Raw genomic sequence first — 71,571 nt, 5'->3', positions numbered from 1 at the left:
ATTTCCCACCTTCCTAAGAGTTGGAAATCTAGCCCTTCTTTCTCCTTCCTTCCTTCCCCTTCCCTCTCTCCCTGCTCCTTTCATTCCTCCTTTTCTCTCATTTCCTCCATTTCTCCCTCCTTTTTTTTTTTTTTTGCCAGTCGTGGGCTTGAACCCTGAGCCCAAGCACTGTCCTTCAGCTCTTCAGCTCAAGGTGAGTGCTCTACCACTTGAGCCACAGTGCCACTCCTGATTTTCTGGTGGTTTATTGAACATAAGAGTCTCATGGACTTTCCTGCCTGGGCTGGCTTTGAACCATGATCCTCCTATCTTAGTTTCCTGGGTAGCTAGGATTACAGGCATGAGCCACTGGAGCCTGGCCATTTCTCCCTCCTGATCTACTTCCATTCCTGTATCTCTGTCTCCCTATCTCTCTCCTTATATCCTTCCTCCTCTCTCTCCTCTCTCTTGCTCTTTCCCTTCCTGCCTTCTTATTTTCCTCCCTTCTTTTCTTCTTTCCTCCCTCTCTACCTCTCTCCTTCTCTCCTTCTCTTTCCCTTCCTCCTTTCCTGTCTCCCTTCTTCCATTTCTTTTGGTCTCCCTTCCTCCTTTCCTAGTTACTTCCTTCCCTGGACCAGTCCCCCTCCCTCTGACTCACTTCTCTCCTCCTCAGTCTTTGGGTATCCCTTGGCTTCAACTGTAGGGAGTTCCAGAAAAAAGGTGTGAAGAGGAGAGACATTTCACTCACCCACATGAGGCTCCCAGGCTAGAAGAAGAGACAGCCCTGAGGTTCCCCTGATGGCTCATGCCCTTCATGCTCAGGGCTAGGTACTGAGATTTTCTAAAGGGAATCTCTACACTAGCTCCCACTCCCTTGCTCTTCTGTGGTGTGAGCATGAGGAGGTGGAGTGTGGTTCCCACATCTTGGGTCTATGTTAGCCTATGACTTACTTGTAACCAGTAAGTGGTGGTTGGACATGATGCCATTGACCTCTGGGGCTTCCTCTGCCCGGATCTCCTGGGACCTTGGTGGAAGAGTTGCAGAAAACCTACGCACATGTTCTCCAGGCCATTCCATCTCGACAGTCATCCCTTCCTGCTAATCATGAGATGAACTATCTTGGACTTCCTGGCCCAGATGGCACAGATAAGTGGAGTCACATTCAGCTATTGCTCTTGAAAGTTACGATTGAATATCTGTTTCATGAGAGAAAGGAGACTCTAACCATGGCTCAGACTGTGACAGAGAGGCTGTGAGGACACAGGAACCTGGAGGGGGGAAGGGGTTGTTGTCTAGAAGGACAAGGAAGATGGATATTCATTAAGCAGGGGTTGGTGTGATGGGTAATCTTGGTAGCCAACTTGATTAGGCTGAAAAGCACCTAGGAGATTAGTAAAGAAGATGTCTGGGGGTGTCTGGGAGGGGGTTCCAGAGAGGGCTAAGTGAAGTGGAAGACCAGCACAGAACATGGCCAGCATAGCTCAGGGCATAAGAGGAATAAAAGAGAGAGATGACAGAGCAAAAGTTTTCTCTCTCTTTCCCTCTCTCCCTTCCTCTCCTTTCCCCTGCCCTATCTCTTTCTCTTCCTAGCTGTGGCCACCCACCACTGCTACAGCCCACCCACCAGGCTCATGTCTGTAACCTGAGACTGTTTTAATTAGGTATGCCTTTCTTACCCTTCTTCTCTCTATTTGACCAAGGCCACAGTCAGTACCCCTAAAGGCAGCCGAAAATGCACTGAAGTGCCATCTTCTCATGGCTGCCCATGTGATAAATACCTATATTTTCTTTTCCATTAAAAAAAGACAAGGTTTCTCAGTAAATAGGTGGAAGATAGTTTAGGCAGGTGCAGGGAGGAGCCTTGTTTAGAGCTCAATGGAATATTTCAGGTTGAGGATCCATGGAGTAAGAGAAGATGGGAAGATTTAATCCTTCAAGGCCTTTCAAGTTCAGGTTGGCAGCACTCCTTGCCTCTCCATGCTTCTCCATGTCTCTGTCTCCAAGACATTTCCTTCTGAGTGGATTTGATCCCTCCTCCTTCTCCTCTTCAAGGTCTGACAGGTCCTTGTGTTTCTCCCATAGTGTCTGTCACCTGGCAGGATAAGGGATCAATATTGGAATTCATCAAATTCTTTCTGCCTACCCCATGTTTTATTCTTTTTTCAGATAGACACACATGGAGTGGCACAGCACAGAGACACCAATGAAGAGCGATTGAAGCAAGACTTGTTCCTCCCACTACGGAGGCCATCGAAGTGAGGGGAGTGGGGTTCATTCAGGTGCTCAGGGAGACACTTGAAAGTCCAGTTTCTTCCAGTGTCTCAAGCATGAGGTTTGATCTTCATGGGCTCAGGCTGGCTTTCATTCATATATTTCTGTCACAGAGATACAAAAAGTGTATCTTCCTTTCTCAGTAATATGGCCTTCCTTATATGGAGATAGATAGATAGATAGAGTAATATATACACATACATATGTATATATACATACAAATATATACATACATATATATATATGCTCCAGTATCTGATATTAATTATATAAAAACTGTACAAAATATATTAACTGTACATTGTGATAGTTCCATAATGAATAAAATATACATTGAGCCAGGCTCCAGTGACTCACACCTGAAATCCTAGCTACTCATGAGGCTAATAGTTGAACAATGTTATTTCAAAGCCAGCCTGGTCAGAAAAGTCCCTGAGATTTCTCTTCCCACTGGAATAGTTGTTTCTTTTTTTAAAAAAAAAAGTCCAAACAGGTTAGACCAGCTGCCTGCTTTGGGGACATAGCTTAGTGGGCAGAACACCAATCTGATATTTGCAAGTCCCTGAGGGGTTCCCCACAACCACAAGACAGAAAATAATGTTTCCAAGTTGGGCATGTTTTTCCCTCCTAGCTCCTCTTAATTTCCTCACGGCTCATTCCTTACTTCATTGTTGTAAGGAAAATGGAGAAGAAAGACAGAACAAACTGGGCCTCAACAGGCAAAGACTGTTTATTGAGGCACAGCAAAGGGCAGCAACCATCCCATAGCATTAGAGGTTATGCCAAGGTGGGGAGACCAGAGTTAGGCTTATATGAAAGCTGTGTTAAGGGTGAGGTCAGGTTGAGGCTTATATTGAGCCAAGCAGGGTAACAAGTGTCGTATCAGGATGTATTTTGTCTGGTCACCAAGGGAGGTAGGTCCTTCATGTTTTCCCCAAGGACAGGTATGGGGTGAGTGTGGACCCTTCACTTATATTAAGTGCAATCTTGATCTCTGCTTGAATAACGGGGATTTCTACGCCGCTCACTCTCCTCCAATTCCTAACTTGTTCTTCACTCCTGCACAATTACTACAACACGCCGCAGGCTCACACAAAGACTCCCAACTCATTCTCTACTTGGCTGGCATCAAATCTCCCCTGAATGTCTCCGGGGCAATACGCTAGCAGTCACTCTCAATAGAATCACTTGGGCTTAACATTTACACACGGTATTCAGGTACTTCCAGGTCTGTGCATTGGGATTCCAGTCCTGATGAGTTTCATGGATTCTTATGATTTCTTGTTGTGGTCCTTGCCTGAGGGGTGCCAGTTCCTGCGCCTGTGTGGTCTCTGGAGGGCAGCCTCCTTTGTTTGCTCTCTGGCCTGCAGCCCCTTTGTGCTGGGTGGACTCTCCCCATTCCACAACTCTGCTTAGCACTCCATGTTAGAGCCTGTTGTTTCTCTTATACATAAAAGTTCAGTCTTTCTGGATTTCTCCTATTCTCTGTCTCTCTTATTTCTGATCCAGAGCACCTGTCTCTCCCTAGAGCCATGTACCTAAGGTTTCTTTCAGAATTTGGTGGATGTGGGAAATGCTGGATGTCTCTAATCTGCCATCTTAACCCCTCCCAGATCCTATCCTCTTGCTCAGGAAGTGAGTGGTGCCCTCGCCAGGCTACCCAGTACAGCAAGGGATTTAGAAGGGTGAGTATTTTCTGAGGTGCATTGTCACCTCAATAGATCCATGAGTATTGAGTAGGTAACAACTTTTATCTGTGTAACATGTAGTAATTGATTTAATTCTCACAGCCATCTTGTGATGGCATCATTGTCACTAATGAAATTCATAGATGAGGGACTTGAGGACAAAGGTGTTGTTGTTTTGTTTTTGTGCATTGGTACTATGACTTGGACTTAAGATCTTGTACTTGCTTAATTTGCTTGTTCAGATGGCACTCTACCCCTTGAACCACATTTCCAGACCTTCTTTTTGCTGGCTATATCTGGCATGGAATCTCAGGGAATTTTCTGCATGGGCTTGCCTCAACCCTCAATTTTCTGATCTCAGACTCCTAAAGCGGCTAGATTTACAGGCATGAACCACTGGTGCCTGGCTGTTACAAATACTTTTGAAAATTTATTATTTTTTAACTTATCTTTTAGTAATTGTACAAAAGAGCTGCCATTTATGTTTGTATTTTTGTTGGTTTTGAGGCTTGAACTCAGGGCCTGGGCACTGTCCCTGAACTCTTTCACTCAAGGCGAGTGCTCTATCACAGTGTCAATTCCAGGAGTTGCCATTTAATAAGGCAGTTTATGAATACAATGCATCTTGATCAATGTCACCCCTTTCAACATTCTCACCCATATCCCCTAACCTAACCCTTCCCTCAGTTTTCTTAATTTTGAAGAATATACATTGAATTCTTGATGCTGGTTTTGGGGCTTGAACTCGGCCTAGGCGCTTTCCCTGAGCTTTGTGCTCAAGTCTACCACTTGAACCAAAGCTCTACTTACATTGAATTCTTGACTATATTCATCCTCCTTTTCCTCCCTCTCCATTTGATGCTACTCTACCCCTTTCAAGTACCCATTTCCAGGTGTTTGTTTCATTGAACTTTAATTTAGCCTTTCTAAGAAATTATACTGTTTTCAGTTCTCCCTTAAATTGACCATATTTCAGTTAATACATTTTTATACACATACTATCTAACGTATTTATTTATAAGCTTACATAATAATTCTTGCTTCTACATATGAGGAAAAACATGAAACTTTAGTCTCTGTAGGCCTGATTTACTTCACTTAACATACTTTTTTCCCCTGCTTTTTCCATTTCTTTACAATGATACAATATTATTCTTTCTAATGGATGTATAAAATTCCATTGTGTATCTATACCACATTTTCTTGATATATTTTGCCATTGAGGGACATCTGGACCATACATTGGCTATCTGAATAATTATGCAGTGAATATGGTTGTGCTGGTGGCTTTACTGAATCCTGGTTTGTAATCTTTTGGATAAATACCCAGAAGTGGAATTGCTGCATCCTACTGCTTTTCAGAGTGCTTGAACACTTTTATATTCCCACCAAGAGTATATTAGTATTCCCTTTTGGCCACATTTTTGCTATTCTCTGTTATCATTTGTTTTCTTCATAATGGCCATGCTATCTGGGGTGAGATGGAATTGCGCCATTGTTTTGATTTGCATTTCCTCTATGTTCAGCCAATGTACCAGTTGTATACTTTTACTTCTTCCTATGAGAAGTATCTTTTTAGCTTATTATCCCATTTATTAATGGGTTATTGATTCTTTGAGGGTTTAATTTTTTAAAGATTGATGTGAATTGTGAATATTGGGCTATTGTCTGATGTATAGCTGGAAAAAATCTTCTCCCATTCTGTAGAGTTATTGACTCCTATTCTGTTTAGTTTGTTGGATACTTGCTGTTTTTAGGTTACAGGACTAGTAGATAAAGGAACTGGAATGACATGTTTATATTATAGCTCCTATGAGACCATACACAACCTGAGGGCAGGACTATGTATTTATTATTGTGCTTACATTCTTGTAAATCCATCATTAATATCCATTAATAGTAAGGCTAATTGCCCTGGAGAGTGACTGGATTCTCTATTGAGACCTTATACAATTCTATGCTTGTGTATTTCCCATCTCATAACAATTGGAGAGAGATTAGAAAGAGTCTCCGCACTGGCATGTCATTTCTCTTGAACAAAGTCAGCTTGTATTTGTTTAGCCTGGACTCAGTTCTGTCTGTGACTAACCCAGCCATGCTCAGCTGAGCACGCCAGGACTTAACAAGGTCTGAATTGTTTCGAGGGTGTTTTCAGCAAGTTGTAAATATATTTCACCAGGTTTTGTTGCTGCATATAGTAGATACAGCTGATGAAAGCTTTCATGATTGTGTGGTTCATTTGTTTCTGCCTGTTTACAAGTACCTCCCTTCCCATCTTCCAAAAGGATATATAAGCACACTTTAAAGGAGAATGTGTTTGATATTGACATCTGGGAAAACCATCTTGCATTCCACTCCCTCACTGGCTCATGTGATCTGTGAAAAAGACAAAGGCAAGCTCCTAATTACTATAGATTTTTTATATACCCACAGATAATTGCTTTTAAGTATAAACAACAGCTTTTGCAAGAATGATCATTTTATCTCTGCTTGGTTTGCTGTGGGGTAAGATTTCAGTGGCAGGCATCCTGAGATGTAATTATTTGTGTACACATCTTCCACTTTTCTTTAAAGGCACAGAACATTTCTGATCTGAATTTATAGCCACCCTGTACTTGCCCCTAGTGCTTTTTCAGATAAAGCTTAGTAGAAGTGGTTATTTGTTGAATATGTGAACAGATAATAAAGGGAGGTCTAAGCTTTCTGGGAGAAACATTAAAATCCCTGAAGGGAAAGTCTTCCTTCTTTGTAATGATAATTCAAATTGTTTCTCAGTCTGCATTGACATTTTGTCTTGAACTAGTGAGGGTTGTATCAGTTAGATGCCACTGCATTAAGGCTGTGTAACAAACCACTCCCAGATCCTGTGGTTTTAAATAGACATTTTTGCTCATAATCACGGGACTGCTGGTAAATTGCAGTGTTCCTAACTAGCCAGGGTCCCTGGGTGGATTTTCTCTAAGCTTCAAGTTGGCTGAGCATAGCTGTGGGCTATAGGATAGACCTATTCTTATTTTCCATATCCTTCTGGGGTCCAGTCTGACCTAGCAGTCTTTCCATAGCATGCAGTTTTTCCACAGTGGATCACCAAAGCACAGACAGAACAAACTCAATCACACAAGAACATCTCAAGTCTCTAATGACATTAAAATTCATTAACATGCTAACATCTTATTGTTCCAAATAAATAAATTTGCTAGCAAATCAAGGAAGAAGAAGAATCTTTATAGTCCAGGAAAACTCTATTACAAAACAGTAAAGCATTTAGGCACTGATGGAGACTGAGCTCTGTGGATCTTGGTTTGAGGCCAGCCCAGGCAGAAAAGTCTGTAAGATTCTTTTTTTTTTTTTTTATTTTTATTTTAATTTAATTTTATTTGTGAACATACTGTACAGAGGAGTTACAGTTACATGGGCAGGATAATGCGTACATTTCTTACCAAGCATTGCAGCCTCCTCCTTTGTTTACCCTTCACATCCCTTCCCAGCCTCCCCCCTCCCCCCCAATCCCAATCCTTCTCCCTCCCCCCCCCCCCCCCTGCACCAACGTTGTAAAGTTCGTTTTGGACATGACAACTTGTACTTCTCATTGTTGCAACAGGTCCACCTGTATCCTTAAACAACTGGTTTTTCCCCATCTCCTCCACAAGTTATACTGACATCAAATATAGTGAAAGCAAGGGTTATACTGTGGGGGAGGGACATACAAAGCAACAAAGAGATAATCTTATAAATGTGTTAGAAACAGATGCATGAAAGAAAAAAAACATTAAAATACACATCTAAGGGTTCATTTTCCTGACATCACATTATCTGACCTTTTCCGCTTGACTCATACATATACTAGATATTGCAAATAAGGGAAACCATGGGACCTACGTTTCTTTGGGCCTGGCTTACTTCACTTAATATAATTTTTTCCAAGTTTTTCCATTTCCTAACAAATGGGGCAATGTCATTCTTTCTGATGGAGGCATAGAATTCCATTGTGTATATATACCACATTTTCTTGATCCATTCATCTACTGAGGGGCATCTGGGTTGGTTCCATATCTTAGCTATGGTAAATAATGCTGCAATAAACATAGTTGTGCTGGTAGCTTTAGTGTGGTCTTGTTTGTAAACATTAGGGTAAATGCCCAAAAGTGGGATTGCTGGGTCATAGGGGAGCTCTATGTGGAGTCTTTTGAGGAACCTCCATACTGCTTTCCAAAGTGGTTGAACAAGTTTACATTCCCACCAACAATGAAGTAAGGTTCCTTTCTGTCCACATCCCCTCCAGCATCTGTTGTTGTTAGAGTTCTTGATTTTTGCCGTTCTAACTGGAGTGAGGTGATATCTCAATGTTGTTTTGATTTGCATTTCTTTTATGGCTAGGGATATTGAACATTTCTTCATGTGTCTATTGGCCATCCTTCTTTCTTCTTCAGAGAAGTTTCTCTTTAAGTCTTTCGCCCACTTATTTATTGGGCAGTTGTTTCTTTGAGGATTTGTTGTTGGGGGGTTTAATTTTTTGGGTTCCAAGTATATTTTAGATATGAGACCCTTGTCCGTTGTATGGCTAGTAAAGATCTTCTCCCAATCCGTGGGCTTTCTATTGATCTTGCTAGCTATGTCATTTGCCCTGCAGAAGCTCTGCAACTTTATGCAATCCCATTTGTCCAACCTTTCTTTGATTTGTTGTGTTTCCGGGTCTCTATTCAGAAAATTTTCTGTAAGATTCTTATATCCAGCAAAAAGCTAGAATTGGGGATATGGCTCAAGCAGAAGAGCATCAACCTTGAGCCAAAAAAGCTAAGAAAGTGTGAGTTATTGAATTTAAGCCCTGGCACCAGCATGTACACACACAGAATCAGTCAAGACTTAGAACCAAAATTTCAGTAGACCACTAACAAAGCCACAGATATAAAGCTAAAGAAACAGAAAAGCGGGGTAATAAGCAGGAAGAATGGGTGGCAAGAGAGCATTGGGGACACTACAATACATCTGGGTTACCTAGTTGGGCTTCTAGCCTCCATGAAAGGGCATGTGGTAGACTCAGCTTACAACATCACAAAGATCCTCTAATCTTAAAATGGCAGAGTTTCATACACCCAAGCATTGACATGGCAGAGATTTCCAAGTTACAAGGTCTGTTGATGAAGGTATGGAAGCAAAATCACCACGTGCCAGTGTGGACCGGTGGCAAGCATTAAATGTGTATATGACTGCATCACCTGAGGCCAGCTCCCTCCCGCCTCTCCTGCTCACCTCTGCTCCCCATCTCAAACCCAGCTGACTCCAGTGATTTCCTCAATGCTAAATCCAGTGAGTACCTCCTAGATTCCCACTTCTCATGGCTTCTGCTTTATCTTTCCATGATGGATCACTACAGAATAGCAAGAGCAGACTCACAGCCCAAGCCTCTGATGACAGCAGAATTCACTAATATATCATTAGCCCAAATAAATCACATGACCAGCAAGTCAAGTCTCCAGAGAGGAAGAACACTGCTATGCATTTCCATCCCATCTCCCTCAGTACTTCTCAGCAGTTTTTCTAGGTTCACTCCATTTTTCTCTTTGGTTTTGCTTTTGTGCCAACACTGGGGCTTGAAGTCAAGATTCCTAGCTCTTGCTTGGCTTTTGTGCTCAAGGCTAGTACTTCACCACTTAAGCCACACCTCTACTTTTGACCTTTCACTAGTTCATTGGAGATAAGAGTCTCTTGAATGAATTTATCTGCCTTGGCTGGCTTTGAACCTTGATCCTAAGATGTTAGCCCCTGAGTAATTAGAAGTATAGGTGTGAATCACTAGCATCTGGCTATCATTCAAATGTTCAAGGAAGAAAAGATTGAAAATTTAGTTAGAGAAAGAAGTCTTGGGTAGTGGATGGCCCCAAAGCCTTTGTCTTGAAAGGAAATGGAGCATGTTGCTCAGGAGGCTGGCTGTATGATGGAATGTGGATGGGGAGAATGGATGGGAATAGCTGTCACCTGAAGCAGAGACACCCCCCATTCCCCCACCCACCCCACCCCCACCAAAAGATGCACACACAGGATTACCAGTCCAGCACCAGCACCATGTCTTCTTCTCTGCTGAGTGGTCCAAAAGGAGGAGTCTTTGTATTTGAATCACCTGGGTCTTCTTGGTGATGGGTCCCGTCAGCCAGGTGTGCTGCAAGGCCTCATCTGTTCATTTTTACTGCATGTGTGAAGTGTATGGGGAGGTGTGCAGAATCTTGAGCTAAAGGAATTTAATATATGCTTCTCTCACTTTCTAGAATCTTGGACTTCTCTTTCCCTTCCATCCTTTTCCATTCTTCATCTGGCTTCCTTGCACTAAATGACACCCATGTTTGTCTGAGTGTACCTACTTCTCAAAATGATCATTTACCACCTTCTCATCCTATCATCCTTCAAAGTTTGGTTCAAATGCCACTTCTGCTGGGGAGCCTTTCAGGACTCACCAGCAGAGAGGTAACTACTTTGCCTCTGAATCCTTTCAGGCCTTCTCTAATACTCCTCCTGAGCATTATTGCTGCTGACTTTCTATCTCTGAGTACTAATTATACATTTACTTCCTCAATCGATGGCCTGCTATATGTTTCAATTTTTGGTTGACTCTAGTATTTATCCAGTGATTCACCTACAGAACTCCTCCATCCATCAATAAGTAGTAGAATAATAAGGAAATTGAGCTGGGATGATGACCTGGAAACCTCTGGTATGTTCTGGAAACTCCTATCTCAAGCTTTAGTTTTGAAAAAGAAGAGCAAAACCTATTTTTAAAAAATTGAATCCACCTTTTCTTTACAGAATTGTTTTGTGTTCTCTTTCATTGGGCCAATTACATTTATGATGATGAATTAGGACAGGCGAGAATTCTCTTGCACGGATGTGCTAACTGCGTAATTAGTGTCCACTGTCAAGGAGGGGAGTTGGTTAGATATTTCTATAAGAAAAAGGAAGACACGATGATCCATAAAAAACAATGAGCGATGATCATTTCATTTTTATTGGTCATTTAAAAACATTCACTGATAATTCTCATGCTTAATAGGCATATGTTTGCTTCCTTCAGAACATGCCCATAAAGTTGTCACAAAAAACAATGTTACACAATCGTTCAACCTTGCTTCCATTATGGAAGGCTTTCAGCTATAGCAAGTATGGAGTTCGCCTAGAGATCTTAAGCAGGCGGGGCCAGGTTTCCTGAACCAGCAGGTCCTCCCAGAGAGCTTGGCATGGGCCAGGGCAAGCGCTAGTGCTAAAACTGCATCATTTTCAGTCCAAGGAAGTTTCACACTCGAGAGAGTTTATCCTCTACTTGGCACTGAGGAGACAATGATGAGCCGTATCCCTCCCTACTCAGACATAATCCTGAGACCCTCACAAGGAAGTCCTCCTGGGAGACTCCAATCCCAAGCCAAGCCCAAGGCGGACAAATAGCAGGTGCTTGATGAATGTCCTCAGGCAGGATAATAAGTGAATGGACCAGAGCTGGCATGGAGGGACAAATTGGATGGGGCTTCTCAGATCCCATCTCTTGAGATCCTGGCAGACTTCAGCCCCCACTGCCACTGGTCCTCAGCTCTTCTGGAAAGAAGACAAGATTCTTGAGCACCCTGGGAGTGGAGCTACCTCTTGAGTTCAGAAAAAAGCAAAAATTTTCATGTGTGTCAAAAAAGAAAGGAAATTATTTTGGTCTTTCTTACTAAAAAATAAATCCTTCACATGAAATGAAGTTCCATTCCCTTCTTGGTCTTTTTGGATGCATTTTCTTTCTTGTTCGTTTTAGCCAAGGCCCTCTGTTCTCTGATCTCGATGAACTCCTGACCTCAAGGTCCACTTTCTTGTCATGTTCAAGGCCAGCAACCATCCACAACAGACAGGGGATTCAGGAGCAAATTGGCCACTCCTCAGAGGAAAGAGCATAGCTCACTGGCTTCAGGACATGCTGACTTTGCTCTATCTCTAGAAACAAGGTCTGGCTATTCATGCTTGGAAACCTGACAACCTTTCAGAATGGCAAATGCATGTGTGTGTGTGCATGTGTGCTGTGTGTGTACATATGTGTATGTTTACAAGTAAGAGACAAGGTGTGTGTATGCATGTGTGTGTGCCTGCTCACACTTGTGTATTAAGGGTGAAGATATGTTTATGTATGAGATGAAATTGTATGCATGCATTTCTTGGTATATGTGAATATGCCAAGAATATGCAAGATGTGTGTGAGGGGATAAGTTTGTGTGTGCTGGAAATATGTGCGTGTTTATCCAGTGATGGGACAGAAGATGCTTGCATGATGGGTGACTATGTATATGAAGATGTGGCTGCATGTACCTTGCCCTGGAGTAGCTATTGATTCCTGTGTCCCTAGGATTCTCCCTATGCTGGACAAGTGGGGAGACAGGAGAGCAGAAAGCAAGTTTTAACCCCTCAGAGCATCAGGAGGGTGGGGGGCTGCCAGCAGGCAGGTGGGCTAAGACTCAGGTGATGTGTCCTTTCCCTTAATTAAGCGTGCCTTCTACAGGCAAATCCAGCATCCAAAGGTGGACACAGTACCACATTCCTGCACCTGCATCCTCAGTTCTGCCACCACCAAAATGCTTGAAGCTGCAGCCAGGCACCTGCCCTTTCTCGTGTTTCCTATTACATCCTGTTTGGCTTTCTTCCTTCTCCACATATTTCTAGTGCTCTTTGATGTTCTGTAGCAGCTTTCAGACTAACTTTAATCAGGTTTTTTTTTTCCTTTTCCTTTTTGTTTGTTATTGTTTCTTTTTGTTTTTACCACTCCAAAAAATACTGGAGAAAATCCACTAAGAGAAGGAATTGTTTATTTCCTTAATTGATAATAAAATGCGTTACTGATAAAAGGAGTACTACAGAGAAAAGTCCCACAGACATAGAATTTCAGTCCATAGTTGCTGCCCCCATTGCTGTCAGGCCTGGGAGCAGAGCATTATAGCACACAGGGTGGAGTGGAGTAGAGCTTCTTGTCTCTTGGGAAGCAGAGACAGGAGGGCAACAGGGAAGATCCATTTTCAGAGATCCCTCCCTCTCTCACCCTAGTTGTCTACTGCCTTCAGACAGGCCCCATCTCTTGATAATCCACTCAGGAAGAACTTGTCAGTGAGTTTCCCCATCCATGGAGTTAGGGCTACCCAGCTGCAGGCTTAAACCACCATATCTCATGAAATATTGCCCCTGCTGGCCTGGGCCCAGCTGCAGAGTCCTGTCCTCCTGGGATGAACACCTTCTCCTCATGCCATGCAAGTGGCTTATTCTGACCCTGCAGCTGGGGTGCATTGTGGGATCTTCAGAGGTGGGAGGAGGAAAGCAGACGTTGGTAGAGAAGGCTCGCTCTCACAGTGTGGGCACAATTCTGCTCTATCTGTGTGACTTGCTTCCTTATCTCTCATTTGTGGAAGGCAGGGGAGAACAAAACAAGACAATGGAAGTCATTAAAATAAAAGGGAGTTACTAGGAAGGAAGAAGGGGAAACAAAAGGGGAGAGTGATAAGAAAGAGTAACAGATAGCTAAATGTGACAAAAGTCCATCGTATGCATAGATGGAAATGTCATAAAGTCCTTATTATGTATGATATGCCCATTAAAAAACATAAAGTCAGGCACTGGTGGCTCACTGGCTGGTTGGCTGTTATTCTGGCTACTCGGGAGGCTAAGATGCCAGGCAGATGAATCTGAAGACTCTATTTAATCTCCAACTAACCAGTAGAAAGCTGGAAGTGGGGATGAGGGTGGTTCAAGTGGTAGAAGACCAGCCTTGAGTAAAAGAAGGCTAAAAAAGCTAAGGGAGAATGAAAGGCCCTGAGTTCAAGCCTCAGTTCCAGCAGAAAGAGAGAGAGAGAGAGAGAGAAAGAGAGAGAGAGAGAGAGAGAGAGAGAGAGAGAGAGAGAGAGAGAGAGAGAGAGAGAGAGAGAGAGAACTGAACAACATAGCCCCTACCCTACAGGCTCAGTTCAGCTGCCAAGAAAATTAGGAAGAGATAATAGTGATGACCAGAAAAATAGGACAGAAATGGAGCTCAGGGATTCCAGAGGAGAGACTAACTCATTCTTTCTAGGAGAAAGAGGAGACAAGTCCATTCAAGTTGGACTTTGAGGAGTATTTCCAACTCAAGCAAGAAGAATAAAGACACCCAAAGCAGATGGAAGAGCTACGTCTCAAGCAGCAGGGTAATGGAAGTTTATAGTCACAAGGAGGTGGTGGGTTAGGTGGACAGGTTGCAAAGGGCCTTGAATGCCAAGCCAAGTTGGATATTTGGGTTTTAGCCAACTGGCCACAGAAGTGGTTCCAACATCTTAAGGGAAGGGGGGTGTGGTCAAGGATAAAACTTGTGAGAACAAAAGAATAAGTTTACCCAAGACTGAGTAATTTTGGCAGAAATAAGTGGCTAGATGCTCACTTTTCTAGTTGTGTAGGTTTGCTTCCTGTCACAGGCAGAAAGATCCAGAAGGAGCATGTCCCAGAAGCCATGGAACACCATCCATCCAGAGCAGGCAGCAGCTGTGCTTTACCAAGGACCATGAAACAGGAGATGGAGAAGAAAGCACGCCAAACATCCTCAGATCTTTACAAATTGTTGGGCTCCTGAGGACATGGGGACATTACAGATGGGGAGCTGAAGCTCATAGGGACCAGTCACGGCGGAAGTGGGACTGGATTGAATTCAATCTCAGTCCTCTTGCTACTGCTCACCTAGCCGCATGACCTTGAGGACAAACAGCAAATAGCCTAAATCTTCCAAAGCCTGTTTTCCTCACCTGCAAAATGAGACTCATGTTGACAATGTCCCAGGGCTATAGAGATCACTGAATAAGAAAACAGAGAGAGGATCCCCAAGATGCTGAGTGTCTTTCCAGTGCTTACTGGACAGAGCTGTTTGGAACAGTTTTGACACTGAACACATTCAACATGCAAGTCCCCAAACCTTTCTCTCTCCTTCCTTCCCGGTCCTTTTGGGCAGATTTACTCTACCTAGGCTATGGTCCACTCCAGAACAAGCTTGAGAAGAAGGGGGTGGGGGAGGGAAGGCAAACTTCAGACACCTAAGGTTTATGGTGCGAGAAAACCAAAGCATAGCATACATTTTTTCACCACTTCCCCTAAGTTGAGAAATGTATCATGCATCATTTTCCCCTCTAGGACCTTTGAAACATTAGCTATAAATGGTAAAACACATCAATGGATTTCCCCCATGAATATTTATTGAGATAGCACTTTAATACAAAGCCATTTGAAAAGTGAACCTCTAAGGAAAAATGCATCTTTTTTTTCAGCCATTGATCTTAAAATATTTACTATGAATATGCTCACCTCGAAATATTACACACTGCATTTTATTATTTGTTCTGGATGAAGTTGCAAGGATTTGGCCTCCATGGATTTTTTTTATACAATATAAGCTGAACAGTGCTGGCAAGGTGATCTTCTGGATCATGTTCAACATTATTTTTTTTTCTTTCCAGCTCTTGAATTGTTGATTTCAGGCAAGTTTTTTCAAAGATGTTTCTGGGGCTCACAAAAATCTGGTAAAGGAGAGCTTGAACACAGGCAATTGGAGAATCATGAATACTTGAAGGCCATCTTGTCCAAGTCTCTTTTTCCTACATATATGATAATCTCAACTTGGCTGCCATGTTTCAACCCTTCCATTGGATGGCCAAAGTTAAAAAGAGTATTGAACAAAGTCTGTAACATACAAAGATGGAAGGGAACAAACCTTCCAGTAGAAATTTCAATGGAATTCCTGTTTCCATTGCTGGTGGAAATTGGATTGCTACAGATGTTAGCCCAATGAGCTCCTTTCCTATAGCTTAGTATGCTCCTTCTCCTTTCCACAGCTTAGCATGCTGCTTTCCTAGCAACATTAGACCCGTGCAGTAAAGGCAGTAAATAACCAGCCAGTAAATAATCAGCCTCCAACCCCCCTACCTTGGGATGGCACTTCTCTGGGGCAGCTACTACCATATAAGGCAACAGGAGCCCCTTAGAGTGACCTTCTGGGCAGCTGCAGGACCCCTAATCTACTATTTGGGCAGCAGCCACAAATCCTAGTCCGCCATGATGAATTCCCTGGCCCTCACGTCCATACCAGGGTCTCTACCTCCTTGCCCCTTCTAGCCCCTCCTAAACCTCCTAGGTTATATAGGTCATATCAGACAATAGCTGGTGCTTCTTCTCCTTCTCCCTTGTGAGAAGGAGTCTTGCTGGCCCCTTTCCTAGCAATAAGCCTTTCTTTGTTCTTTGTAGCTGGATGTCTGCATGGTTTTCTGGAAAAATCTAAAATACTCTAACAACAGGTATATGAAGGATGGAGTACCAATATCCATTGACATTAATTTGGCACATTCCCTTTGCATAAGCAGCCTTACTTTTGAGACTGTCCCACAGAATGCAAAGCACCAGTGTGTAAATATCCCCATGGTGATGCTTGCCGTGTATTAGTTTGTAATGATCCTTAGCACCCAGAAACACCCTGGATCTCTGTCAGGAGGGAAGTGGGTAAATACATTGTTTCCTGATGCTGTAGATGAGTAGTCTCTAAACATGCTTGATTGTTCATTTAATGATAATGTGTACCACCAACATACATACATACATACATACATACATACATGCATGCATGCATGCATAGATAGCTTAAATAAATGATAAACAGACACAAAACAGGAATCTTAGAGTTGAGATAAAAATTGAGATCAAAGTTGGAATGTATTTTTCTTTGTGCCAGTGGGGTGTATTCACCCATTTTAGGGATCTCTACTGAAGAATATCTGCTACTTTCTAATCAATGGATACAGTGCATGAATTTAGTAGAAACAATTTAGATATCTGTGCATTGTACAACCACATTTCATTCATTTATTTAAAATAATTTTTATTGAGATTGATTACATAAATTTCACAGTGTTGTGAGATAGTGATACTCAATTTAAGTCACAAACACATTTTAACTTTCACAAGGCAAATTGTCATTATCATGGTCTATAATGTTTGTGAATTCTATCAGCTTTGACAATACAACTATTTCTTCCACATCAGGAGATATGCACATTTCTTTTTTTGTTGTTTTTTTCTTTTTTGGCGGGGGGGGGGGGGGGGGGTCAGTTGTGGGGCTTGAACGCTGGGCCTGAGAGCTATCTCTCAGTTCTTCATCTCAAGGCTAGTGCTCTACCACTTGAGCCACAGCGCCACTTCCGGTTTTCTGAGTGGTTTATTGGAGATAAGAGTCTCACGGACTTTCCTGCTCCAGCTGGCTTTGAACCATGATCCTCAGATCTCAGCCTCCTGAATAGCTGGGATTACAGGCGTGAGCCACCAGCGCCCAGCTGTACATTTCTTTCCTTTTGTTTAGTGTTATCAGTTCCCTCTATCCCTCTCATTTACAATCACATTTTTTTTTCAAAAACAAATAATGACCCCATAAACTCATATACCTCTTTTAAATGGGGCAATAAAATGACCTTATATATAAATTCTTATATATTTATAGATACAGAGATATAGACTGAAATACAGATCAAAAGTGATAAGTTACTAGGTCAAAAGTGACTGGTTATTAGATCAAAGGGCTGTACAGGGAAGTAGGAAGAGGAGAGGATTGGGAACAAGAAAAGAAAAGAGAATAGGAAAATGAAAAAATCTTTGTGTTCTATAAAAATGTATGTCTATAAATCATATTTGTTCATACACATAAAAAGAAAATTAGCATAAAAGGGGGTAGAAAATAATGTGGATTAGTGGGAAAAGTGACTTGATTAGGTGATTGCTCACTCGCCTGTCATCTATCCCTCCCTCCCTCCCTCCCTCCCTCCCTCCCTCCCTCCCTCCTTCCCTCCCTCCCCCCTCCCTCTCTCTCTCTCTCTCTCTTTCTTTCTTTCTTTCTTTTGTAAATGGGTACTGGGGCTTGAACTCAGGGCCTTGGTGCTGTCCTTAAGCTTTTCACACACGTTTTTCCTGGGCTGACTTTGAACTGTGATCAGGTGTGAGCCACTGATGCACAGTGCACAAATTTTGTCTTGGGCTTGGGCTGTCATTTTGCTGGTAATATTAACAGATGCACTCTGAAGCCTTCTGGCATATGAACTTCCTGATTCTCCTCCCTTGGACACAATGATGTCATTGCTGCTTCCTGCAGAGATTTCTGCATGTCCTCACCCATGCTCCACAGCTCCATCTTCACAAAGCTGCATTTTGCATACCCTGCAGACATACCAGTGTCTCTCTGGTCTGTGTCTAAAAGATAGCATCTGCTTGTCTCAGCTTAGACCCTGAGACCCCTATGGTCTAATGAACCACAGGAGACTATTTCATAGCCTCAAATCTTGGAGCTAGCTCAGCACCATGCTTGAGTGATGGTACTCAGGGTGAGAGAATGTGTCTTCCAAAGGCTCTTGATGCTTGGTTCTTGAACCTGGATACCTGGGACCCCAGGTGGGGTGATTTTCCTTTTCCTTGGACTTGCTTCATTCTTTATGTTCAAGGACTTGTCTCTTGGTGTAAAAGCATAATCACTAAGAGAGCTGTTGGAGAGACAGAAGGAGAAAGTGAGAGGCCCTGGTAGTGGCCTTGCTCTCTCTCATGGCATGAATCAGTGCCATGTTCAGAAGAGCAGAAAGGAACACCAGGACCAGCCTACAGCCTGGCCTTGAACTCCACCATAACAGAGGATCTTTGGCTCCTGGGCCGTTTGAGGGGAAAATTGAATTGAAATCCTAACATTCTTTCGTACATCTGGAAATTTGTCACAGTAATTAAATGCTAATAAGGCGAGAGAGATTAAACGGATAGTTTCCTTAAAGATTACACTAACCACCCAAGGTCAGGTAGAAATGATAAGTAATGCAGTGGCGTCGTGATATCACTCTGGCTGAATAAATGTCATGTTGAAAGCGAGGAGTCGTTTAGTTTTCTATATTTGACTATCTCATTAGAGTCAGTGTCATTTAAAGACATATTGGGTGGCAGAAAGGTGACATTTAAGGTCTCTCATGGTAAGGCCAAGCCCTTAATTATCTGATGGAGGTTAATATGGTCATGGAACATGGGAGATCTTGGTCTAAGAGGGAATAATGGAATATGTTAAAAAATGGGTTTCGTGCGTGGGCCCATGGTATAGCTAGCTCACCCGGAGGTCTGGCTAGGGTTTTCCTCCCTGGCTGGTTCCCGGACAGCCTGAGTGTGGAGATCAGGTCCATGCTTCTTGGTATAAAAAACAGTGATGGCCCACTGGGTGTCTTTGGCTCATGCCTTTGATCTTAGCTGCTAGAAGGCTGAGATCTGAGGATCTTGGTTGGAAGCCAGGCCAAACAGGAAAGTCTGTGAGATTCCTATTTCCAACTAATCACCAAAAAGCCAAAGACAGAGCTATGGCTCATATCTTAGAGCTCCAGTCTTAAACAAGCTAAAGGAAAATGCCTAGAATCCTGAATTCAAGCCCCATTTCCAGCACACAAAAGTGATGGCCATAATTGAAAGAAAGGATAGAAAGAAAGAATCCCTCATTCCAACAGAAGACGTTCAGATGCTTTGCTGAGGATGCCGAAGACTACGCAGAGGTGAGGCCACATGCATTGCTGCAGGGAGGGCTGGGATTCCTGTGTGAGAGGTTTTCATAGGCATAGACAGGCAGCTATGAACATGGTCCTGCCTTTCTTTACCGTGGGCAGTACCCCCGCCTCCTTCCAGTATGGATGGAGCTGGGTACCTGGCTACAAAGAAACACAATATGGTAGAAGGTATACCATACTTCCAACACTAGCTTACAAAAGACTGTGGCTGCTGTCTTGCTCTCACTTCTAGCTCGCTCTTCTCATTTGCTCATTTTGATGAGGAAGCCTGCCATGTTAGGAGATATTTTCTGGAGAGGTCTAGGTGGCAAGGAACTGACCAACAGCTGGGAAGAGGCTGAGGGCCCCCGTGCCCCAGTGCTTCAGGACTTCAGAACCATTGTCATATGGCACTGTGTCCTATAACTGCCTTAGGTGAGCTTGGAGGTGGACTTCCTAAGGTGAGTCTTCAAATAAGATTGCAGCCCAGCACAATGACTTCTTCCTTTTTCTTTTTCTCCTTCTCTTTCTCCTTCTCCATCTCCTCCTTCTTCTTTCTTCCTTTTGTGGTATGTGTGTGTGTGTGTGTGTGTGTGTGTGTGTGTGTGCTGGCCCTGGGGTTTGAACTTAAGGCCTGGGTGCTGTCCCTGAGCTTTTGGGCTCAAGGCTCTAGTGCTCTATCACTTGAGCCACGGCTCCACTTCTGGTTTTCTGGTGATTAATTGGAGATAAGAGTCTCACAACCCTCACAACCTTTCCTGCCAAGGGTGGCTCTGAACCGTGATCCTCAGATTTCAGCCTCTTGAGTAGCTAGGACTACAGGCATCAGCTGCTGGTGCTCAGCCTTCCAGTAAAACTTCTTGATTGCAGCCTGTGAGGGTTCCCAAACTGTATGACCCAGCAATGTTGTATGTAGGTCCTTGACCTACAGAAACTCTGAATATATTAATATTTCTTTTAAACTATGGGAAAGTTTGGGGACTAATTTGTTACCAGGAGGTAACAAAGCTTGAAACTTTACAATGCTCTTAGGATGGAAAGCTATGGCCAGACAGCACATTCTTACCCTTGTCCATTCCATGGACTTATTCTGCACTGAACCTGGGGTAGGTGGGGTCTTGGTGCAGCAAAGTGTAGCTTAAATAGAAGGGAGGATAATATTAAAAGAAATGGTAAGCTCTGGGTGTGGAGCTGGAAATGGGGAAGCACTGTTCCCCGAACCTGTCTTGAAGCAAATAAGAATAGTGCCCGCCTTCAGCCAAAGTTCTGATGAAGAGACCAAGTGTGCATTCCATTACAGTCCTTCTGTAAACATTCACAAACAGGGATTTTTGATGGATACCTTGGAAGTTTGTATTCTATTCTCCAAGCTGGGAACAGATGGGTAGCCCAGAACCTGTGCCACAGCTTGGATCAGTTCTCCAGGAGAACTTGGTGGCTGCCATTTTTGTTTTTTTACTACATACACCTGCAGTACTGAACAGCTATAGCTCAGTTCACTCTTAGTTATTCAGTAAACAGCTGGTGGCGAAAGCCATCCAAGTTTCTTCAGCAAGACCTCCTAAATAGGAAGACCAAGGATGTCATTGTTTTCTTGGAAAGTTTAAAAAAATAGGTGATTTGTCATCTGTGTTTCTTCCTTTCTTCTTTCCTTCCTTCCTTCTTTCCTTCCTTCCTTCCTTCCTTCCTTCCTTCTTTCCTTCCTTCCTTCCTTCCTTCCTTCCTTCTTTCTTCCCTTTATTCCTTCCACCTCCCTTCCTTCCTTTTTCCATCCTATCCTCCCTCTCTCTTCCCTCCTTCCCTTTCTCCCTTCCTTCTTTCCTTCCTTCCCCCTTTCTTTGGCAGTACTTCAATGCCATGTGCTTGCTAAGCTGGTGCTCTACCACTTGAGCCACATCCCTAGTCCTGCTTTTTGCTGTTTATTTTGGAGATAGAATCACTCAGATTTTTCTGCTGGATGCCTAGCCTCAGTGCTCCAGGTCTCAGCCTTCCAAGTAGCTAGGATTTTCCTATGTGAACTAGCAGCACCTGGCTCCTTCTTCCATTCTATTAACATCTCCTGGAGACTTTACAGTATACCCGTTCCAGGGTCAGTGGCTGAGATTACAAAGACAAATACAAAATGTCATATTGTCCCTGCCTCCATTAGCTTAGAAATCTAAAGAAATATCTAAGCATAGCTTTGCAATTAAACCAAACTGTAAGAGAATTATTTATTGGATTTAAAACAACACATACACACACACACACACACACACACACACACACACACACACACACACACACACACACACACACACACAATCCAAGAATGGAAGGAATAAACAAAATTTATTTTCAGGGTATTTTATTATTGTCAGGACACTATCCAAGGGGAAGGCCTGAGCAACACTGTGAAGCTATCTTTGTAAAGTGACAACACCCCATGGGCCTGCGCCATGAGCAGGTTACAGAGCTCAGGCTTTGCTTGAATCAGAGGGTGAGTTGACTGGAAATTTAGGATGCCAAAGTTACCTGCGGATTTAGACAATTCTTATTTAAATTCCTAGTTTTGTTAAATGAAGAAATTGCGATTAGGAGGCAGAATGTGATGTGCCACAATCACAGTGAGTAATTAATACTTCTAACTGAAGGACGAGGTCTCCTCACTCTAACCCAGCATTTTGTATGATGTTCTTAGATCACCAGAGAGCAGCCTCAGAGATCTGACTGCTAAGCTCAAAGACCTAGTTCTCCTGGTGATCCATTAACCACTGGGGATCTGGTGTTCAGGATGGCAGGTTAAGCAAGCAATGATTTCATTCCCAGAATCAAATCTGCATAATAAAACAACCATGCTTGAGAATGATGAGGGGCATTGGACTGCACCTCAGATGAAGCTGGTAATAAAAGATAAAGACTAAGTGGAGGTTAGGCAGGAGGCTGGCATCCTAATTATAGCTTATAGTTCTGCCTCAGACATATGGATGCTTCCTACTGAGCTCTGTTGGAATTGGGGGACAAAATATGGCCAAGGGAATCAACAGGGTCAATAAGACATAGGACAGCCAGGAAGGAGGCACCTACAAGATCTCTCCTTTTATAAGTGCATAGTCACCAAATTCTTGACCAACTCTTCCCTCCCCAGGGGAAAAAAAAATCAACAAATGGAAAAAATCTGTAAGGAGTTGGATGCCGATAGCTCATCTGTAATCGTAGCTACTCAAGAGGCTGAGGTTTGAGGACTGGGGCCAAAGTGAGCAGGAAAGATTGTGTGACTCTAATTACCCATCAAAAAATAAGCTGAAAGTGGGGCAACAGGTTAAGTGGAAGAATAGAGCACCAGCCCTGAGTTCAAGCCCCAGGACTGGCTCTAACCTTTAGCTTTATCTCCACCAGGGACAGAAGCAGGGAACGGAGCCCAAAGGCTTGTCCACTGAAGCCTTTAGTATAACATTCTGAGCTGCAAGTAACAGAAACCCAACTCAATGCAACATTAGCAATGAAGAGATTTTATTGGCTTATGTATCAAAAAAGTCCAGAGGTAGGGCCACTGTTAGGTAAGGCTTGAACCTGCACTTCAATCATTTCACCTGGTACTTGATTTCCTTCTGCCTCTCAGCTCTCCCTTTCATGGCGGTGTCAGCCTCTTGCTGAGAGTGAATACTACACAGCCCTAGTCTCACTGGCCTCTTCTTTCCCACCCATCAGTGAGTGTGATTCTAAGAGCTACCCAGCACTCCCTCAGAGTCTCAGCATTCGCTCTGACCACACAGACCTTGCTTGCATGGGTCACACCTGGCTGTGTCACAGAAGGGAAGCCAGAGAGGTGGAATGTGCTGTTCATACAATCCAGACTGAGTGTCCCACTCACTCCCAGAGCTTGTAAGAGCCATCTCTGCCAGGTTATTTGAACCCCTAACAAAAATGAGGGACTCTGGGAAAGGAAATGGAAGAACATGTGTTGAAGATGTAACCAGACACCCACCATACTGCTCATTGCATAGATGAGTGATGGAGAGGAGAGGGAGAAGCCTTATCCAAGATGGTGGCTGAGCTGAGCCCACAACTCAGCCTGGGCATGCACACGGCCTAACATACCCTGTATTGAGAGATGATCAATGTGAGGTCAGATCAATTGATTTCTCCTTAACCCTCCATGAACTCCTCCATGGAAGCATCAGATTTCAAATACTTCCACTGTTCCAGGTCAAAGAAAAACCAATATGGACCCCAAGGATTTGTGCAACCACAAGGATCTCCAGCACTTCTGCTCCTCCTCTTAGGGCTCCCACAGAACCAATGAGCTCGTGCTATTTTTAAGAGGAAACACTGCATTTTTGATGTGCAAACATTACTGCATATTCATGCACTCAAAAATCTAATTTTAGCTGCAAGAGGCTTCATTATAAGATGCTCACATAATTAAGCAGCTTTCTTCCTAGGGTTTAGGAGCCTGTCTATTCTTTTCTCTCATTTACACATCAGTGGGATTATCAGAATGTGTTTTAGTTTTTTAAAATTATATATTTTGGTTTTTCCAAATTGATCCACCATAGGAGATAAACTCCATGAAAATTGCATGTTTTAACACAGGTCTGTAGAACTGCACAGTCTTGCTATTAAAGCTGTGATCAGTAGACACTCTGGGCTCTGCTGTTCTGTTCTGCGCAGCCACTGGTACATTTGTCATGAGGCTTCTCCTCAGAGAGGTCTGTCTTTACACTTTGGCTGGACAGGACAGTATCCTCTTTACTAAGAAAGTCAGAGCTGTGGTGAGCTCTAGCTAGGAGACAACCACATTGGACTTTTCCAAAACAGGGCGGGCAAATTCCACAGGTATGTCTCACCCCCTAATGAGGCAGATCTGGGATGAAGGCTGTTTTGGGTCAGCAGCCAAAACAGTGAATACACGGCCATGTGAACTGAGAGGACAAGAGGCCTCTGGTCCTCCTACAGCCCTCCCCAGAATCTAGATTTCAAGGGTCGCACCATGGTCAGGCTTGGCTGTAGAGGTCTGGTTGTTGCTAGTTGTTCCTACTCCACACCTTTGTCCTTTCCAGCCTCATGCCTTCAGTCTTTTCTGGAGCTCATCTGGACGGTCTGCAAAAGGGCTGTGAGGCCGGTCTCAGAAAAGGCCAGTCTCCCTCTACTCCAGTAGTCTGATGGATGCCAGGCCTACTACCTGGAGACTCTAGGTGTGTTCTGTGAAGTGGGCATGACCCAGCTCCTCTCCAAGGTGATGTAACTCCTGGTGGCTCTCATCTGCAACCTGCAAGGGGGCGGGGCACAGCCTCATCAGGGGCCATCGCATCCTATTATGGAGTTACCTTGAGCTGATCAACATCACCTGAGACATGAGTGTTCCCAGCATCAGCCGAGCTGGATTATACAGAGGGAGGATCAAAACCAACCTAGCATTCAAGGAAGGACTTGGAGGGTCCCAGAGGCAGAGATGATCCAGAAAGCAGCTCTTCAGTGCCCCCACTCCACCTGTGCCCAGGGGAAGGGACTTTCAGCCCCCAGTGCTGAGGGTTAGAGTATTTCAATGTTCTGCTCTCCCTAACCGTTAACTCTGTTTGGCAGAGGGAGGTCTCCCTGATGAGCATCGTCCACTCCCCCGGCCTTTGGCTGGCCGAGCACGGCTGGGCTGGCTCCGAGGGCCACATGGAGAGTGACGTTCTCTTCTGTGTCCTGTGCCCGACTATGTCCCGACCACTCCCTCCTTGCTCCCATTCCACAATGTGGGGATGCCCATACTTCACTCTCTATCCACCTGTTCTAAGCACCCAGAATCATCCCAGTCTCTGAAGCTCTGCATGCATGGTTCTCTATCCCCTCTTTTTCTCTTTTGCTGAGATCATTCTTAGACCCCTTGAGACGACCCTTTCCATACCCTGGGCACAGTGGCCATACCCGAGGCCACCCAGCACACACTCCTGAGATGGCTTCCACAGATTCACTTGTGACAGCCATTCTTCTAAGATGGGCCAGCAGTGTTGGAGGGCCCTTCTCCTTGATGAAGGGAATGGGTAAAATGGCAGGTGCAATGGCAGCCACAGAGAGAGAGAGTGACAGGGAAGGCTGTGCCACCAGAGGTCAGACTGCAGCTTCACCCAGCATGCTCTCCTTAGCACCCAGCATGGGGTGACAGAGAGCAGGAGCTTGTCCACATGTGGCACAAGCAGCATCAGTGGTTTCCAAGACACAGCCGTCTAGCATCTCCCAATGCACTTCCCTCCATTGGTATGCATCCCCTAGGGTCTTGGGCTCCCATGGAAGTCCAGCCTACACCTTGCATCAAGGGAAGGCTGTGTGTCTCCAGCTTCTTCTGAAGAAGATGCCAGGCCAGGGACTCACTGGAGGATCACCCAGACAGGGAGAGCTGGAAGGGAGATAGGGCTGTGCACAGATCTGGAGCTGTGGGTACTGAGGCGTATACTGGCCAGGCACGGGGGGCAGAGTCCACACTGCTCATCACAGAGGAGAGAGGCAGGGATGCAGCTTTTGTAGTGTCTGGGAGTCCCCAGCACACACATTTATGGGATGTCATACCTGTGGTCAGGCCACATGGCAAAATGGCAACAGTGAGTGAGCCCACCTCCATCCCCACGGTCCTCACTGCTTCAGAGTACAAATGCCAGCCCCTCCCCAACATTCTAGAGTCAAGGACCCTGGCGAGCAAGTCTGTGCTGTGGCTGGACACCGTTTCCACAGCCCAGGGCTAGTGTGGACACACATGTGCGAGAAAGACGAGAAGCCTCTGGGAGCACAGAGCAGCAGGCTCCGGTGTGGTGTGTGCATCTGTGCAAAGCTCAGTGTGTCTGGCACACCCTGAGTGGATGCCTTAGGCACGTGGACACGGGCACTGTGAGTGTGGGTGATACCTAAGTGTGTTTGAGAGCGTGTGAGTGTCTGGCTAGGAATGCACGTCCATCTGTCCTGTGGCGTGTTTCTGTCTAGACAGGCTTGGTGTCCAGGTCTCCCTGCACTGGAGGCAGCGCGTGAGTGAGCGTGCCCTCCGCCTTGCACACTGTGCACAAGCAGCCACAAGGTCCCAGGGCATGGAGCAGGGGCAGCCCCGGGGTGTGACTGTGATTTCAGCAGGGTCAGGTGGCCCGGGCCAGGCGCCATCATCTGGGCACGTATTCCTGGGGCAGCCCAGTCCAGTTGTAGTCGCGCAGGGCCTGGTCCACCGTCCGGATATAGCCGTCGATCAAGTCCTTCATCTCGGGGGTGAAGGGCTCAGGGTCCTGCGGGCGCCGGCCACGCCGCCGGAAGCTGCCCTCCTTGTTGTTTTCCACACAGAGCAGCCGCTCCTCGCTCACGGAGACATTGAGGAAGGCCACCATGTCACGCAGCGTGGGCACCAGGCTACGCCGCAGCTCCTCATAGTGAACCACCAGTAACCGCTTCCCATACTTGAGCCACTCCAGGACGTGTGAGGACCACCACGAGGCATAGGTGTTCACAAAGTCGGGCCATTCTGGGGCAGGGAGAGAAGGACTGCCATCAGGGTTGCCTGTCTGGGATGCTGGCCTGCTAGCCTGCATCAGACCTGCTTAGGAGAGGCACGTAGCTAAACTTCTCTGCTTCCATTGCCCAGGTGTGGGCATGCGTGAGAGTGCTTTGGAGGTGAAGAGAGGAGGATTGAGAATTCCAGGTCAGCCTGCTCTACCCAGCAAGATCCTATCTCAAGAGTTTCTACAATTGCCAGGCACCAGTGGCTCACACTTGAAACCTTAGCTATTCAGGAGGCTGGGATCTGAAGATCAAAGTTTAAATCCAGCCCAGGCAGAAAAGTACATGAGACTCTTAGGTCACAATTAATCATCAAAAAGCCAGAAGTGGAGCTGTGGCTCACATGGTAGAGAGCCAGCCTTGGAACAAGTCAAGCAAGAATGCAAGGCTTTAAGTTCAAGCCCTAGTACCTGCACACACAAAAAGTTTCCATAACTGAGTTATCGATACATCTCAAATACCATGAATTGACTGCTCTCAATTTCACAATGGCCCTAAGGGAAAGGACAATTCTGTTTTCTCACATGAGGAAAGTAAACTCTTTAGCTTGACACAACTAGTCTCGGGTTACAGGGCTTGCAATAAACACAGGAAGGATCTAGGCTCCTGCCTGACTGCAGGGACTGTTCTCTTGCCTAAGTCCCTAACCAGCAATTGTGGGGGACTGGCCTAGGTGGAAGGTGAGGGAGAAAGAGGAGGGCTGGAAGCCAGTCAAGGACACCAGTCAGCCCCAGCTAATGTAAGGATACAGGGTGCAAACCCTCCTGCCATAAGGCCTTGCAGTACTTCACCACTACTCTTTATTTCTGACTTAACTGACATTACTTACCACTGGACCTGAACCTCTATTATCCATTTCCCAAGTTAGACTGTACTGACTCAAGTGAAGGGACTCTAGCACCACCCACCCAAGCACACAGTAGGACCTCAAGCCCTGTGGGTCCACAGATGGAACTCCATGCTTAAGGCTGCTGTAGGGAATAAGATCCAGAATCAGAAAACGTGGATGCTGTGGTCTGAATTTTTGCAGCCTAGTGCACAATTGTGTAGAGAAGTCCCAGTCCCCGGTACGGTACTATTCTGAGATGATGCCTTGGGTAGGTAACTGGGGTTAGATGATGTTGTAAGGATGGGGCCCTTGTGTTGGGGTTAGTGTCCTTGTAAGAAGAGATGCCAGAGAGCTGTGATTTGTCATGAAAGGACACAGTGAGAGGCGGCTGTCTGCATGCCAGAAGAAGAGCCTTCACCAGACACGACTCAGCAGGCAAGCCTTAGACCTTGATTGCTTCCGCTACCCCACCTGATATTTTTCTGTGACAGTCTGAGCTACCTAAGAGGCAGGGTTTGAGACTTAGCCCTGCCACCTGTCCCTCAGGACCTCTGGTCAAGCTTGGCTACCATGTTCCCTGAGCTCATCAGAAAGCAGAGTAGATGGAAATTCACTGCAGGACACACTGGGGAGTCAGCCAGGGCAGGGCAAGAGGGCACTGGTGTTTTGGGCACAGAGTAGGTACAGCCCTTCTCTCATGGTTCCAGATGCCCCTTGAGGTGTAGGCACTGGTGTCATTTTATTGAGATGGACCCCAGTCCTATAGATGGGGGGAGGGTGCAGGCCGATGTTCTGCTGGGCACTAGTGGTTCCCATCTGGAATCCTAGCTACTCAGGAGGCTGAGATGTGAGGATCAAGGGTCAAAGCCAGCGTGGGCAGAAAAGTATGTGAGGCTCTGATCATGCATCAGGCCTTCTGGCACCACTTTTGAGTGGCTGCTGGGCTAGCCCCCACTTACCTTTGCTCTTCCAGTTGTGGTCAGGTGCATAGCCCAGGTGGCCTGCACACTTCCTGTTGAATTCAGCCACCAGGGACCTGTAGGGGTTCCGGATAAGCAGGATGGCTGAGTCGAACATCTCGATCTCCCTCCGGCCACTCTCATGGGTTTTCACACAGATCGTGCGCCGGCTCCGCCAGTGATCTTTCTCACCTTTGAAACCTGCCCAGGAGAAAGGAGGGATCCTGTGGAGGAAGGCACCCCGCTCCCACGTGGACACCCCCACTGCCACAGCAGCAGTAAGGAGCTGATGCTGACCTGTACCCCGGGGCACTGGGAAGACCTGTGGATGGTCCAGGAGAGGAGAAAAGAGGTCAAGAGAGATCTCTATAGGAGTGGCCTCTGTCCTAGGGCAAGTGAGATTAGGGCATGCACCAGTGTGAGGAATGGTAGGTCTCCAAGAGAGCCCAGGCACTCCTACAGACCTGAGCTCAAGAGGCAAAGCCTGGCCAGAATGGAGATGAATTCATGTATTTTGAGGTTTTCACAGAGATAATTTCACACAGATCATAGATGTGCGAGTTAACCCAGCCAGATGAAGAGACTGAGGCTCAGAGAGGGTCTGTGACTTCCTCCATTTTGTACCGCACCAGGGAAACAGGCCTCTATGGGTCCTTATGAGGCCTGCAGTTTGCACTGTCTCTCATGGTCAGGGTCTTGCTTCATCCGCGCATTGGAGCCTGGTCCTGAGGAGGCAGGGCCTGGAATCTACAAGTGGAGACCAGCCACTCTGTAGCCTGTCTCCTTCCTTGGCCCCTGGTATAGCACTGGGCATTCAGAGTCTTCAGGACAACTGGTAAGAAGGCCAGCCCCTCCCCTTCCCCCATGTCCCCATCCATCCACACAGGCACACAGGACTCTACCGAGCTTGCTATGAGCTCACCGTGTCGGATTTTAAATCAGTCATGAAGGATAAGACCCTGACTCCAAGCTCACAGCTCACAGCCTAGTAGTGGAGTGACCAAGTAGAAAGGGAGAGCAGATGGGCTGGGAGGATGGGGGGGGGGGTTGGGAGTGGGGAGTGTCACATAAGGCATCCTGGAAAAATGTCACTAATACTAGTCTCCAGGCCATGTCCTCAGAAAGCCTATTCAGCAGGCTCTGGAAGACAGCTCCATTCATTCCATGAGCTTGTCTTAGGCGTTAGGAAACAAAATGAATCCTCTCATCTGCCCATGAAGAGCTGGGCAGCATCTGAAGCTACAGCAAGCAGCAGGGACCCAAATACTGGAAAAATGCCAGTCTCTCTAACCTGGGAGTCTGTATTTACACAGTGGAACTTGATGCAAGTTCCCATTCCTCACTTCCTGTGCCACACTTCAAAGGCCTTTGCTTTGCTTTGTTTTGTCCAACAGCCAGGGAACACTATGAAAAAGAAGAATGCCACCATCAGGCTGAGCACACCTGCGATCATGTGTTGCATGGCCCTGAGACAGAGGGTACCTCACAGGATTCCAGCAGTTCTGCAGCTCAGATCACATCCACTACCCATAGCAGGTTCCAGTCCTTGGAGCTGTCTTGTGAGTTTCGAATGTATGTGTCATCACCCTGCCAGTGCTCTGGGGTCACTGCCTACATCCAACCAGTTCTGTAAATCTTATGCTGAGAGGCTAATTTCTGCTGAAGCGTCTCTGAGACAGTTATCACAACCCTTAAAGCTGGCTACAGTCTTTGGATCCCTCTGTCATACATACCAAAGGAGCCAGTTGTGAGAATAAGGCAGGGGCCTTCTAGCTGGACCAAGTGGATAGACTGAGCACTGGAAGCACATTTAGTCAACCTTCCTATGTACTGGCATCTCTCATCCTCAGGACTCCCAGTCTAGATGACTGGGGCTTACCATGGCTTTTTCCCAACCAGACCAAGACTATTATGAGTGAGAGCTCAAGTTCTGGAAGTTTCTGTTTCTTTAGATTACTTCTGCTAGTAGCATCTTTTCCTAAACGAAACTCCGGTTGAGAAATCCAGAGAAAGCGCTGTGACACTTGACAACAGACAAATAAATCTTGCCAAATTTAGATGCCACTTGACTCGTCTGTGGTTCTTCATTCTTAAACAGCACACAGGCTCGAGATATTTAAGTTAATTTACTTGGCATAATGAAGCCTCTCATTTCTACAAGGGAAAGATTAGAAATCATAAAACTCTTGAAGGTTTCTGGATCTATTTAAAGAAAATTGCATGTTGATGAGTTAGTCCTTGTTTTAAAAAATAAAATAAGGAATGAGCAGATTAAGTGAGATTCGCTCCTAATGATTAAGGGTCCTGAAAATTAAGGAAAATTCAAGAAATGTTTTGAAAGGGGAATGTGAGCGGTAAACCCTTGGCTTTGAATCTGGAACAGGCTCTATCTCCTATCGACAGCACTGACTGCCCCTCTCCCTGCAAGTGTGTCAGGAATACACATTGCCAGGCCTGCAGCAGCAGATGAGCTGAGGCAGACTCCAGGGGTGCGGCTTGGGAAGCTGTTCTAGAAAGCTCCAGGTCATTCTCACCATGTGCACTGGTGCTTGGAGGAGGTGCTTAGAGGAGAGGACACAGTGGCCCCTGGAGGGCAACTTCATCCCAACTCAGAAGCTGGAAGCCATCACTCACCTTTGTTGTAGAGTGTTCCATCGAAGTAGTAGCTCCCGGTGTAGAAGCCAGTGGCGTGCTCAATGAGGTGCCTGGCCCATGTGTTCCCAGCTCCTGGGAAGCTGGACAAGGCCACAAACACCTGGGATTTGTGGGGCAGGAACCTCCTGTCTGTGCACCGGGTATCTGAAAGCCCAGAAGTCACCACCCAGTTACAACCCCACCTTGACCAGAGACCCGCTGCTGGGCTGCCTTCCACAGACATGGACTACCACGGCTCCCATGTCACAGATGGGAACAGCAGGAGCTAGGAGGGAAAAGGGATTTGCTGCCTACACATTGGCTGCATAGGTTGGTAGCTGTCCAAAGAAAATCCCGTGACAACAGAAGTCACATCTATCCTGCACTGTGAGTGGATGGGGTCAGCCCACTGGGGACATGCACACGCTCTGTTTCTATAACCATAGCCAAACCATGGCTGCTAGAGTAGCTATGGTAATGAGGGGGTGGCCGTGCCACGCTGTGCCACACAATGCAAGGGTGAGCTAAATGCAGGTGTGTACTCTATGTCTCATCTTTCTTCCCAGGGCTAGTGCAAGAAGCACAGGAGAGCCTGTTATGATACCTCATGCCTGTAATCCCAGATACTCATGAGGCAGACACTGAGAGGATCATAGTTCAAAGCTCATGAAACTCTATCTCATCCAATAGCTGGGCTTCATAGTGCATGCTTTTGGTCCCTGCCACATGGCCACATGGGAAGCTCAACAAGGAGAATCTTAGTCCAACTGGTCTATGGATACATGGGCAAGCATATCCCATAAACGACTATGGCAAAAAAATAAGGCTGGGGGCATGACTCAAGTGGAAAAGCATCTGCCTAGCAGTGTAATGTCCTGAGTTTAATCTCTTGTATTGCTAAATAAATAACAAATTAACTAAAATAATAAAATAAAAAAAATCCCTAAAAATAAAAAGGGAAAGCAGCACAGGAAATCAGCAGAGGGCAGGCCCTAGTGGGAGCTCTCCTCCTTCCTTGCCTGTACTTGCACACCCAAGGCTGGCTGGGGTGGACCTGATACTCATACAAAGGTGGACACCAGAGCTAGAGGCCCCACGGCCTGGTCCTGGGCTGCCCAATGCCTGGCATCGCTGCCCCTCTGCTCACCCACTGACACCATCATTCCCACAGAGACTCAGCTTCTTTTGTGGTTGGTGGTGGTGGTGGTGGGGCTTAGACTCAGGGCCTGGGCACTGTCCCTGAGCTCTTCTGCTCAAGGCTAGTGATCTCCTGAAGTAGAGATGCTGAATCTAACTGGCACCATCTTGGCCACGTGTTGGATGATAGGGAATTGGGTTTAGCTGGTGCCATCTTGTCTTCATGGTAGAAGCAGGGAAGTCTCTTGAATGCCTAGAGGCACTGTTGGGCTACCTGTCTTGGGTCTTAAGGTCCCAGTGACCTTGAGCCCTGACCTGACCCTATTTAGGCCCAGATCAGCTCAGGCGCCATTACACCATGCCTCGTGTCCTGTGTTATGTCAGTCACCATGGCATCCCACTTCCGCTCTCCATTGGAGCTGACCTGGTTTGTTGGTATGCTTTTTCTTCTCTTTCCTTCCTCCCCTGCTCTCAAGGCTCATTTTTCTGACAGTGTTAAGTATATTTGTGGGGCTACAGGTCTATATGACAAGAGTCTGCCTGCAGTCGCTGTCCTTCTAATAAAGATTCCCAATTTGATTTCTCAATTTGGGTTCCCAATTTGCGTTCTCTGTTTTCTCGCATATAACACTACTCACTTTGGGCCACAGCTCCACTTCCGGTTTTCTGGTGGTTCATTGGAGATAAGAGTCTCATGGACTTTCCTGCGTGGGCTGGCTTTGAACCATGATCCTCAGATCTCAGCCTCCTGAGTAGCTGGGATTACAAGTGTGAGCCACCAGCCTCTGGCTAGACTCAGATTCTTCAACCCCAGCCTGGCCCCATCCTGTTTGCTCCAGCAACCTGCAATAGCTGCTCAGGACTCTGCACAGCCCCCTCTCCCACCCCTAGGCTGTGCACTTGAGCAACATGCATGGCATCTCTAGGCCTGGAAACCATCCTCAGCCTCACACCAGCATCACCACCAACCCGAGGTGGTCACAGCCTACCTTGCACAGGCGTCTGGTAGACGTCACAGTAGCCCTCCAGCCTCTGAGCCTCAGGGGCCTGGCCACACAGGGAGCTGTCCACCGCATCGTGTAGGCTGAACCGGGTGGTGGGGTAGGCACAGTAACACTCCCAGCCCCGGAGCACAGCCAGGGGGAACTCCTACAGGGAAGAGAGCCACAGGTGAGGGAGGTATACAGATATGGTATTGGACACGATGGAGGGAATGACTCCCTGTTATGTTGCCAACAGAGATGATCACTGTCCTTCCAAACCCAGGGGTGCCCAGGCTCTGCTAGGCTTCTGCCTGCGGGCGCCCACAGTGGCTTTGTGGCCAGTGAATGTGGCTATGGCAGAGGGTGGCTGAGTGCAGGAAGCCGAAAGGGAGCTTGGGATTGAATATAGGAGCGATTGGCACCCTTGGCCCAGCCTCCCTAGAAAAAGACCAAAGCTGTACCTTGGTCTGGCAGTGGCACTTCCGGATAGAGACAGATCACCAGGTCACCTTCCCAAAGATGGAAGGGGTGGGAAAGTGTAGACATGGCTCCAAGCCCAGGAGGCTCAGTCTGGTGCCTTCAGATGGGGCTTCCCAATGGGAGTAGGGTGACCACCAGGCCACGGCAGGGGTCATCTCTTAGTGGGACCTGCCTCTCCTGCAGAGCAGCTGCTCTACAGAGCGGAGAGCTGAGATCTCTACATGAGCTCTGCTCACTTGTGGTACCACCTGGGGCAGGAATCATGTTTGAAAGGGGATCAAAGTCCAACTTGAATGTTCATGGTGCTGAATAAATGAAGTGAAGACCAAGTGACCAGCCCTGGGCTGGCATATAGGAAGTGCTTCCCAGAGAAGTTGGCCATTCTTAGTCTCCTTACTCTGTTGGGCATCAGCTGGAGTTGTCTTCAAATGCACTCAGCCATTTCTTTCCCACCTCACCCCCCCGCCCCATCTCCACAGATTTCCAAGCACCCACTCTGCACCAGGCAAGAGATTCACCCAGCCCCATTTCATCTCTGTCCTCCCTGGGTCCCCTGGTCCTGAGATGCCAGCCTCCTGCCAGCTTCCTGGAGCTCAGAGATGACAGAGTAGTGGGAGGAAGGAGGCAGTGGGCGGAGGAAAGCTCTCAGTGCAAAGGAAAACGTTGCACAAACCTTTTCATTTTTTGCCCACAGCAAGCAATCTCATAAATAAATAAGGAAAATCAATAGTGTTTCCTGTGTGTGGCTAGGGGAAGCGGAGAATCTCGGCATTTATGTAAGATGGGAGAGCGTCCCAGCCACGGAAGAGTGATGCCGGGCCTGTGGAAGGGGGTGCTGAGGGATGATACCCCCTCTCCCTGTGTTCCTGAGTTCAGACCCCATCCACTCCTTGCATCCAGCAGCCCTGGGAACGTGCCAGAACTTTCCCATCTCTCTTCAGATTGTGGCTGCTGCAATGGGTGCAGAGGAGCCCAGGGGCAGACAAGCCGATCGCCATGTCTAGCCAGTCCCTAGGCCATTTCTTTACTTCTTCTAATAAGTATCATTTACTTTGCTGTTATTATACAGGTGACGTGCAGAGGGATTACAATGACACGAGTCAGGTAGGGAGTACATCTCCTTTGGTCCAGGGTCTTCTGCTCCCTCATTCTCTTCCAGTCCCTCCCTCCAGTCTCCACCCACGAGTTGTATAGCTTACTTTCATCGGTGTCCTGTACTCTCCCCTCAAGTTCTTTGCCCTCCCCCCAAAACCCTTCTGAAGACATACGTGAGCACACCATACATAGAAAAGTTAAAATTAAAAAAAAGAGAAATCTTGTCTCCATATCTTGGAGTTTGTTTCAATACGTATATTATTTTATATAAATATAAAGAGGAAAGCAGACATTGTGCCTTTGTGTTTCTCTCCTAAGAGTTTCCTCTTTGGGTCTCACTGTGTGTGAGTATCGAGAATCCTGTATAATTTATCATATCCCAGTGTATTTTAGATCGAATTTCTGCATATCAGAGAGAACATGCATCGTTTGTCTCTCTGATCTTGGCTTACCTCACTTAACATGATTTGTTCCAGTTCCATCCATTTCCCTGCAGATGATATAATATTATTCTTTTTAATGGCTGTGTAAAATTCCATTCTATATAGGTACCATGTTTTTTGGATCTACTTGTCTATTGTGGGCACCTGGGCTGTTTCCTATCTTGCCTATTGGAATAGTGCAGCAATGAACATGGATGTGCAGGTGTCCTCACCATATCCTGGCTTGTGATGCCAAGCAGTGGTATGGCAGGGTTATAGGGAAGGTCTAGGTTTAGGCACTCAGGCCATTTTCCTAACACAAAGCCAGATCTGTGGTCTGACCTCAATCCGGTCACAGCTGGCTTTGTTGGAAGTGAGTTTTCCCTCTGGTGTGAGCTGGTGGAGAGCAATCCGATCCTGAGAACAGGACAGCTCCATCCAGCCCTAGAGAAGCTGTGTCCATCCATGGCAGACCCCAGCTTCATTCCGGCACCCTGCTCAGCACCCTGTCCATGTTGACTGTGTCATCCACTAAGCTCATAGGTTTACGTACGAACCCCAGGTCTCAGAATGAGAAATTACTTGACAATAGTCTTCACAAAGTTAATGAAAGGAAATCCATGGGTGCAGACCTCATCTGACGTGAGCAGATTTCTCTCGGAAGGGGAGGGGAGGACATACAGCTCACAGACCTAGGGACAGCCCAGCGAGGAGGCGAAGGCCAAGTAGAGAAACCAACCCTGACAACACCATGTTCCTGGAGGGCTTCAGCCTCCGGAACTGATGGCAAGGAAACGTTAGCTATGTAAGCCAGCCACTCAGTGGCACTAGCTCTTACAGCAGCCTGAGCCGTCTATGGCAATGACTCTCTTGCTGGTCCCTGACCATACGAGTCAGGTCTCTGCCTCAGGGCCTTTGCACTCACAGCTCTATCTGCTCTCTCAAGTCACCCTCTCAGTGAGAAGCCTTCTTCCCTGGCCAGATGTTTTCAGTGGCAGTGCCCTGTCTACCTTCATGAACACATGATTCCTCTGCTTCCTTTCTAACTGTAATAACTCCTAGGATGCAACGGCCCCAAATGTGTTCATGAATGTATGTAAGGACATGCAGCACTTCTGGTCTTGGGGGGAAGGGGAGCTGTCCTTCCCTTTACCAGCATCCCTCCCTCACCCAAGGCACCCACTGTTCTGATTTATAGTCTAGAATCTCACATAAAGAGATTTTTTTGGGGTATTTTTGAATACCTAGCTTCTTTCATTCAGAAAAAAAACATGCTTAAACCTCCAAGTTGTTTCCTATTTCAGGTGAGCATTCCTTTCCATTGCTGTATAGTATTCTAGACGGTGCCTGGCCATATGTTGATTTTCATCCTTGCTGCTGGACATCGGGCCTGTTCCTAGTTTTGAGCCATTGTAAATAAGGGGGCTTTAGGCAGCCTTGCATTTATTCTCTCGTGGAACAAACGCTTTCATTTCTCACAAGTAGCCACCTATATTTTTTTCTGCATTCTCTCTACAGCCCCTAGTCACCATACAACCCATTCTATATGATCTTGGTCTGTCATCTGCCTAGGTCCACAAGAATTTCAGTGTATCTGTTCAACTAATGATGGATGGGTGAACAAATGAGTGAATGGACCCTTCTAGACCCTGAGCCCTCCAATGCCCTGGGCTGCACACCATGGTAAGACCTCTCCACTGGCTGTGGGTCAAAAATATCTGTGGGCATATGAGCCTGGAGAAGCCTGCTCCGTCTGAGCTAGTGATCCTGCCCAGTACCCAGAGGAGAGCCCTTCCCAGCACATGGAGCCTGCTGGGGAGATGCTAGCCAGTTCCCTCCCCACGGCCACAGCCCTGCTCACACTCTCAGTCTCAGGTCTTAGGGTGGCAGGCAGGCTGCCCCCATCAGTGACCTGAGCCCTCTTGCTTCTTTGAGTAGATTAAACTGTCAAGTTTCCGGGTGTCTGCAGAGCGACGGGAGAGCTGCAGACAGTAATGTGGTTTTATTTACAACATAACCGCTTCAGCAACATCGCTGGGTTCTGAAAACACAGAACGATTTTCAGCCCCTTGGGGATTTCTAGGACATGATTTCCATAAAAAATTAAATATTGATGAATCTTATCTCTCTGCCAACTTCGCAGCTCTCCCTATGCTCCCCCTCCTACTCCACGCTTCAATGAGAGAAAAAGAAAGAGGAGAGAGAGGCGGGGGGGGGGCAGAGAGAGGATGCGGGTCTGAGGTGGATCAGCTTATATCTGAAGCTGATCCTGCATAGCTGACACTGGGCTGGACTGTCTGGAATGGGGATGAAGTGGGGACCAGCAAGGGCAGGGCTCTGCCTGGTAGGGGTGGGGAACTCCCACACAAAGGCTCAGCCTGTAGCCCCAGGACCACAGTATACACAGATCACTCAGCCTGGAATAAACCCAAGTTGTCTATCTTTCTTCAACCACCATTCTTAGATCTCTAGAAAGGTATAAAATTTCACAGGTATCAGAGATCACAGGAGGGGAAACTGAGGCTCAGCGGCAGGAAACCAACAGGTTTCTGTCTCTTGCCTGGCAGATAAATGGGCATAGAAACCAGCCCTCTGGACCCAAGCATGGGCCTATGCTCCCCCGCCCCCTACCCCGTGCCTGTGTGAAGCTGGCACTCCAGTCTCCTTCCGTGGATCTGGCTCACAGTGCCTGGGCCCCTGAGACACTTTTTTTGTCAGTGGTGGGGCTTGAATATGGGGTCTGGGCATTGTCCCTGAGCTATTTTGCTCAAGGTTAGTGCTCTACCACTTTAAACCACAGCACCACTTCTGGTTTTCTGATGGTTATTTAGAGATAAGCTTCTCACAGACTTTCCTGCCTAGGCTGGCTTTGAACCACAATCCTCAGATCTCAGCTTCCTGAGTAGCTAGGATGAGGTGTGAGCCACCAGTGCCCCATTCTCTGCTCCACTCTTAATAGATGCTGGACTACCAGTTCTATGGAGAAGAGAAAGGGCTTGGAGCAAAGGTCAGGGTCTCCAGAGCCTGGCAAGTGGTCCCTCTTGCATGGAAAGCTTTGGTAGACATGAGCAGGAGACAGCAGACACCAGACCCAAACCTAGTCCCCGCCCTCCACTATCCTGTCAAGCCAGACACCACCAGACCCAAGAGCCAGACAGAAGCTGTGTGACTCAGAACCATCAAAGCACCAGGAGCTGGAGGGGAGTGCATCGCCATCTGAAGCTGTTTCTTAAACATCTCTCATGTATTGATGGCAAGACACAAGGGGAGAGGAATGATTTGTTATCATCATAACCACCATCTGCAATACTCACTGCCCAAGAGACACTCAGGCACCGCTGCATCATTGAGTCCTACACCATCTGGTAAGGCATTCCCCACCCCCGCTCCATGATCTGCCCAGGATCCCATAGTAAGGAAGTGTTGGGGCGAGGAGAGGAACTCACATGAACATGGTTCCACACCTTCTTACAATCAGCCCGAGAAAAAATGAGGGCCAAGACCCCCTGGGAGACGGAGGGAGGTCTTAGTACACATAGCCTTCTCCCTCACAATTCCACATCTGCCCACACAGCCCAAGGAAGCAACAACGAACACAGGGTTTATCTTCAAAGATGTTCATGGTAGTGAGGTTTATAATTTTAAAAAAGAAAAGAAGAGAAGGAAAAGGAAGAGGAAAGGAAAAGAACAGAGCCAGGAACTAGGGCTTCAAAATTGTCATTCTAGCTACTGTGGAGGTTGAGAAGAGGAGAATAAAAGTTCATGAGACCCCCTTCTCTGCCCCATAGCAGGACACAGCTATGTGGGAAGCTAAGACTGAGGGGATTATAGTATCAAATCAACCTATAGAAATGTTCTTGAGACACTGTCTAAACAGAGGCATCTGGGTGGTTTGGACTAAACTGCAGAGTCCGGGGTGGGTGGGCCTCCAGCTGATGTTCCATCTCCAGATCCAATGTTGGCCTAGGATGGTGGCGGGGGATGGGAATGGGGGTGTTGCAACCAGAGGGTGATTTTGCCTTCCAAGGACTTTGGCCACTGTCTGGAGTTGTCACCAGCGACTCATTCATTAGCGTATCATGGGTAGAGGGTAGGGATATGGCTAAGTACCCGATGCTGCACAGAGAGAGTCTACAGCAAACAATTCTTCATCTAAAAGCACATACAGTTTCAAAGCTAGGACTCTGCTCTGGGATAAAGCCAGCCTCCCATCAGGGATCTTAAGTGTTGAGAATTCACAAGGGATAGAGCAAGGGCCTTGAGCCCAAGGGCCAGGGCCAGGGCCAGGGCCAGCCAGCCTGGGGACCACAGGCTTGCTCTGCCGGCTAGACGGCGCTTTCATTGGCTGTGTGACTTCCAGGCTTTGTTCTTGCCCATCTGGAATCACTCCACAGCCAGCTCCTAGGTCGACTTCTATGACAACTTTGCCAAATGTCTCTGAGGGTGACCCTGAGGAACACCACCCCCAAGAAGAGGATCCATGCCAAGTTCCTCTTCCTCACTGGCCTGAGTCACTTCCCATACTGCACGCAGGCACAGTGCTGCCATTCTCCAGACAGATCCCCCATCTTCTCACATGGTCTCTGCTCCTCTAGTGTCGCTCAGATCTCCCCCACTGTACGGCCGATAGCCGTACAGTGCCAGGCCAGAAGGACTCCTCCTCTCTACCACACCATCCACAGCTCGCTCTTCCCACTCTGTGGGGGTTGGGGAGGAGGAGATCAAACAGCTCTGACCGTTAAGGTAGGCATCTGAGGCTCTTCACCTGTCTACTTCTCGCAGTGCGTTCCCCACCTCCCTAGCTCACCTGCCAACATCGCCCTACAGGCTCCAGCCCTTACCCAAAGTTATAGCCTGCTTCCCTCTGTGACCCCTCCAGCACGATTTTTTTAAGGTCTGAGACCAGAACTCGAACTCATTACCTGTCACTTTCGCTCATTGGCTAGTGCTCTACTCACTGAGCCATGCCTCCAGCTCCTCTCCAGAACTGCCTTCCTCTACCACATGTCAGTCACCTGAGTTTCTGTCTTGGCCACTGCCCAACCATGACCTCCACCTTTGGAATGGCTTTGGATCTTGCTGTTCTCCAGGCTTTGCTGGAACTCAGCATGTGGCTTGACTTACCAATTATGCTTTGCTAAATCTCACACCGAATGTGCCTTGTTAAGAACCATTTTCTACTGGAAAGCTGGAAAGCAGTGACTTTTCTTGCAGCTACAAAACCATCTAGCTATAAACGACAAAGAAAACCCATCCTCCCACCCCTCTGGGCAATTGGGATGGGGTTGAGTGAAGGGGCCATGCTCCAAGAGCTCCGTGTGCCCTTTCTGCGTGCTTCTGACCTGGAAAGTTCCCAGCTGCTCATGCCAGAGCTGAGCAGGTAACTTGCCCTTGAAATGGATCCCAAGGGGGAGTTGGATAAGGTGCTGTGGTATAAAATGGCTTAAGATATCGAGAGCCTGCGGGCACTTTTTGGCACGTACTTAGCTGCAGCAATCTGGATTTGAGCCAGTCAGTATGAAGGAAGGCTGGAAATAGAAGTCAAGGAGTTTCAGATCTTGAAGTTTTTGTCTTGTAACCACAAGGCAGAAATTTCTGGGCCCCACAGGGCTGCCCAGAGGGAAATGCTACTGCAATACTGAGGTACCTGCCTGCAGGGCTGCTTTAAGCCCCTTCCCAGAGCGGGGACAGAAGATAGCTGGTCTCCTCTCTGTCTCTGTCTCTGTCTCTCTGTCTCTGTCTGTCTGTCTGTCTGTCTCTCTCTCTCTCACACACACACACACACACACACCACTCACTCACACACACATTTACATACACATTGCTAGAAGGGGGCAGGAGTTAGTACAGCTTTTGCCAAGGGCAACAGTGCAATATGATCAAAGACACACAATATCTGTCAGGAGGGTAAGCTTTTTTTCTTCTAGGTTTACTCATTAAAAAGAGGGCCAATGAGCCATGGTCTGCTGGCTCATATTTTTAATCCTAGCTACTCAGGAGGTCATGGTTCAAATTCCAATTAACCATCAAAGGGCTGAAAGTGGAGATGTGGCCGAAATGGTAGAGTGCCAATGTTGAGTGAAATAGCTAAGCAAGAACGCAAGGCTCTGAGTTCAAGCACTAGTACTAGCATTTTTAAAAAAAGTGATAAATACTGCAGCGTTGTTTATAAAAGCAAAAGACTTGAAACAACCTACATGCTTAAGAGCAGGGAGCTGTTCATGAACTACAGGCTGTCTGTGAAAAAGGAAAGAAAAGACCAGAAGATCACTTTCCACGGAGGTCTGGAAGTCTCCAGGATGGATGGACTCTGACAGGTTCTAGATAACAGAGTGTTAAAGCCTTCATCATCTTGGGGTTTGTGATGGCCAGGTGAGAATGAGAGGGATTGAATATTCCATCTCCACCACAAGAAGGTGGTGGCTCATGCCTGGAATCCTAGTTACTCAGGAGGCTGACATCTGAGGATCAACATTCAAAGTCAGACCAGACAGGAATGTCAGGGAGACTCTCATCTCCAATTAAACACCAAAATAAGCTGAAAGTGGAGCTGTGGCTCACGTGGTAGAAGGCTAACCTTGAGCACAAAAATTCAGAAGAGATAGTGCCCAGGCTCTGAGTTTAAGACCTGGGACTGGCACCAAAAACAAAACAAAAGAAAGGAAAGGAAAGAAAAAAAGTGACCACAAGAAGGTCATCTATCACCAGGGTGATAGATGGACTGCTATCAAGGCAGGGGCTGGAAAGAAGAGACTCAGGAGGGAGCCAGCTTCCCCACTATGCATTTCCTCCTGTCTTTCTGCCTTGTTTAATATGAACATATGACCCACTCAACACCTATCAAAAGCCCTCAGGACCAACAGCCACAAGGATGGCTGGTTCCCTTTATTCCTGTTCCTTCCCATTTCCCTGTCACTGCCCCAACCATAGTTATCCCACCGGAGGGTGCCCAGCCTGGCCTGCTCTGCATGCTGTGCACCAGGGAAGTCTGTCTTCAGCCTACTGGATTCTGGAAGGTGTTCTGTTGTGTTTCAGTGGGGCAGTCTCTCTGCACAGCTGGGATCTGCAGGGGTACAAGCTGCCCTAAAGGGGTGGTCTCTTCCCTGGCAGGCAGAAGCCAGGGCAGGCACCCAAGCCCTTTTCAGATAGTTCAACTGTCTTCCTTACTTCTTCCCCTAGGAGCTCTGATCCCTGGAGGATGAGAGAGAAGCAGATCCCTACGCTGGATGTCTGTAAACCAGAACCTGTCTGCTGGGCTGGCTGCATAGTGTCCAGTGAACCTGACACTCAGGCATCCCTGGCAATCTGCAGAAGTGCTAGAGACACTCCAGAGGATGCACTCCAGGGAGAGGAAGGCACCTGTAAATGGCTTTGGTCTCCCTCCATGGGGGATAGGGCAGCGGGAGAGGAGGGGCAGTCTCCCGAGTGCTAAGGATCTGAGAAGCTGGAAGACAGCAGCTCCCTCCCAGTGAAGGTATGTATGTATGGTGTGTGTGTGCGGGGGACACATTGCATTGCCCCCTCACATCTGCCTCCATAAAACCCACCCTGCATCCTTCAAACCATTAGAAGGCCGGGCAGCCAGCTGAGGCCTAGTCCAGACCCCACCAGTAATGAATGCTTGAGTTCTCTGCCTCAGTTTCCCCACCTGCCAAAGGTAGATAACCATAGTGCCTATTATATAGGGGCGTTGCGAGGATTAACTGAGTGACCACAGGTACTGTGCTTCAGATATGCCTTGCATGGATTGCATGACTAATAAATATTAGCTTCGTGGTCATCAGCATCATCACAGGCCAAGCCCTCCTTCTCCTTTAGCCTCTGTTAAGCTCTCGGGTACCATAGCCCATCAAAGCTATGAGCATCACAACAGCCACAGCTCTTGCAGTCCCCAGCCCAGAGTCATCAAGGCCCACATACATGTGCAGTCATAGCAGTCACCCCATCTGGAGGCTACTGGACCCCAGTGCGCCAGGCTTCAGCACTCTCTGAACATGGCCTCTGGGTCTCAGCAGCTGCCTTCACACATTTCTGGCTGTGCTTATTTGCAAGTCCCACCTGCTCTTGACCAGCTCCTTTCCCAAATGAGCATTGGGCAGGGACAGTGGCCTCGCTGCCCAGTCCAGCCCTTGCGCTCAGCTTCCTCTTCACTCCAGGCTGAACCAAAGGAGCAGGTGTGACCATGGTCATTGAGTTAGGTTCAAGCCCAACGCAGTGACAGTGGAAAAATCCATCAGTGATTCCCACGCCCCCAGCCAACATCTCCGTATGTCCACACAAAGTCAATTTACCATCTGATACTTGTGCCAAGAGCTCACTTCCAGAAAAGCAAATTCCTTTCAGCTTTACAACCTTCACTGACCATTCCCCCACCAGACTCAAACTTCTAGTGCTGGCTTTGAGCTGCCCTTGCCTTCCAGGACACCAAGTGGTTGAGATCCACACCTTGCTCCTCAGTTTGCACTCACGCAGCCAGAGAGGGTAAGCATAACCTATCTGTCCTGCCCCTTCCTGCCCACCATATACCCTGGATGATTAAAAGGCTCTTACTTTCTGGGAGCAAAATTCTGAGCATGTCTCCACCGTCATGTTGGCCTGGATCAGGGCAGTTGAGAAGGTGTTGGTGCTGTTCTCTGGCAGTCGGAAACACCCTCGGTAGGTGGCAGTCTGCCCTGTAAGAAAGGACATGGGTCTTCGGTAAGAAGTCGTGTCTGTGGTTGCTGGTGCTTATCATCAGGGAAAATACTGGCTTTGGATTGCCAGACTGGGGTCAGAGAGGGAAACCCTCCTGGTCAGGGTGCAAGTGAGCCATGCTTCTAAGAGAAGCCAGGTGTGGGATGGAGTCACCAAGGGTCATGGATAACAGACAACTTCCCCGAAGCTGTTGGCTCTGGATTCTCTTCTCTTAGGAGATGATGTCCGTCTTTCCTTTCTTCCTTCAACAAATTTAGATAGTGCTCCATGCCATAGTAAGTGACTCTAAGAGGCTGATATTCTTTTTCAGTTTATGTATCTATTTGTTCATTTATTTAGTCAGTTGTGGGGTTTGAATTTAAGGCCTGAGCACTGTCTCTGAGCTCTTTGTGGTCAAGGTTACTGCTCTACCACTTTGAGCCACAGCTCTACTTCTGGTTTTCTGGTGAATCATGGAGATCAGAGTCTCATGGAGTTTCCTTCCTGGGGCCTGGCTTTGAACTGCAACCCTCAGATCTCAGTCTCTTGATTAGCTAGGATTATAGGCATGTACCACCAGCACCTGGCTAGGCTGATATTCTGTCAAAAGAAAAAAACCTCTCTAAGAAGGTCTGAGAATATGCAGGAAAGGTCAAGGAGACATGGAAAGGTGAACTCCTGCCATTCCTTGCAGCTCTGCTGCCAGAGTCAGGCCGCTCTGCTCCGTTCTAAGCAAGGCTGGCCTCGTCTGGTCTTGAACTTCCATGTGGATTCTAGGAATATTTCCCAAACCCATGTCACAAAGCAGGCTTCTTGCCAAGTTGTTCTCCAGACCTTCTGGGGATGATCCTAGATTCCCTTCTTGGCTCCCTTGGTACTGAGCGAACCTTTTGGAAGGTTCTGGCACCAATTGCTTGTATTTATTCCCAGACTTATCAGTGTGTCTCTCTCAGAGAGACAGTGATTCTCACCCTCACACTCCTTTACACACAAGGTCTCCCAAGGCTCCATGCTGTCCCTTCTCCACTGACATTGGGAAACCACCTATGATGGCGCCCTGCCTGGGCAAGGGCCAAACCCTGGGTCTGGAAGCCCAGACCTGGGAATGAAGGCCCAGGCTCAGAAGGAAAGCAGCCTGTGCAGAGCTCAGCGTCTCCAGGCCTGGGGTCAGGTCCCACCACTGTCTGTGGTTAGCTTGCAACTCAGGTGTGTCCCTGGGGGAGAGCACGAGGAACACTCGGGGCCAAAGGATACCACTGGTGTGAGACACTGATGAGCTGTTGGGGTCAGCCTTGGCTCCATCCTGCACCACACACTCATGCACCTGCTCCCTGTGAGGGCAGGGCACCTTGCTAGTCAAAGCTGCAGTTTATCACCAGCAGTCTCCTGGTTGCCTGTGACAGTGTCCCTTGGGAACAAAGTGGCAGGCAGAAAGATCAGCCCCCTAGGGGCAGTGCTGACCCCATGGTCATACATTGGGTGGACACACGATCAGGAGCTAGTCTCAACCACCAAGCCAGCTGCCCCTCAGCTGGCGCACAGTAGACATAAAATGCTCAGCTGGGCATCATGACCGCAGACAAAAGGGTGGTCTGGAATCCACACACAGGTTTGGTGCTCACTCAGGATCAGAGGTCAGACTAATGTCGTTTGAACTTGAAGTACTAAGAGATAGTAGGAAGGTAGCATTGGGCTGTGCGGTCCTTGGGAGCTGGGTACAGAGGAAGTGACAATGAGCATCTGTGTAGTCAATGGCCTCCTGAGTGAATCTTCAGGATAAAGAGTTCAACCTCATGCCCATGGCCCTTTCTGGGCCTCTTGAATGCAGAAAGTGTATGAGCATCCCTGCACTGCCCTCTGGTGCTATGACCCATCTGCAGGGGCATGGGTCGCTATTAGGCTCCCCAGAATGCCTCACGGTGGGGATTCTGAACTACTTTGCAATTCACTCTTTCTGGGAGAGCCTTCCTCCCACAGAGCCTTCTGTAGGCGGTGTGTGTGACCTGCCACTTCAGCCCCCAGCTCTGCTCTACTTGTGAACCAAACCAGGAGGCTCCAGGTTGTGTCTGTAAGTTCATGGTGGGGTGGGGCATCTGAGCTGTGCCACAGTGGCCTGCAGTCCCCTATCTGCCCGGGAAAGGGAAGTACCATTTCTTCCCAGCCTGGTCCCTCTAGCTGAGTCAGTGATGGTTCCCAGCCTCTGTGAACCTGTACAGCCCTGTCCTTCCATGAGGGAGCCTCTGTAGCGAGAGCATGTGGATCTGGGCCTAGCACTAAGCACGGTGCTGGGCTTCCAATCCATCTACCTGGGACTCCTTTGGCATCATTAGCATTTGGCAGTTCTCTTACTTAAAAACCTGCTGCTTGGGTCTCTGTTTATTCTCGTGGTTGAGGATTTCCTCTTGAGTTCTGTAATTCTGAATTGTAAGCTCATCTTCTGATGGGAATGCTTGACCCCTAACTCCCAAAAGTGTCTGTCAGATGCTTCCACATAGCCCAGAAACAATTTTTATACAGGGGTTTTCGAGATGAGGTGTTACATGTAAATTGGAACCTCATAAACTCAAAAATGCAAGATGGTAGTTACAAATCCTTAGAATATTTAAGTCAAAACAGATCAACTCTCTTCCCATCTCTCTGAACTGGTAGGTTATTACTTTCATTACCTTCTAATGCACATTCCTGGCTGGTTTATACTTTATATTGAGTTCTAACTTTATGAGGCCTCCTCTCCTGTCCTGTTTAGACATTGACACCTACACCCACCTTGGAGTAGCATCTCTTCACTGAGACCTAGGGTGACACAGCACCACCTGTGTTTCTTACAAGTGTGGGTCCTAGTTTCCTCTTTACTTCCTGGCCCACAGGGTGTCTTACTTTCCTGCTGGTCAAGCTATCCACTTAAAATAATGTTGATGAAATCCAATCTGGTATTCAAAGTGTTTAATGGATAGGCAGTTTGTAGACCCAAGGCAGCTTGCAAAACTGAGAGGGCAAGTGAATTGTTTAGGGCCACACAGTATGTGTGAGACATATCTGGGCTTCCTGATCAATGTTTCTTGCAAGGAATAGGTAAGGTATGCCTAGCGATGAACTCACCTATTATTTAACTCTGATGGGCCTCAACGCCCCCTCCCCACCCTTCTGGGTGCAGGAATAGGGAGGGAACACATGCTGCCCCATGTGTGCGGACAAGGCAGTCAGAGCACAGAGGTGCAGGGCTGGGGCGGGTACTGGCACACTCACGCTTCCTGGAGCTCGGCTGCAGCATGTCCACGCGGTAGACGGAGAGCCGATCGCTGGCACCGCACGCTGTGCCCTTCTCCCCTTTGCACTCCTGGTTGCACTCCTGCAGGCCGGCACGCGTTGCAGGCAGTCGGTTCCCGCAGTAGCACTCTGCACCGGCCTCCAAACCTGCGTAGATGTAGGACCTGCAGGGACAGGAGCCCTGGGCTAGGAGACGAATGGAACTCAGGCAGGAGGCGCTGTCTGCAGGAGGGTGGGAGGAGGAGGAGCCAGGGGCCATGGCCAGAGGAGGGAGGCAGAACCCCACGGAGTTATCAGTCAGCTCAGTAAGTCCAGGGAACAATGGCTGTCTTTGTAATACACAGTTTGTCTTCCCTGATCTGTTGTAGCATCCCTGAGCCTCTCTTCTAAGGTGCCATCACCAAGGGAGTAAGTTGGTGGTGTAGGGAGCGGGTTCTCAGTAGTGGGTGAGGAGAACATAGTAGTGACTGCTAAGTGTTTGGTATGAACACTGTCACAGAAGATGATACACCTCCTACCACTCAGTAACAGGCTCCCGACACTGTACAGATTCAAGGCAGACTCAGCATTGGCCCCATGTACGTGACCTACATCCTGTCATACTGTGCATGGCCCTGCCACATGGTCCCTTGTCTAACAGCCACTTCTCTACCCCCTGTTTTCTAGTGAGCCATTGCTATAGTAAAGGAAGACTGGAAATGGAGCCTATCACGCATCACAACTGATCATAGCTATAGGGATGGTCATGTTTCCAAACTCCTTTCTAGGTAGATAATGGTGTGGAAGGCAAATCCCACACCACTCCTGTCTCAGCTTTGACTGTTATGAGACTAAAGGAGATCAGGCATGCTCAGTTTCAGCTCTAAGCTACGAAGCATTGGAGTAAGGACCTTGTTCTTTCTTTCTCCAGCCTCAGTTTCTCCATCCATAACATGGAGGATCATTAGCTGCTATTGATAGAAAAATGTGAATGACAGCTAGGTGCTGGTTGCTCACACCAGTAATCCCAGAATACTGAGGAGGTGAGATCTGAAAATTGTGCTTTGAAGTCAAGGCAGAAAAGTCTGTGGGATTCTATCTCCACTTAACCAGCAAAATACTAGCCTGGGAGTGTGGCTCCCATGGTTGGAGGGCTAGCTGTGAGCAAGAAAGATGAGCAAGAGCATAAAGCCCTGAGTTCAAGCCATGGTACCAACACACACACACACACACACTATGAAAGGTTATAAGGTGACTGAAATGGATGCATCGTGCTGTGTGTGTGCTGTTCTTCTGCCTGTCTTCCCAGTGTGCACCTGTGTCCACACAATGCCCTGAGGTCCCGGGTGGTAGTGGTCAGCTGAGGCTGGTAGCAAATGTCTGGAAAGCAATAGGGACACTGGCAGCATCAAAAAAAGCAAATCTCATTATAAACACAAGGTAGAGATGCTTTTCCTAACACAGCTGGTTTCAGAGAACTGTAGGTTAAAGCCTTTTATAAAAAATCTATTTTGGGCAAACAAGCACACTGAAGCCCAGGAAAGGAAAAGAAATCAACCAAGTCACACAGGGAGCATCTGGTATGGCGGGATTAGAGGCCAGGCCTCCCAGCCTCTGCCCAGTGCCCTTGCCATCTGCCATGAGCTTCCCTCTGGAGTCCTGGGATCTCTCTGATGGCCTGGGGTCCTAATTACACCACGAGGGTCATGTGGCAGCTAAGGTATCAACTGGTTCTGAGAATGTCCCCTGGCTTTGTTTCCAGGGCTGGCAATGGTGTGATTCTGGTACTCACCGCTCAGCACATGCATCCTGGCAGTGGGACACAGTCATCTTTCTCAAGTCGTAAAACACGGCCCCCTTCAGAGTCCTCTCCTGGCCCTCATCACTGAAGCAGCCCAGGTAGGTGCCTGTAGGAGGGGGAAGCACAGCTGAGATGAGAAGCCAGAGGGCAGACACAGAAGGCCTGACCACGGGCCTCTCAAGGCAGGGCTGGGAGCCCTCTCCCCCCATTCTGACCCAGGCACCTCTCAGAGAAGCACAGGGTCCCAGGGCTGCCATCCAACTTCCCCGGGCATAGGAGCCAAGTTGGCTCAAGACAGCTCTGTCTCAATCATTTCCTGCCCCCTCTCTTAGTTAATGGGCTCCTGTCCACTTGGACACCCCCAGCTAGGAGCCAAACATCTGCCTGGTAACTGCTTTCCTCCACCCCTCCCTCAACTCCTCACATTTGGATCTGGGTTTTAATTCATTCTTTGTGGCTATCCTTGTGTATGGGGTACCCGGTGATCATTCGGTACATGTACAGGTGTGATGATCAAATCAGAGTGGTTAGGTTTCCACGAACATTTGTTTGTTTTGGTGCCAATACTGGGGGGCCTGAAGTAGGGGCCTTGTGCTCTTGCTTGGCTGTTTTGCTCAACTGGCTCACTCCATCATATAAACCTTACCTTTCCTTCCAGCATTTTGGAGATGAGAGTCTCATGGATTTATCTGCTCTGGCTGGCTTTGAATCCACATTAACAATTAACCATTTTTAAAAACCTATTTATATGTAATAATTCGATAGCTTAATGACCTCATGTGGGCCCCCCACATCTCGATCCCCCCTTCCTAAGCGCAAAGAAAACCCTCTCCCACTCAAAGACTCAGAGAGGAAGTTCTACCACCCCCATGAGACAGGAGAGTAGCAGGGAACGTGCAGCATTAGCTAGCTTAAGGAAGATCCTTTGGACACAGGAGTTATTTAAGAGAAATGCACAGTATCGCAGGAGTGATTAAGCAGCCCATTAAAGGGTAAAGCAGGCATCCTAGGTGGGACCCCAGGGTCCTGTCTAGCCCCCCTGGCACACCTGGATGGAAACAATGTGAGAATATCGACTGTGCATGCCCCAGAAGCCCTGCAAAGTCCTACCCCAACCCCTCATGGAAGGCAATGCCTCTCCATGATGTGCCAGGAAGCTCAGAGAATCTGAGCACCATGCAAGCCCAGCATGGGGTGTGTAAATGTCACACGTGCTGCAGTGTTTTGAGGGAATGGTGCTCTGGGAATTTGCAAACACACATCACGTGGTCCCCAAGCTGTGAATGCACACCCACCACTACAGCATGGGGATCTGGATGGGGCACCTGTGGTACCAACAGTGCACACTTCCTGAGGATGTGTTGCTCACTCGCTGCAGCTGCATCTGAAAGGCCACCTGTGGCGTGTGTGCTGCAGTCCCCCGTGGGATGACAACCTGAAGACCCCCTGCAGCCTGTACAGCTCTGATTCTCACCATCCCAGGGTCCAGGGGGCCTGAAGACCATCAGCTCAAAGAACAACAGGGTGGGGAGAAGGCTAGCAGGCATCTTCTTTAGTGCTTACCAAATGGGGCTAGCCCAATTTTAAACTATGCACTCCTGACCAGCACACATGGCCATACCCACCAGCTGGCCCCAGGCAGTGACATGCCTCCCCACCTGACCCTGCCTGCCTTGAGGATGGCTTCCCTAGGCCCTACAGGCGTCTCTCTCCTGCGGATCTCGAGACTACTGTGCCCAGCATGCATTGCTGCAGGAGATGTGAGCACCAAGTGTTCTCTGCCTCCTTCCACAGTGAAAAGAGACTCGCACTTGAGACGTTTCTCAAATTTCTCTTTGTCCAGCAAAGATGAACAAAAAGTCCATTACAGATGTCAGTCAAAATATCCAAGTTTGACACGGGTGGCTAACACTTGCAATCCTAGCTACTCAAGAGGCAAAGATCAGAGGATCATGGTTTGAAGCTAGCCAAGGCAGAAATGTCCATGAGACTCTTATCTCCAATTAACAACAACAACAGTAATAATAACAAACCCAGAAGTGAAGCTGAGACTCAAGGAGTAGAGTGCTAGCCTTGAGCAAAAAAGCTCAGGGACAGTGCCCAGGCCCTTGCCTTCAAGTGTCAGAACCAGCACAAACAAATCAAAAAACATCCAAACACAAACAAAGGATTGCTAAATGTTATTACGGTAGCTGGGAAATTAGTCACCAAGTTCTATAGGTACTTGAACTCTAGACTTTCCAACACTGGGCAAATGGATGGAAATTAAGTTAGGTTCAAATCCTTGCTCCACTACATGCTGACTTGTGTGACCTGGGATGTGTATTTCCCCCTCTTTGAGCCCAGCTTCTGCATCTGTCAAAGGGAACCAGCTCCACAGGCTGCTTGTGAGACTTCCTTAAGTCATGAGTACTCAGTAATTATTTGTTGTTAATAGCCCATTATTAATCATAAAAACTTCTAATGACTTTTCCCTGAAACTGAAATTCTTCATCATCGAAGCAATGAGTCTTGCTTCTGTCAGAAGGCTGTGCAAAGATGGCATTAAATATGATGACAGATGCGCATCTTCACAGAACAACGCTTGGGATGTGGCACATGTTCCAATAAATAGCAGCTATTACAATTCTGATCCCATATTCTAACCTGGGACCTAGTGTGAGGACGGGCCAGTAAATATTAGCTGAATAAATTAGCACACTAATAGAAGAGAGAAAAACAATGATCTCAAGCACAAAGGCTGGAAGGGCTATGCTTGACATCCAGCCAGTGTGGATGGAATACACACACACACACACACACACACACACACATACACACAATCACACACACATGTGAGCATGTCTCTGCTAGCCCTAGACAGGGCTGGATGCATAGAGGGCTCCTCTGGGTTTGTGAGAAACCAGTAGACCCTTTTATCCTGCCACATAACAAATGACTTCTCCAAGTTCCGGACCAGAGGGAAGAATGTGCAGAGAAGGAAGAACTTTGCAAGAGATGCTGGGACACATCCAAAGCAGATTTATTACTGTCGGCTGAAATGGAGGCGATGGATTATTGCCTGTGACTCCACATCTGTTCATTTGCACATCGAAATGGACAAGCCATGAGGCTATTAACCGTGGCTTTGGAGATAGTGGAATGTCTTTGGAAATTACTATCAATAAAAAAACAAACTGGCGATGGAGAAGTTACTATTTCTCCCCTAGTAAACTTACTGACATTTTATTCCATTATGGATGTTGTCCAAGGTATAATGAAATGCGCGGTGATTGATGGAGCCTCCTGCAGCTTGCAGGATCCCCTTTCAGGAGGATGGCAGGCTGCCCAGGCCACAGAGAGATGCTTGCTTTGTCTGCAACCCCAGCAGCTGGCCCCAGAGCGACACACTCTCCACTGATGAAGACTGTGTGGCTCTGCAGGCCCCAGGAGACCTATGAGGGGAGGGGGAGGGGAGGGGGCCTCTCTGAGGCTGTTGGACCAGTGTTGTGCCTTTCCCACTGTGTGTGTGTGTGTGTGTGTGTGTGCACGCACGCGCACACGCGCGTGTGTGTAAGGCTTGAACTCAGGGCCTGGGTACTCTCCCTTGGCTTTGTCGTTTAAGGCTGGCACTCTATCACTCAAGTCACAAGCTCCACTTCTGGCATTTTGGCTAGTTAATTGGAGATAAGAGTCTCACAGACTTTCCTTTGTGGGCTGGCTTCGAACCTCCATCCTCAGATCTCAGCCTCTTGAGTAGCTGGGATTACAGGTGTGAGCCTCTGGTGCTCGGCCTTCTTTCTTTCTCTGAAGACATCAAACCAGACAACAACTCAGCCTCCCTCAGAAACACTTTGGATATTCTTGTGAGAGAGCAAATTCTTCCTTAAATTGGGGGCATATTCCAAATATTGAACTACCCACGAGAGAAGTGAGCATTTAGAATGGCCACCCATCCTGAGGCCCTGGAAGTGATCCTAGTTGCCCCTGGTTGCCCCAGGAGTGAACCCCTTCCTTGCTGAGAAGCAGGAGGCAAGGCTCAGGGGCAGGACTGTCAACAGTGTGCAAATGTGCCATTACTTTAGCCCCCTGAGAAGACAATCTTGTTGGTTAACAGTTGAACACCAGTCCTGCTTACATCTAACCACAATCTCTCCAGCTTTTACTGCAGCCCCGGCCATCACTGTGTTAAGTCACAGGAGGTCATGCACTGGTTCTCTTGGGCATACGTGTTCTAGCCCAGGGCAGCAGCTGGTCACCCTGAGCCTTTCCTCCCTTGTTAGTTCTAAAGACTTTTCCTGCCTGGCAAGTTTGCAAGCCCAGTGCCAGGCCTTTGTAATCACTGTTCAGGATCATCCAGGGGCATGACCAGTCCCTGACCAGGCCTGAGCACTCAGGACAGAGTGGAGAGCACAGAGTCTTGTGCAGAGAGTATGCACAAGAGGGACATGAGGGGTGATCAAGGCCGATCTGCCCCAGGCCACAGAGCCAGCAAGAAACAATGGCAGGAGAGGAGCCACGTCTGTGCTCAGAGCATGTGCTCTTCATGTGGCTTCCTCTAGAAATCCATGCCACTCCCAGCCAGCCGTTTATACCTTAGTCTAAACGAGTTGCACAGCTGAGATCCTGCAGAGACCCAGTGTCTCAGTACACCGGGGAGAGGTTACAGAATGCACACCTGTGGAAAATGACCAGTTCCTCATGTCTCTTTTCTCACAGACTTGCTGAGAATGAGATGAGCAAGACCAGGACCTCGATAATTCCTGGGAAGGCTCTTTCTATGGATACCAAACGCTCAGTCCTCTAGTCTCCATGGAGTCCCAGAGTCTAGCTTCAGAGGGAAGTGTGGGCTCTTTCCCTCACATCATCCTCAGAAGAGAGCCAATGCCCTGCGTTCTTTTCCCAGTTCCAGAGCCAATCAAGAAGCAGGAACAAAGCCAGACTCCTAGGCCAGCATGCCAGAGGCTCAGGGTCAGGAGCAACAGGTATGGACGTGGGTCATATCTGAACTCCTGTGACAATGATACTACTTTTATCTAAAACAAGTCTAAACCAAACCTGGCATACCTCCAACATCCCATCTCTTGTTACCCTCTGTCCTGACTTTACACATCCCAGCGTTCCCCCCTACCCCACATGGTGACTTAGGGTTCAAGTCCTGGTAGATGAGGAGGTGAGAGGGAGCCAGAGAAGGCAGTCACTGCTGGACAGCATCTGGAACTGGCTCACTCATCCATTCCCTGGGCCTTGCACAGGATTCTGTGCACTCAGACACACAGCACTGGCCCTGAGCTAGATGGTCTCTGTGGGACCAAGCCAGCAGCAGCACGGCCATGACCATGACCCTGATGGTGACTGTGACTATAGCTGAACCTGCCAGCAGTAGGGCCTGAAACCACACCATCAAGCTCCTTCCCACGGTGCTGGCCTGGACCACAGCTGCGCACAGCTGCTCTTCTGTACTAAGCACCTTCCTTACAGTAACTCCAGCATCAGTGTCTCTAGCTCCATTTTATAAGGACCCCAGAGAAGTTGAGGGACACATCCAAGGTCACCCAGCTAAGCCATAGATTCAAGTTGAGGTCCATTTGAACCCCAAACTCAAGCTCTATGTGGCCAGCTCACACATTGCAGCCTTTAGCTTCATGAAATCCCAGCAGGTGAGCAAAACACCAAAGCACCTGACAGCCTGGCTCCTTCCTGTCCCTACAGAGCAAGGGCACAGGGACAATCTGTGAAAGCCACTTGTTTACAGGACCTTCTTATCCAACTGTCACACCTGTAGTCCTAGTGACTCAAGAGGCTGAGATATGAACATCATGGTTTGAAGCCAGCCTGGACAGGAAAGTCCACAAGACCCTGTCTCCAATTAACCAAGAAGCTGGAAGTGGCACTATGGCTCAAAGTGGTAGAGCACTAGCTGGAATGAAAGAGCTCAAGGACAGCAGCACTCAGGCCCTGAGTTCAAGCCCCACCACTGAACAAGAACAACAATTAGCAAGAGGGGGAAATGAAATGGACATAGGTAAGAGACTCTGTCCCAGTGAAGGGTCTGGAGGCATCAACCAGAGACTCTGTTGAGCACCTACCTCGGCTGCGGGCAGCAGGCCCAGGGGTCTCTGGGGCCAGGGTGGGCGGTGCCTGGAGGTCACTGGTGAAGTGGTGGAACCAGCGGCGGTGGGGTGAGCTGCGATTTCTCCGGGGCCAGCGGAGTCCTGGTGGTGGCCTCCGGAGCAGTGGACTCTGCAGGACATCCACGCCAAGCAGCAGGTCCGGGCTCACACGAGGGTCCTGCAGGGCCCTACTACCCAACAGGTCCACACCCAGGGCCACCGTGGCCACCGGCAAGGCCTGGGGGGCTCCCGGGACCCGGGGACCCTGCGAAGTGGCCACTCGGGCCCGCTGCAGGAGCAGCAGGCTGCCAGCCATCAGGTAGGCGGCTGTGAGAAAGAGCAGCAAGAATTGTGTTCTGCGGAGAAACTTCTGGAGTCGGAAGAAAGGTTTGGCCATGCCCCTGGGCGGCAGGGCTCCTGGCTGGAGCTCAGAGACTGCTCCTAGCGCCTGGGCAGGACAGAGGCCAGGGTCTGGGGAGTTGTCATCCTTGAATCCTGGGTCCTGCCAGGTCTCTTGAGTTATTGAGCACGTGGGTGTTCACAAGGTGCTATCCATCACCTCCTCCCAGCGGTGGCTGTGGGCCCTATGTGCGACCGCTGATTCCACCCGGGGGTCACCATCTTCCTCATCCCTGTGTTCTGGCCAGCCTCATTGCTCAGTGTGGAAACCTGGAAAAGTACCAAATGAACACTTAGATGCAACTGGAAAGTCTGTCTGCCATTCTCCCTCAATCACTTGATTTATCAAAGGGACTGGCTGCGTTGGAGGAATCCTGGCTGGAGGGCTGGGCTCAGGTCTTAGCTCTGCCACCAGCCAGCTGTATGACACTGGGTAAGTTGCTTAACTACTCTGGCCTCATCTATAAAATGAGGATGATAACCAAGTCAGAAGCAGGAGGAAGGAAAAGCAAAAGCAACTTGGTGCTGAGTCCTGGCAAATGCCAGGCCCTTCCATCTTTTCTCTCTCACTAACCCAGTGAGGTGGACACTGAAACATCCCTCCTTCTCAAGTGAGGAAATTGAAGTATAAAGATAAAATAGTTTTTCCACCTGTGATCTAGCTACTCAGGAGGCTGAGATCTGAGGGTTGCTGTTCAAAAGCCAGCCTGGGTGGGAATGTCTATGAAAATCTTATCTCTGATGAACCACCAAAAAAGCTGGAAGTTGAGCTATGGCTTAAGTGGTCGAGCACTAGCCTTGAGCAAAAGAGCTCAGGGAACAGCACCCAGGCCCAGAGTTCAAGCCCCAAGCCTGGCACACACAAATTACTACTGCTGCTACTATGACTACTACTATAAATAATAATAATTTTCCCAAAGCCACAAGGTTGGCCAAAACAAAAGCCAAGATTTCCCAGTCTCTATTGAAATTTTGTCCTGCTAGTACTACAAATTGAGACAGCATAGGTGACCAGATTATCAGGAAACGCAAGCCACACTGGCCCTGTCTGACACAAGTATACAGTGGGTGCTGGGTAAATGCAGGCAACAATTGGACTACTGCCTGCAGGCCGCACTCTGGGAGGAGTCTCCGGGAAGAGAGGCCTCGCACAAAGGCAGGGGCCAGTGGAGGGGGAGGCTTTCAGGAGATGAAGGAGACCAGATGGGCCTGTGAGGCTGGGCACCTGATGTGGGACAGGGCCTCCACTCCCCAGGTCCATGCAGGGACGCTGGGCACTGGTTCCCACTGGCAGCACCTCTGAGGCACACTGTGAGGGTTGGCAGCGGGCACTGCAGCTGCCTGGGGCCGGGCTGCTGTGTGAAGCAGGCTCTGAGCACAAGGAGAGGCTTGTCTCAGAAGAAAAGCCCCTAGAAGCGTGACTAAGCCGCTGCCCATGACGAACCGGGCCCGGCCCCCTGCCAACCCTGCCGGCCACTCAATGGCCATCTGTGTGCAGGGGCTGGCGGGCCTCGTGTGAGAAAAAGACAATGTTTGGGCTCTGGGGCCCCAGAGAGGCCGGGGGCCCAGGGGGAGATTCAAGGGAGATCAAGGACAGCCTGGCTGTTCCCAAAGGCCATGCAACAAGACAGCCGGCTGTGAGGGCTCCGGAGAGGGCAGGGATGGGGGGACACAGGCCACTGGCCTGAGCAAATGAAGGTGGAATTAAGCTGAGCGGAGAAGCCATTTCAGATATCTCACAGCCCTGCACTTCTCTCTGAGTTGGTGAATCTGCCAGGTCCCTGCAGCCGGCTTCAGCTTTGTACAACCACAGAGAAAATCCCACAAAATCCCGACTGATCTCCCTGTCTCCTGCTTGGCCCCCTCCAATCCACCTTCCACACGCCTGCCAGGGTGATCCTCCTAACGTGAAAATCTGCTCATGGCTTCTCCCCTGCCTAAAAGCCTTTTCCATAGCTCCCCCAGGCTTGGGGGACAAACTCCAAGCTCCTTAGCATGACATAGGAGGCCTCATATGTAATCCACGTTGTCCAGCCTTGTGTGTATACATAGCAGGGCCCTGGGCCTTGGTGTCCCATCATGTCCATTGCATGGTCAAGCAGAAACACCCACGACCACAGCACACCAGCCTCAGTGCCTTTGTACCTGCTCTCTTTATGTCATCACTATCCCTTGGCTGATGATATCCATACATGTCCCAGGTCTCCCATAGCTGTATGGACCCCTGTCCCAGCACACTCCATCCTGGGACAATTAGCATTGTCTGTTCCCTTTTGAATCGCCCCCAAAGGATTCAAGGCACAAGCCATGTTAGTGAATGAAAAGGATGGATAGATGTACAGGCCAGCCCTGGTATCAGAAGCCTGTAGGGTCCAAGAGCAAAAGAGTCTCCAATTCCACGAATCCAGATCTGACCCCTGCAGTATAAATAGGGAAGATGGGTACGTACTCTATGCTACCGGCTGACATCAGGCCCTGCTTCCCCACACATAAAAGCCCCTGAGTTTATCTGGTATCTCTCCCATGCATCAGTTCTATGAAGAAAGGATATTCTTAGAAGCGGAACACAAAGGTGCCATGCCTATGTGCATCTAATCGTATAAAATACCTATGGAAATGAAGTCCAGGAAATGGAAACAAGAGGTTTACTTCTTTGTTGCCATTTTTGTTTTCCTTTCTTTTTGCCTTGTTTGCTCCTTAATCTGTCTTTGGGAAGGTAAGGAGAGGCACAGGAATGGAGGGACAAAGGGGGAACAAATACAGCAGTGGTACCCACTGGACACTGTGTTGAAAATGAACTATACAGCTTGTGGGTGGGGATGTGAGGGAAAAACTGGAAGAGAGGGAGGGAAGAAGTGACACTGTCCAAAAAGAAATGTACTCATTACCTGACTTATGAAACAGTAACCTTTCCGTACACCACCTTTATAATAACAATAAAAAATAAGTTTTTAAGACAAGGTAGGCTAGAGTGTCTATACACTAACAAGAACTGGTCTTTGCCACATTTTGCCACAAATTCATATTTTCCAGCCCCCCTCCCACCATGCTCACCTCTCTACGAGGCTAGAAGCACCCAGGACACAGCTCACTTGCTCTCTCCTTGTCCTCGATCCCAGCATACAAACTATCAGCCCAGTGATGGTAAAGGCTTGTTGGGAGACGGGTACCATCTGCACAGGGGGCACAGGTGAAGTGGAAAGCAAAGCCAGCTGACATCTGGGCAGGAAACTGCCTATGGCCTGTCTGCACTGGGGTTGCCGAATCCCAAGCCAGCAGGCCCTCATGACAACAAATCCACAGTGCCCAGGACTGGACCTCAGTTCGTCTATCATTTGGGAGCAAATGGGCACTGCTGTAGGGTGGAGCCAGCTGGAGGCCAGACCTGCAGCACTGAGTCCCTGGCAAAATCCCCTCCCAACTCCTCAGCCCTTCACTCCCAGCCTGTGTCCAGTATCCTCGCTGGCTTGGAGCTGACTCTTGTGCTAAGACATTGCTAGCAATGACTATTTCTCAGTGCTTCTATGGACTAAACCTTTGCAATATAAAGAGGTCAGATGGATTGTGTACCCCGTGTGCAGTAGCTGAAATAGAGGCCCTGCTTCCTCACACATGAGAGCTGAGGTCTAGGATCTTAAACCTAGGTTGGGTGAAACTTGAAGCCCCAAATCAGCCAATCAGACAAGTATGCAGACTCACAGCACAAGCTCCTGGTGTCTACCTTTGTACTATCAAATCCTCTGCCTCTCTACCCAGCTTCAGCTAGGCATGGGACAAGCGTGGGTGGTACTTCCCTCTCAGCCAGGCTGGGGGTTGGAGACTGAAGGTTGCCAGGGAGAAGAGGGGAGTGCAGGCAGTCCCTTGGGCTAGCCACGTGTAACCACTGGCTACTAGCTCCTGTCATGTGACTCTACTTCACTTCTACTCCCTGGCCAGAGATAATTGCTCTGGGGATGCAGAGTTGTGCACTTAGTGTGAAACAGCCTCAGCAGGTTGCTTCACAGTGGAGAGAGGGGCATGGGTGTACAGACAGCTCAGAGACTCAGACTTGGAGTGTGGCAGCCAGGGGACCTCAGCCTCATGATCTCAGTGAAGCCATACAAGGGTCCTGGGCTCAGGGCTCCTGCACCTCATCTCCACCCCTACCCCTAGCCTTTCCTAGGGGGTCTGATGGCTTCCAGCAGCCTAAGGATGTGAACTTTGTACCTGCCCATGCTACAAAGGCCTGCCATGGGTCTCCATTGGAAGAACAAAGCCAAGCTCCTCAGCCTGGCCTGTCTTAGACTAGTCCCCCAGCCTGGCCTGTTTCAGGCCTCATTCCAACCATTGTTCTCGCACAGTGTGAGATTCTTCCAAAGCCACCAGGCATGCTCTTCCATCAGTCAGAAATGCCTATGCCTCAGTTCACAGCCCCGAAGTGCTTCTTAGACATCAAGGCTCAGACAGAAATGCCACCTCCTTCATGAAGCCTTCTTGGTCCCTGGTGCAGAGCCCCAACCCTAGGGCCAACAGCCAGGCAGGACTGTGCAGTGATCTGTGGCTGGCCTGAGTTCTGGCTTCAGTCAGGCTGTCTGTTATTGTCCCTTTTAGTTTCTCAGATGATAGCACAAGCCCTTCAGGGCCAGCCAGTGCTTCTGCCCCAATCTGGGCATGGTATCTTCACTACAAGCTCCTGTATCCCTGGCCTTGGAGACTGAGAAAGAGGGTGGGAATCCACTGAACACAAACCTTCTAGGGCTATGGCAGGCACTATGTCTGCAAAATGAGAATGGGGTGTGGCCCCTGTCTTTGAAGAAGCAAATCTTTTGATTTTTTAAATCATCAGAACTCGAGAAAAGCTTCAAAATACAAGAATGTTTCTAAAATGGTAAAAAGATATAATAATCTAAATGATATAAAACATAATTAGTCTACCCAGGAGCCAGTGGCTCACGTCTGTAATTCTAGCTATTCAGGAGATTGAGATCTGAGGATCATGGTTCAAAGCCAGCCAGAGCAAGAAAGTCCATAAGACTCTTAATTAACCACCAAAAAGCCAGAAGTGGATCAAGTGATAGATCACTAACCTTGAGCAAAAAAAACATAGGACATCACCCAGGCCCTGAGTTCAAGCCCCAGGACCAGCATGTGGTTGTGTGAGTGTCTGCGCACACGCACACGCGCACGCGCGCATACACACACACACACACAAATTAGTCTAACCCATTGTCCAAAAAACAAATGTACTCACTACCTGACTTATAAGTTGGTAAGCCCTCTGTACAACACTGTAATAACAATAAAAATTTTAAAAAGTATCAAACTAAAAAAATTAGTCTAAACATTCTACATTGAATATGTAAATTGTACATCACTGTTGCACTCCATTAATGGATAACATTATTATTTGTCAATCATAAGAAATGAAAGAGAAGAATACTAAGGTCAAAACTCCATTCAATGCAAAGGGGAAAAATCCTTCCAGGGAATCTACTGCTGAAGTTCCTATGAGCAATAAAATTTTCTTAATTACATTAGTGCTTGCCAGGTACCCTCATACACCATCAAAGGTGTTGAATATAAGAGCAAACAAACGAATGAGGCACCTTGCCATAAACTTAGAAGTTATTATGATGAATCACTATCCCTGTTATATAGATAGAGAATTTAAGACAGAGAAAGAAGGCAGATGCTAGTGGCTCAAAGGATCTGGTCTGAGGCCAGCTATGAGACTCTTATATCCAATTAACCAGAAAAAAAATCTAGAAGTGAGTGGGGGCCAGTGGCTCATGCCTGTAATCCTAATTGCTCTACTCAGGAGGCTGAGATTGGAGGATTGGAGCTCCAAGCTAGCTCAGTCAGGAAAGACCATGAGACTCTTATCTCCAATTAACCACCAGAAGTAGAGCTTTTTTTACTCAAGGGTAATGTACTATGACTTTGATCCACAGCTCCATTTCCAGCTTTTTGGTGGTTAATCAGTGAGCTGTGGTTCAAAGTGATAGAGTAGTAGCTTTGAGTAAAAAAGCTGAAGAGGTTAGCACGCAGACCTTAGTTCAAGCCCCTAGTACCCAGAGAGAGAGAGAAAGGGGGGGGAGGAGATGAAAGTACCAACTAGCTTGAACAAATGCAAAAAACTAAGTAAAGACTCAAGTTATCAGATTCTAAATGCAGGGTCCACCCTATCCAATGATCACAGGGCCCTCATTTGCTGATCCCTCCATGGGGCTCCTTCTAACCACTGTGCTAGGGGCTACAGCTGCAGAAAGGTATGCAAGGTGGATGCTAGGCTTGTGTTTTCCCTTTCTAGTGGGTTGACCTAGAGCTCATCTACTCTCAGCATAAATCACAAATCATATATTTCTCTGGGCTGTCCCTGGACCACCTTCTCAGCAGCCCCCTCATGTTCTCCAATTTCCTGCACTGGAGATGAATCCCTGAGCATTATCTTGAGCCTGGTTCACAGTGACAGGGAAGCAGCATTCATACTTCTTGGAGGGAATAGTTAGGTTTAGGAGGGGAGGCGTATTCAGCCAGGCAGCCTGGCTTCTCTTTAGCTTCATGCTCACGAGGGGGGAAGGATTTATATTACAGAGTGAGGCCCAAGAGAGCCTGGGCCTCCTTGTTTTTCAGAATACAGACCCCTCACACCAAGTAGCAGTCCCAGGGAACGGGCTTGCATCCCAAGGGGTCTCTGGCAATGAAGGAAGGGAAGCCCAGTGGAGAAAGAGGCTTAGCACCCATGGAAGGTGTGCAGGAGTCCAGACATTCTTCCTTCCATGCTCAGGGCTCCTTCCCGCCCACATCCCTGTGAAGGGGGATACTTGGGGCTACTTTTCAGGTTAAAAGGTGATTATCCAAGCCAGGGAGAGGATAGATCCATAGAAGCAAGAAGAAAGCAAGCCTGGGCGGTGCATGGCTACCTAGACCAGACATTAGGACCCGGCTCTGTCCCGATGGTGTGGATGATTCTCAATCTCATCACATCCTCTTACACATGAGAGACCCTGGAGGTCTAAACACTGTGCTGCCCCCAAGCCCTTGGCCTTGACCTCACTGAAGCTCCAGAGGGAGACGGGTAGCTGGTCTTACTAAGACTGATAGGGCTGTGGGCCAGATGGGAGACAAGAGGGGTGAAGGGGTGTCTACAGAAAGAGCTGGAGAGCTCCTTGCCTAGGCTGACTCTAAAAAGAGCCAGTTCTTAAGCTCATGGACTCACACTGCAGTGCTCTGGCTGAGGTGGGCCAGGCTGGGGGGGAGGGGGCTCAGGTCTAGCAACAGGAGTGCTGCCTTTTGTCTTAACGCAGACAGTTCTCCACTTCTCACCAGATGTGACAAAGGGTGTAGCACAGTAACATCTAGGCCTCCGACCCCCCCCCCCCCACTGAAAAGAACCCCAAATAAGGTGCTTCTTCTTGTGGGGCTGGGAGAACTGTCTTGCCAGGCCTGGAGTCTGGATAACCAGGTGAGGAACCACGTGGCTTCCCATGGATGGAGGTGAGGCATCAGGCTGCCTTACCAGCCCTGCAGGCCCCCAACTCTGTGTGTGGGAAAGGTTCTGCTCTTTCACAAAATCCAGGGGCCTGCCCTCCCTCTTCTCATGGGTCTTCTGAACGCCAAGCTGTCTGGGGAGAAGTAGGCTTGGGAGAAATGAACCTCTTCTCACTAAGGTGCTCCTCCTCCCCCCCAACTCGTTGCCCTCTTCCCAGCGACTGTCAATCTGGGCTGACAGAACAGGACTCCAGCTTGAGCCTCCTGGAATTCTTTCCCTTCCCCTAGCCCTCACTTCCTGCACCTAGTAATTCCTAGGGAAAAGAAGTGTCCCGCTTCTGATCTCACCAGGGGTCCCACACTATGAGCAGGCGAAGCACCTCCTTCAATCGCTGGCACTCTGATCTCCCAGCGATCAGAGGAGAGAGGAAGGCATCTACCTATCTGAGCCACGAAAGTACAGTGGAGTCCCAAACGTGTCCATCCGTGAGGCGCAGGTGCAGGAGCTGGGTTCCCAAAGCTCTGAGGCCGGAAGCCAGCGCCAGCCTTAGCCCACCTCAGGATCAGTGGAGGGGACAGTGCTGGGTCCCTCGCTCCCTGTCCCAACTCCCCAAGGGCCAGCAGCAGCACGAATGCAGACAGCCAGGGCGCCCCAGGCCAAGGCAGGAGACCCAGCCAGGGCACAATGACCAGCGTCTGCCCGATCTCCATCCCCGCCTTAGAAAGACGCACAGCGCGACACCCGGGAATGTTCCTAACAAAATGCATACGTGTTTTATTTTAATTTTGTCTCTGCCTCAGTTCAAGTTCACCAAGAGACTGGAGAAAACCCTCGGCTGACCGGAAGCCCGGCTCGGCAGCAGCGGAACGAGAGAGGGGAGCTGCTCCCGGTGAACGTCTCCGCGGAGGAAGAGGGTGGCGGTGCGCACCCCGAATCCGCCCTGGCCCCCTCCTTGAGTGCCCGGCCCCGGCCCTCGGCCCCCGGCCCCCGTCTCCGGGAGGGGGACGCGGCTAGTCCCACCGCCTCGCGCCCCGAGCCGGGCGCACCCCGCCCCGGCGCGATTGTTGCGAAGTGTGCCCCAACACGCACCCACTCCCCGCTCCCCTGCTCGGCCCGGCGGCGCCCCCCACCCCACCCCAGCAAGTGCGCCCCGAACCTTAAGTGGGTGCAGTCCCGCCGCGCTCGCAGCCGCAGCCACACAAACTTGTCTGCTCGCGCGGGGGACCCGGCCACGGCACCCCCGAGACAGGACTCACCCCGAGATCGCGGCGGGCGGGGGGTGCCCGCACCTGCGCTCCCTGCGTCCCGGGGCTGAGCCCGCAGCCCCGCAGTGTCCGGAGCCCCGATGCCCGCACGCCGCCGGCGCCCGGCCGGAGTCGCCGCCCAGAGCCCCGAGGCTGCCGGCGTCCGCGGAGCCGCGGCGGCGGGGCGGGCGGGCGGCGGGCGCGGGGCGAGCGCCCAGCCGAGCCTGGCGGCGGGCGCGGGGCTGGCGGCGGGCACGGGGCGGGCGGCGGGTTCCCGGTCTGCACATGCTCACTGGCGCGGCCCGGGGACAGCGGCCGGCCGCCGGGTCCTAGAGGCGCCCGTGCTTGCCCGCTCGGCTCGCGGGAGGGGTCGCGGTTCAGCAGATGCGGCGACCCACATGCGGCCGGCCTGGCCCGCGAGACTCGCACACACGGCCCTGCCACGCCAGAGCCCGAAGCCCCACCGTGCAGCACACACGTTCACCCTCACACTCAGCAACAGCCTTACCTTGGAGCCACACTGCCTGGAATACACACCATGGCGCTAACACCCCACAAGCGCGCGCACACACAGGCACTGATACCCAGCACACCACCACACTCATCCAAATGCAGACAGAGTGACAGACGCACAGGCTGATACAAATACACACTGAATCACCAGACGCCCCCACGCTCACACTTGGGGTTCCATCCCACTCAGACACCAGCTATGACACAGAGACAGGTACACACACACACACACACACACACACACACACACACCGTGTCCTGTCACTCTGATTGATAGAATTGGAGTCACACATGTAGTGATTCCATGGAGGGCTAGGCACACACACATGCACACACATGTGCACACACACACATACACCCTGCACAGAAATGCTCAGGGCTCTACCAGCAGCGCTGTACCCTGCTCTGCACTGGCACATAGTGACAGACCTGCGCTCTGATAGTCACCCATACAGGCAGTGCCACACACCAGTCGGATCCACTAACAGGCACACTGTCATAGAGGACACACACAGCCCCGCTTCACTGTGTGTGCATACACCCACACTCACATGCAGGTCTAGATACAATCCCCCCTTTTTCAATAAAGGCTAGATCCAACTTTAAGGGTCTCCCCCACTAGGGAGCCTGGCCCCTGCCCCCCAGAGCCCCAGAGCTGCAGCATCTAACCTGCTCAGTGGGCTCAGTTCTCATCCAGAGCTGGCTGCTCAGATGTTCTCCGAGGCCGAGGGCAGAGGAGCAGGTGGCGGTTGCTCTTAACTGGTCTGCCAGAAAAGAAGTTTCCTGCCTCCCACTCCCACTAGGGGCAGAGCTGTTCAGCCTGACTCAGACAGCAAGCCTTCAACAGGTGCAGGGCAGAAGGGAGGGAATTGGATGGGGACCAGTGGGAAGACTTCTTGCAGGACGGCCAGTGGCACCCAGCTGAGGGATGGATACTGAAGTCTGTACAGCTACTGGAGGAAAGCACAGAGCCAGAACAGAACTTGTGGACTGGGAATGAAGGCTGAGCTGTCTGGAGCCCTCCAGGGAGGAGGTCCAGGGAGGGAGAGACCAGTGGTCAATTCTGTGCTCCCTCTGCAGTCTAGGCTTGCAGAACCCCCCAGCCCCATCCCAGACAAACCCATATCCATTACAGAATAGGAATATTTGTATTGTTAGAACCAAACACACTAACTCACCATGCACTTCCCTCCCTGCCCCTCCCTTTTTCCTTCCATTTACTCACTGAGCACAATGCCCATCACCTGCGGTGAGATTTCACATTGAACAGGAGACTCCAACAGGAAGGAGTTGCCAGCCTTGAGACCTGGACAAGAAAACAGATCCAAAGCTCAGGCTGATGAGTGTGTAAATAGAACAGCATCTGCCACAGAATTAGCAAGTAGCATAGGAGTAAACACTCCATACAGGTTCTTCCAGGGTTTTTGCTAACATCCAGAAATACCACCCATGTTGCATTCCTCTCTTCATCCAATGCCACCTCCCCAGGGAAGCCCACTCTGGCTGTCCAGCTAGAGGGCACAGGCCACCCTTCTCCATGCCCCTGTCTACTTCCCAGTCCTCATAGACATCAAAGATAGAAAGAGTTTGTATGTTTAAAGGTTTATGCATGCCTCTTCTTCCGCCTCAACCCTGGCAGTCCCCCAGCTAGAATTTGAGCTCCCATACAGCCCGAGAACTTTCTCATTCACAGCTATACCCTCAGGGCCCAGGCTAATTCTTGGCACATAGGCATGTTTGCTAAATACTTATTAAATAAAAAAATTGATTTTTTTTTAGATGCGTATGTCTAGAGTGACATGGCTTTTTAATGAACTGAAATGGATTCTCAATGAACACCATGTTTAAAAAAAAACAACAACAAATAACCAAAAAAAAAAAAACCACCTTAAGGGAATGTTTGCTTTCACTCTGCTCTCGACATGGCGGTTTGTATCCAGCCATCACATGTTCACACCACCAGGCAGACCTGGAGAGAGAGTGGGGATGGCTCATTGCCTTACATCTCCCTGCTGGAGGCCAGCGGTGGCAATGAGAAACAGACCTTTTCTGCCCACATAGCTCTTGGTTCCAACACTGCCCTGGTCTGTCCTGAGCAGCCTGTACCCATTGCCTTTCACTCCTGTTCATCATCTGAGGAAGCATCAGTCAGGGACCCAGAGAACCTCTGGCCACCTCTCAGAGGGGAGATGCAGGCTTTTCTTTCTTTCTTGGTATTTTTCTTTCCACGATGCTGTGAACTAGCTGATGCCTGCTCATGCAGAGAGGACCTGAGGCTTGTTTCAGTATTTGCTTGCATTCTATGAGTCCAGAAGCCACTTGAATGTACCTCTGCAATGATGCCAGTGACGCAGATGGTAATTGCACCTCCTGCTGAGCTGGGCCCGCATACAGGAAATGGCAAGGGCTCAGGAGCAGGACAGATCATCCAGACCTGCCTGGGACAGAACAGACTCTGAACTCTGGCCTGATCTGGGAGCAGCTGGATTCCCCAGACTTGGTCCAGAAATGCCCAGAAAATGGTAGGAATCAGACAAAGCGGAGGCAGAGGTGAGAAAGTCTTAGTTCTTTTTCTGGCAGGACCTAAACAGGCTGTATAGCTTCATGCAAAACCCACCCCACTGGATCCTGGTTTCGAATTAGGTAAATAATACCATCTCTCCCAGAAGTAGATTTTGGTTTGGTTTTATGTTATGCCTACTAACACAACATGCATTCTGAAGCCCACAGACCAAGAAATAATCTTGATTTTCAAGTTTTACTATTTAAGAAATAGCTGCCATAGATAGCCACTGATAGATGCTACTAATGATTCATGATTTGTGGGGGAGGTAAGATATCAGTCTCAAAAAGGGTTGGCATAAGGGAGTTGAGGCAGCATGGAGAGCTTTGAGTAGCTGAAACTTCCCTGGAGGTGGTAACTGCAGATGTGTGGAAAGACCAAAAGAAGGAGGATTTGAAGTGGAGCCAGAAGCTGCAACTGACTCCTGCCACCTCCTGACCAAACTTGAACGGATGAAGAGCTCTGTCTCTGGATAAGCAAAGGACATGGTTTCTCAGGATGAAAGCTACTCCTGGTAAGGATGCTGGGTACTTGGCTGAAATGACAATGAGGGATTTAGAACTAAGAGGATTTTGAAAGAAGTTCTGTTGTGGATAAAAGGCTACAATGACATTAAGAAAAGTGGGGAAGAGAGCTCTCTTCTAGGCTGTAGTTTTTAGCATAGAATATATATAACACATATATAATTATTTATACGGTATATGATATATTATATATATCATGATATATAATGTATCTATTCTATATGTGTATGTATCAAATATGTAAGATTAGTGACATTTCTCACTGTTTTCCAGGTTCACCCGGCAAAGAGTCTAGTAATATGACAGGGGCTGGAATAATGGTTGTTAGGTTTGGGTTCACATCTACTTGGCCCTCCCTCCCACTTGTTCAGAGGCAGTGATTGGTTGGGCTTGAAGAACTGTTTAAGTCTTCTTTTTCAAATATTTTGTCTTAGCATACATTAGTTATATAAAGGGAGAGCTCATTGCTACATTTCTACACATGCTTATAATATATTCCAATCAATCTCATCCCTCTCCTTTTCCTCTTTCTAAAACAATTCCAACAGATTTCCTTGATCCATTTTCTTTTTTACTTTTGTGTTGGTCATGGGGCCTGATCTCTGGGCCTGAGCACTGTCCCTCAGCTCTTCAGCTCAAGGCTAGCACTCTACCACTTGAGCCACAATGCCAATTCTAGCTTTTTCTGCTTATGTGGTGCTGAGGAATAGAACCCAGGGCCTCATGCATGCAAGGCAAGCACTCTGCCAGTGAGCCACCTTCCCAGTCCCCCTTGATCCATTTTCATAGCTACAATCCATTTTAACCATATTCAGCCTCTTTTAAAATGTAGTTCAAAAATCATTCACTGTTTTTCTTTTCTCTTTCTCCTTCTCTGTCTCTTCCTAAGTGGTTTCTTAGTTAGATTCGTGTTCTGTGTTTATCCCCATATAAAGTCATGTAAATAGATATTTATAGGTATACCCAAGCCCATGAATACATAGTATCTTTTAGGTCTAGCTTCCACAGTATCAGTGCAAATGTATGATATTTTGTTTCTGATCTTGGCTTCTCTCATTCAGTATGATGTCCTCTAATTATATCTATTTTCCTGAAGAATGATATGATTTCATTTTTCTTTATGGCTGTGTAATATTATACATATTACATATTATACTTATTATACACACATGCATATTGTTGGGTACCTTGGCGGATTACTTTGGCTATTGCAGACAGGGCTACAATCCACAGTTATGCGTGTCTTACAATCAGAATGTCTCCAAGTAAAAAAGTGGGAGATGTAAGTAAGTATAGCCAGCCAGTGAATTATGGCCCAGGAAGATGGCAGCAGCAGGCTCTGCTTTGCTCTTGAGGTTCCCTGCTGTGTGCACCGGAACAAGTAAAATTCATATTCCCTATGACTTTCCTTGTAAGTCAATCATCAGAGGTCTTGGACTGCCATGCAGTTTAAGTCACTGGAGCATCTGAAGTATAAGCAATTGAAAACAGAAATATAGCATTGAAATATAGCATTGGCACATTAATAAAGTTTTCATTTTGGAATCATTTTAAAATTGCAGTCAAGTTGCAAAGAGAACAGAGTCCCCTGCTTCCACAGCCTCTCACATTCATTCTCTCCACAATCACCATCTTATATCACTATGGTACTTTTGTCAGAACTAAGGCATCGATGCTGTTGGCATGTTACTGTTCACAGAACTCCTGTCTTCATTTGGATTTCACTGTTTCTTCCCATCATTGTCCCTATTCTGCTCCAGGAGGACATGCAGGGCCACACAAGGCATAAATTGTCACCTAACTTCATTTCTTCTTGTCTGTGATTATTTTTTTTATTAGTTCCTTGTTTTTTCTCTCCAACCTTGTCAGTCTCAAGAAGCACTTGCCAAGCAGTAGACTGGAGGGACTTTGAATCCAATGGTGTCATGTGATTACAGATGCTGTCTCTAAGGACATAAAGCCATTGGGCAAGCTCCAGAATGGAAGAAATGGCCAGTGAGTGGCCCTAGAGAGAGACAAGGAGAAGGAGAAGCTGCTATGGGAGAAATTGGGAGAATCAGGGCCAGCGGATGGCTGGTGGCTGAAATAAAATTCTGGGAAAAAAATGCAACATCAAATTCAAATTGTGGTGGACAGAAATCCAAGGCACCATTGGGGTGCAAATCTAGTATGACCACCAGATCGAGGGGCTGTCTCTCTCTCTCCCTGTCTTACCTTCTGTGGTAGTCTCCATCTCATTCACAGGGCCCTCTGTTCCTGTATGTCTCTTCAAGATGTTCTGAAAGGTTTTTCCCAGCTCCTGCTCCAAGTGTTCTCCTCGTCTTCCTGCTTTGATCTCTGCTCTTAGCCCATGCTTCCCCCTGCACAGCCCACCAGACAGGGCCATCTCAGTCCCCACCTGACAGCTCGTCTCCCCTTCCCGTCCCTGAGCCGCTTCCACCCCTTGGTCAAACATTCTGCTGAGGTACACACCTGGCTACACCTTCCATACTTCTCTCTGCACCCCGCCCAACTCCCTGCAGACCCCCATTCATTCACTAAGTCCCTCTTGGAGGGTTCTATTCTCCACCATTTTGACCACGTCTTGCTGCTCCAGACCCTTCCAACAGCATGACTTGAGACCCTGGCCCATCTGGCAGCATTGGTGTGGTCTTGACAGTTTTCTCTTCATCCCTTCATGGTGTCCTCTCCCCCTGAACAGCAAGCACAGATGCGGAAGCCAGGCATCCAGCCCCTCCCCACTTCATCTTCATTAGACCTGCCTTTGTCTTGTTCTTTGTCCTTCCTCCAACCAGCCTCTTCTCCAGAGGAGACTATGCCTGAAATCACTGCCTAGGGTGTGGTGCACTCCAAAGACTTCCATTTTTCTGGGTCCCAAGACAGTCTCTACCTCCTCTGGGAAGTCCTCCTTAGGTTCCATACCTGGTTTTATCCCCCATCCCCACCAGTGTTCCTGTAGTTTTACTCCTGGGATACAAGTCAAAGTGGAGAACCCTGGGTCTGAAAGCAGAAAGAAAAGGAGATGTGCTGTGTAGAATCATTCCCACCCTCATCACTCAGAAAGGCCCAAAGCTGGCCATGTGGCCTTGGCCACAGCAGCAGAGAAGCCATTATTACCAGTAAGCCAACGACTGCTGGGCCCTATGCTGCACAGTTTACATGACTTTTCTGGTTAGTCTCCCCGCAGCCTTATGCATCTACACTGTTTAGGTCCATTTTGCAGATGGCAAAACTGTTGCTCAGCTGGGCAGCAGTGGCTCACACCTGAAATCCTGGCTACTTAGGAAGCTGAGATGAGTGAGGATCCATGTTCAAAGCTGGCCCAGGACATGGAAGACCTTTGAGACTCTTATCTCCAATTTGCCATCAGAAAACTAGAAGCTGAGCAGTGACTCAACTGGTAGAGAACACCCAGACTCCGAGTTTAAGCCCCAGTACCAACACACACACACACACACACACACACACACACACACACACACACAGTAGCATAGAGGGGTTCAGTGACTA

The 71,571-nt window shown here is 48.3% G+C and overlaps 1 protein-coding gene across 1 annotated transcript; it reads right to left on the bottom strand.

The window, feature by feature from the left end:
• Positions 1-25,829: 25,829 nt before the first annotated feature.
• On the bottom strand, positions 25,830-64,555 carry Wscd1 (WSC domain containing 1). Its single transcript, XM_042680588.1, has 9 exons — positions 64,474-64,555; positions 55,324-56,016; positions 49,247-49,361; positions 47,455-47,639; positions 44,086-44,207; positions 33,545-33,704; positions 31,419-31,583; positions 28,785-28,985; positions 25,830-26,961 (listed from the first exon to the last, which is right to left on the bottom strand). The coding sequence occupies exons 2-9, from the start codon at positions 55,742-55,744 to the stop codon at positions 26,609-26,611; spliced, it is 1,722 nt and encodes a 573-aa protein (XP_042536522.1). The 5' UTR covers positions 55,745-56,016; positions 64,474-64,555; the 3' UTR covers positions 25,830-26,608.
• Positions 64,556-71,571: the final 7,016 nt, after the last annotated feature.

This window comes from Dipodomys spectabilis, unplaced genomic scaffold (genome assembly GCF_019054845.1).
Source record: "Dipodomys spectabilis isolate Male_0828 unplaced genomic scaffold, ASM1905484v1 ptg000062l, whole genome shotgun sequence".
In the NCBI taxonomy this organism is placed as follows: domain Eukaryota; kingdom Metazoa; phylum Chordata; class Mammalia; order Rodentia; family Heteromyidae; genus Dipodomys; species Dipodomys spectabilis.
The sequence above is the reverse complement of the archived record's forward strand: the minus strand, read 5'-3'. Positions and strand labels throughout refer to the sequence as shown.

Coding starts and splice junctions, on each gene's coding strand:
- Wscd1 (XM_042680588.1), bottom strand. CDS start 55,744: ATGGCCAAACCTTTCTTCCGACTCCAGAAGTTTCTCCGCAGAACACAA. Junction 33,705..44,085: donor CAGAATTTTGCTCCCAGAAA/GTAAGAGCCTTT, acceptor TCTTCCCTGTAG/GAGTTCCCCCTGGCTGTGCT. Junction 26,962..28,784: donor CCACAACTGGAAGAGCAAAG/GTAAGTGGGGGC, acceptor TCCCTGCCCCAG/AATGGCCCGACTTTGTGAAC.